Source organism: Protopterus annectens, chromosome 1.part1, assembly GCF_019279795.1.
Source record: "Protopterus annectens isolate FY-2018-M chromosome 1.part1, PAN1.0, whole genome shotgun sequence".
In the NCBI taxonomy this organism is placed as follows: domain Eukaryota; kingdom Metazoa; phylum Chordata; order Ceratodontiformes; family Protopteridae; genus Protopterus; species Protopterus annectens.
The window spans coordinates 225,972,372-226,044,460 of NC_056726.1; positions in this window are offsets into that span (position 1 = coordinate 225,972,372).

Consider the following 72,089-nt stretch of genomic DNA (forward strand, 5'->3'; position numbering starts at 1 on the left):
GTGGGCAAAGCCCCCCACATTTATTGTGTTTAGATTTGTTTTTTTGTTTGTCTTTTTTTTTTTTTTGCGGAGCAGTGATTTTTTCTCTAGGGAAGTTCCCCAGAGAAGATCTGATTTTAAAATTGTTACTATCCCAAAAACGGTATATCTTACAAGTTCCATTTAAAAATTAATTTCAAAATAATTAAAAAAAACAGAAATCTAAATACATGTTATGGTCTCATTTACATCTGGGAATTTATCTATTACATTATAAAGCTTCTAGTGTTGATGGCAAATTCTCTTCCTTATTAAATATATCTTTGATATTTGCCAGTTATGTCAATTATGTGATGTAAGGCACTTCTTAGGAACATGATTTGTTAGCCTCATTATTGCTAATGGTTTGGCTGAGCTACTCAAAATAAGTCTGAAATGTTGAATGGAGTAGAAAATTGGGGTATTTGGCATTGTTAAAAATGTTTCTGCCCATGTCTCCAGAAAAACGATTTTGTAATTAGCTGCACTATACCTGGACAGGTAAGTAGCCTATACCAGAGAAAAGCATATTAAATATCTAAGAGCAAATTAAAGCAAATGTTTACCTTCTCAGCTCTAGCAAATTAGCTGAAAACACCCTATATCCTACCTTGCTCTTTCATTCAAGTGGAAGGATAGCAAATAAAATTAAAAGGACAAGTAATCTTCCCTGGCAGATGTCATCCAACAGCAGAAACTATATGCTGAACCCAAACTTATTAGAGTATCCGGCTGATGCCTATAAATCAAACCCACTTGTGCAATGACAAGCAACAGAGTCTTACTCTATCTTTATTAAACATTTCCTGATTGTTTATTGCTGTATCTTTTATACATATTTTCAGTAGGGTACCAGCTCACAACATTCCACTACCCTACCTCTAATTCCTACTCACCCCCACTACACCTAAATTTAAATCTATCTCACCAGACCCATCATATGACATAAAGACAATCACACAATCATCAATCAGCTGTAACTTTTCAGCATGAGCAATCAACATATCCACCTAGCCCTTCTAGTGTCTCAAACAAATAATCTTATCCATTCTGCCCTCATTCTACACTAAGCCATATTACATAAACCATTTACAAAGTTCCCCAACCACACTACTGAACTCAGGTATTTTAATGACCATGGACTACTTATCACATCTACTGCATCACTCTAGAGTACAACTTCTTCACACAGTCCCCATAATCACCCTCTTTCTACTTACACTTATCACAACTCTAGAATCTCACATTCATCCTCAAAACATCACTCTCACTAACTCTCATACATACAAAACCATTAGCAATACATATTTTTGACAATATCTCCAAAACTAGTCTCACATTCTGTACTAAACACAGTTACCATTAAACTCATCAAAACTAACAAGGCAACATAACCCATCCTCCTACATGCCCTGGTAAAATCTAAATACTACAACATATATCTATTTATTACAACTAAACTTATCCAAAGTGGCGCCATCCACCCTAACCCTGGCCTACAAACTGACATACCATAACAACCACCCCTTGTATCCAACAGCAATACAGCACCACCCCCTCTCCATAATCCAGAGCAAAATCTGTTGATCCTAAACATAAACTGTCAAAGTATATGCAATAAGATCTAAGACCAGCACATACCCTTTACATACTATAACTCTGATATAGTTATAGCAACCAAAACCTGGATAAGATCAGAAGTAATTAATGACGAGTTATTGCCCCCAGGCTACAACATAATCAGATTAGTCAGGTCAACAAAAAGAGGAAGTGGTTACGTTGCAATAATATATAAGAACAACCTAGAACTAACCCAACATACTCAAACCACCGCACAATTTCAAAATGCAGAAATCCTCATTGCAATAAACAGTAATATAAAAAAGAAACATTAATTTTAGATTACATGAACGTGGATTGGGAACACATAATCAATTCTACAACTGATTTAAACTTGCTTAGGTTCTGACAATTAATAAATGTTACTACTTGAACACACAAAAAGGGCTTAGAAACAACTTTGGGCCGAATACTCATAAATCAACCCCATAATATCAAAGATAGTAGAACTCCATCAGGCATTATAAATGACCACCTACATTATTAGACAATGGCTAAATATGCACAGACATATTACTTACTAACAGGTCCAACACTTACACAGTATCAACTAACAACTGTTTATATCAGCCTTAAAACAATACTATTAGAACTGCCTAAAATTCCTATCACTAGACAAAGCTGTTTATCACTTCATCCAAATCTTCCTTACCGTACTAAACAAGCAAACACCACTCAGAAATAAAAGACTTAAGTCCATCCCTGCACCTTGGCTCTTAAAGGCTACCAAGAAACACATGTCAAAAAGATACCATACTTAGAAAACGTATATAAAAAGTAAAACCCAGGCAGCCCTATATGATTTCAAAAATCTCAGGGATCTAACCAAAAAGCAGGTGCTTAATGACAAAAAAGAAAAGTTTACATCCCAATAAAATACCTTAAAAAATAACCAAAAATATTCTAGCAGTAAAATCACTACTATACCCAGACACCCAGAACAATCCACAATACCTTGCCCCACAACATCCAATAATGACTCAGCTAATATAGAACCAATATTTAATAAACATTTTAATCTCTATTCTAGCAATAACTTGTACAAATCACTTAGAACCAATCACCATTCCACAACCCTATACCACTAGTGAAACTTTCTTTAAACTTGACACAGTCTTACATCAATAATAAAAAATACTTATTTAAACTTAACTTAGCTGCAGACATGCTACCATCTCAGTATCTAAAAATAGCAGTATTCTCTGGCTCCATTCTAATTAACACATGCGTAAAAGAGAACCATGACCGCAAAATCGGGAAATCATCATACGTAGTAGCAGAAGCTATACTGACCTCATAAACTACCACAGAATCTCTATTCTACTACCCCGTCCAAGATATTAGAAAATTTTATTCACTCCTAACTACTCAAATACCTAACCAACTACAACCAACTATTACCTACTCTTTCCACTCATTATGGCATTTGACCTAAACAAAGCGCAGCCACTACCCTTCTAAACTTCACAAATACAGGTGCCAGCTCTAAAACAGTGGAAAGCTAGTTTTAACAGTCTTCCTAAACCTATCAAAATATTTGATGCTGTAGCTCATCAAGAACTCCTACTAGAGCAAGCCTCATTGGGCCTCATTACTCCATCATTAACCTGGTTCTACATTTGCTAATCTGATAGGAATCAAGCCATGAAATGACAACAACATAGGTTCATAGGTAGTTACTAGGCTATCTGCTCGAAGGCATTTATAAGCCTAGCCAGAATGTGTTGGCTTTTGCCACACCCTTAGATTAGTTCCCTGTGCCTCTGTCCAGCAGAACCACTGAAGTGATCCCTGGGATAAACTTTCTGTTTCCCAGCCACTCGTCAAGGTTTCTCTTGAAGAGTGTTAGCGAGGAGCTCTGCCTAATGTAGATTGGAATATTGTTCCAAAGCATGGGAAGTCTCTGTGACAGGAATCTATCCCTCCAGCACGTCCTATTTATTGTTGTGGTGAGGCTTAGATCCCTAGAGCGTGTGGCTCGAGGGGATAAGCTTTTCTTTAGGTGGAGCATGTCCACCAGTTCTGGGTTGGACATGGCCTTGTACGTCAGGCAGAGATCACCCCTCAGTAGGTGGGATGCAACCGAGTACAGCTGGAGTTTCTTCAGTCGAGCTGCATAGGGCATCTGTTTGAGGCCAGTGATCCTCTTGGTGAGGTATTTCTATGGTCTTTACAACTGTTGCAGGTGTCTTTTAAGGTACATCCCAAATGGGGCATTGTACTCTATGATGGGTCTGATGAGTGATAAGTAGAGGGGCACAATGACCTCTTTTGATCTGAATGCGAACCCTTTTGTGATAATGTATGCCATGTAGAAGGATTTTCTAACTACTTTGGCAATGTGATTATCAAAGGAGAGTTTACTATCTACTAGGGTCCCCAGATCCCTTATTACATCTTCCAGATTTAGGGGACTACCACCTATGTGGTAGTTTGTGGGTACTTTGTTTTTTCCAAAGAGGATGACTATGCACTTTTTGGCATTTAGCTTGAGGCCATGATTTTGACACCAGGTGTCTGTCTCAGTGAGACCCTTTTGAAGGATGTCTGTGTCAGCCGGAGAGTCAATTATAGCACCAAGTTTGCAGTCGTCTGCGAACTTAGTCAGCCATAGTCCTCCTGTGCTTGCCTGTACTTCTGAGAAGCATATGCCGAACAGGAGGGGTCCTAGGACTGAGCCCTGGGGAATGCCACCTGTAACTGGTTTAGAGTCAGACCTAGTTCCCACAGCTCTTACCATGTGGGTTCTGTCTGTGAGCCAGTTGGCAACTCATCTTGTGATGTAGGGGTTTATGTTCAGGCTGGTGAACTTATCTATAATACCTAAATGGGGAATGGTGTCAAAGATGAGGTCTAGGTAGGCTGTGTTTACCACCTTTCCCTCATCTAAAGCCTTGGTAACTGTCTCAAAGAAGTCTACCAGGTTTAGGAGGCATGATCTGCCCTTAACAAAGCTGAACTGGGTAGGGTCCAGTGTTTGGAGGTTCCCAATGTCTCTGTTAATGAGTTCCATGATGATGCACTTCGTAGCCTTGCAGACCAAGCTAGTCAGGCTTATAGGGTGATAGTTCCCGAGGTCTATTGTGGCTCCACCTTTGTGGAGCAGAATAACTGTTGCTATGTGCCACTCTATGGGTATGTAACCTGTGGACTGGCTGAGTTTGAACAGTGTGTTTAGGTGAGGGGTTAGTTCATCTTTGAGCTTGTGTAGGACGCAGCCTGGGACACTGTCCAGTCCCATGGACGCTGTGTTTTTGGCTTTGGAGAAGGCTGTTTTATCCTGAGTGTCTGTGATTTCAGGAGCTCTACATTCTTCTGGTATGGTTATGGGACCTTTTGGGGGTGAGAGGGGGGTGACGTTTGCACTGAACCTGTCTGCCAGGATGTTGGCAATATCGGTCGGTTCAGTGTATTTTGTACCTTTCTGCACTAATTCCGAGCAGATCTGAGCATTGCCACTTAGATTCTTGACATAGCTAAAGAATGCTTTGTGGTTATCTTTGGAGTCCTTGACAATTTTTCTTTCAAATCTCACCTTGGATGACTATATGAGTGTTCGTAGTTTCTTGATGATACTGATCAGGGATGTCTTCCCTTCTTGGGATTTTACACTTTTCTGTACTGGTTTCCTCCTTCTATTGTATAGCTTGTTTATGGTAGGAGTCCACCAGACTGGTTTCATTTTCTTAGAGGAGTGAATCTTGGTTTTGCTTGGGATAGCATGATCCATTCATTCTTGTCGGTGCCTGTAGAATGCATTAGTAAAGGATTTTGCAGCTTGGACAATGTTATCCTTTAGCATGGGGGCTTTGAAGCTTTCCACCTCGGTCTTAAGTAACGTGAAGTTTGCTTTTGAAAAGTTTTTCACAGTGGTTTCCTTTTCCGGGGGTGGGGGTTGAATGTGGATATTCATAGTGATTTGTTTATGGTCAGATCTAACCAGTGAGGGGTAGACTTTCAGTGTGGAGCACCGGAAGCTCATGTTGGTGATGACCAGGTCCAATATGTTGTCACCTCTGGTGGGAGTGTTGACCAGTTGATCCAGGGCGTTTGAGTTTATAAATTCTAGGATATGTTGGGCAAGGGAGTTAGTACTTGAGTAGTTCTCCCAATTAATGTTTTGGTAACTAAAATCACCCAATATAAGGGTGTTTGGTAGGACCTTTATATTTCCTAGTGTTTGCAGAAATGCGGAATGGGGGTCCTGGGACATGGTGGGTGATCTGTAGCAAACTACAATTTGAATTGCAGTTTTGCCCATTGTTAGTTGCACGTGGATGATCTCTGAAGCATTGTGCTGTGCCACTAACCTGGAGGTGTGGGTATCCTTGATGAATATGGATATGCCCCAACCTTTTGTATTTCGGTCTGGGTTCTGTGGCTGAAATGTATGGTATAAGTTGTAGCCTGGTAGTGCTGGGGGGCTCTCTGGAGCCTTAAACCAGGTTTCTGTTAATGCACATATATCGACTTTCTCCATACCGAGGAATGCCTTGAGTGCGTGCACTTTAAGGTTTAGACTGCTGGCACTGAGTAGCATTACCCTCAGTTTTTTGTTGCTTGTGCTATTTCTAGTGGTGGGTTTGTCTTTTGAGCCTTGCCTTTTAAAAGGCACTATGCGGGTGGCAAGAGCCTTGGCCAGTATTCAAAAGCCTAAGGATGACAAGTGCAAGCCATCTCTAGCGATGCAGCGTGGCTTGTCGAGCATGTCATCCCAGGCAGACAGACACTGGATCCTTTTTGAATGACACCAGGAACTTAGCCAATTGCTGAAATTGATAATTTTTGCTTTATACTGTGGTATCATTCTTGGTGAGGGCAGGATGCTACTCAGGGTCAGGGTCATACCAGCCTGAGCTACAAGATCAGAGAGCTCTTCTATGTCTCTTTTCATGCAGTCCAGGGAGGTACGGCTCAGGTCATTCACACCAACATGGACAATGACAGAGTCGTACTTGTAATTTTTCTGGAGTGACCTGAGTGCTTATGTTATGTGGCGGATCCTGGCACCCAACAGGCAGCTAACAGTAACCTTCTCCTTATTCAATCTAGTGAGTGGGACGTCAATATGCCTGACTATAGAGTCACCTATTATTAGTATGTCGGGAATGTTATTTTGCCTTAAGGGCTGTGATTGAATGGCACACTGGTTTTGTGAAGTATGTGTTTCATGATTTGTGTTGGGGGGGGGTGGAGGTTGCTTGGATGTCTGCTTTGGAGGTCTCTGTTGCTTTTGCAGATTTTTATTTAGAGCCTCCGAGTATGTTTTCGTGTATTCATGTGTGTTTTTTGTTGGTGCTGGTTTAATGGGTTTATGTGAGACTGGTGGCGTGATGCAAGTATTTCCCTTCTCCTCTTGACTGTCTGATCCAGCCTTGGGTTGAGAGAGCTTAGCCTCCAGTTTGGCTGTATAATTGCATCTCTCGCATGTATTAGTGTTTGGTGGTAGGAGGAGAGGGTTGTCTGTGTACATGAGGCAGTTGTAACATTGCCTCAAAATGCCCAGATTCACCAGTTGGACTGGAATGTATGCCTAAAACTGCCCTTTGGACATGCCTGGATAGGTACAGTGAACTGTTTTACTGAATGGCTGGTAAGGTTGAATAGAGTGCCTTGTCCTTCTGTACAGTATAGGAGGGTCTAGTGCTAGGGTTTATAAGTGCTTGCTATGAGTTTTGAGCAAGTGCTGGGCTGAGAAATGAATGGCTTGAGTGCTTAAGTTGAACGTTTGTCTAGTTCCAAGGGAAAAATTGAAGAGAAGACTTTGTGGAGCCGTGAATAGTTATACCTTAGCTAACCGGCGCTGCCTGGCGTGCAAAACTGGGTAAATGCGGTATTTATAGCAGAGAAATGAAAGCGATAGAAATGAATAAACTACTAATTTCTGGGCTGAAACCTCACCTCCAGGGACAGATAGGCTGCTCAAAGCTCCCCTCTCTCACAGGTGAACAGAGAAACTTCCTTCTATCCAAGTAAGGTATGGGCAAACACAGAGATTTGTAACACAGTCCTGAATTCAGCACTTAACCAGAAAACTGGACTATACTAGCTAAAAAAGTGGGAAAACAAGTATTTTTTTTTTTTTTTTAGAAAATAAAGCAGATGCAATCAAAAAAAATCTTTAAATGCACAGAAAAGGATACTTATTGTGTTATATCTCAGATCAGAGTTGTAGTCAATGCCACTGGTAATAAAGTAGGAATAAACACAAATACAGTAAAAGCAGATGAATATAATGCAATTTTATACATATATATATATATATATATATATATATATATATATATATATATATATATACATATATATATATATATATATATATATATATATATATAAAACAATAGAAAACGAACAACTGATTTAAACAAGTTACCCAATTAACCAGAAAAAAGCTCAAAACTGAGCCTTGCTCCAGCAGTCTTCAGTCAGACAAGTTCTAACTGCACACTCCTGCTGCTAGGGTGCAGGGGAACCTTCTCCAAAAAAAGATGGCCTGGGTCAGTGCTCAGGTTATACAAACAAAGCTAGATTCAGCAGGCCTGAATCTGGTCTATGCTGCAGCAACAAGGCACACCAATGTCAGAAAGAAACAGTTCAAATAAGCAGGCACAGTAAGCCTGTGACCAAAAATTCTCTGCTCAGAAGGGCAGAATCCAGCCTCCCAAAAGAGTGCAGGCCACACCTTAATATAAATAAACTGGCCCAGAGCCCAAGTGCTTAGACCAGAACTAATACACTTTAGAACAGACACTAAGCATTCAATCAGCAACTCCCAACTCAGAAGGATGTAAGCTTCCTGTCCTGCCACAACAGTGCAGACCACAAACCTTCCTAATGTGAAACAACTGGTCTAAAGCCCAAGTGCATAATCCAAAGGCTTAGAATAACAGTTACAATTTAATCGGCTACTAACAAACAGCAAAAAATGCAGCAGAATAAATGCTATTAAGTACTTTTAAGAACAGTTAGCAGGAGCAAAATAAGTAATAAAGTAGGAAGAAACACAAACACAGTAAGCAGATGAATAAAGTGCAAAAAAATGTTTTTTTTTCTCTTCGTATTAGGTAGAATGAGCTAAAGACACTAGACTGGGAGGAGTGTCACAGATCAAATATACAGTAGGCGTGGGCAATGGCAAAGACAGCAACTCAGAAAAATAACACTTTGAACACAGATCAGAAGCCAGCAAATATGATTTAAATAAATCAAGCAAAATCAATTACAATACTGTTGAACTTTAGAAAGAAGTGCCAAAAAATATACTTATCAATTTATAGTTTGAGTTATTTCAGTAGCACTCTCAGTCAGAACTCAATTAGATTCAAGCAATGAATGCAGAGGTAACAAACGGAATCTTAATTATACTAGCAAGCCTTGAGACAATCAGATAAAACACACAAGTTGTTTGGCCAGTATTTAACAGAGCAGTACTTTGTACTCTGTACTGAATACTCTGACTTCCTCCCAGTAACAGTCAGCATCCCCCGGGGATCAGTACAAGGTCCCCCTACTCTTTAACATTTTTATCAACATTTCCAGACCTCCACTACACAACATACCTTGGTATAGTAAGCAGATGATGCTACACTCATCTGCTCAGGTCAAGCACTAATCTCCTTTCAGGATACCATGCAGTAAGCCTTCATAGCTGTCATATCACTGTTATTCAGTTTTCACTTGCTCTTCAATGCCAAAACAAATGCAATTAATGTTATTTACTCCCAAAGATTACTCCATTCAAAAACGGTCATTCCACGCCCTGTTCTCAAATGGAACAAAATAGAATGTGTAAAACAAGCCAAACTCCTCAGAGTATTACTCGATGATAGTCTCAAGTGTGACCAACATCTTCAAGTAATCCACAGAAAAGATAAACGGAAAACTAAGTAACCTCTACAGTGCTACAAACTTCATACCAGGAAGACCACAGCATAATCATGCTTACTTCCATCACTTTTCTAGGCCTCATTCATATTTTCAAACCTTAACATAACCACCAAAAGCAAGCTAGAGACAACCTACAACAAAATTACAAAATTTGCAACTAACACCCCCACAAAACTCACCATTGCATATCTCTAAAATATCTCATCTGGGTACAACTTTCAAACTCCTCTACTACTCTCATCTGACTGTAACCCACAAACTAATAAATTCCTCAGAAAAAAAGCCTTTCTTTAAAAGAACTAATCTTGCCTCACACCTGTTACTGAGTACTAAGGTTCAACAACAATGCTCTCCTAGTCATCTCCACATCTAATTATACAGCAGGCGACTCATTATATTCCAACCAAGTAGCAAAAACATGGAACTGAATCACCTTCAAAATAAGAAAGCACACAAAACAGATAGCTTTAAATCATCATGCAAAGCACACTGACAAAATAATCGGCTGTGCTACTGCACTAGACCAGGATAAACTCCATAGGCTTAATCATTTCTTCTCCTTCAAACCACACTATAACAGCACAATCCTTCATTTTTATAACCTACATACACGTGTTCTTTTCTATTACAATATGACTGCAGCGTACTACATTCACCTCAATCCTTCATTTTATAACCTACATACACATGTTCTTTTCTATTACAATATGACTGCAGCGTACTACATTCACCTCAATCCTTCATTTTATAACCTACATACCAGTGTTCTTTTCTATTACAATATGACTGCAGCATACTACATTCACCTCAATCCTTCATTTTATAACCTACATACAGGTGTTCTTTTCTATTACAATGTGACTGCAGCGTACTACATTCACCTCAATCCTTCATTTTATAACCTACATACACGTGTTCTTTTCTATTACAATATGACTGCAGCGTACTACATTCACCTCAATCCTTCATTTTATAACCTACATACCAGTGTTCTTTCCTATTACAATGTGACTGCAGCGTACTACATTCACCTCAATCCTTCATTTTATAACCTACATACAGGTGTTCTTTTCTATTACAATATGACTGCAGCATACTACATTCACCTCAATCCTTCATTTTATAACCTACATACACGTGTTCTTTCCTATTACAATGTGACTGCAGCGTACTACATTCACCTCAATCCTTCATTTTATAACCTACATACACGTGTTCTTTCCTATTACAATATGACTGCAGCGTACTACATTCACCTCAATCCTTCATTTTATAACCTACATACACGTGTTCTTTTCTATTACAATGTGACTGCAGCGTATACTACATTCACCTCAATCCTTCATTTTATAACCTACATACAGGTGTTCTTTCCTATTACAATGTGACTGCAGTGTACTACATTCACCTCAATCCTTCATTTTATAACCTACATACAGGTGTTCTTTTCTATTACAATATGACTGCAGCGTACTACATTCACCTCAATCCTTCATTTTATAACCTACATACCAGTGTTCTTTCCTATTACAATGTGACTGCAGCATACTACATTCACCTCAATCCTTCATTTTATAACCTACATACAGGTGTTCTTTTCTATTACAATGTGACTGCAGCGTACTACATTCACCTCAATCCTTCATTTTATAACCTACATACCAGTGTTCTTTTCTATTACAATGTGACTGCAGCGTACTACATTCACCTCAATCCTTCATTTTATAACCTACATACACGTGTTCTTTTCTATTACAATGTGACTGCAGCGTACTACATTCACCTCAATCCTTCATTTTATAACCTACATACCAGTGTTCTTTTCTATTACAATGTGCCTGCAGCGTACTACATTCACCTCAATCCTTCATTTTATAACCTACATACAAGTATTCTTTCCTATTACAATGTGACTGCAGCGTACTACATTGACCTCAATCCTTCATTTTATAACCTACATACACGTGTTCTTTCCTATTACAATGTGACTGCAGCGTACTACATTCACCTCAATCCTTCATTTTACAACCTACATACACGTGTTCTTTTCTATTACAATGTGACTGCAGCGTACTACATTCACCTCAATCCTTCATTTTATAACCTACATACCAGTGTTCTTTCCTATTACAATGTGACTGCAGCGTACTACATTCACCTCAATCCTTCATTTTATAACCTACATACAAGTGTTCTTTTCTATTACAATATGACTGCAGCATACTACATTGACCTCTATTTCTTTTGTTTATTCCATCAATCCTTCACTCCTATTAATCCTCCCCACCCAAAAAAAAAACCCTTATCCTCCAGATAAGGCACCCACTCTTATTCTCCCCCTTTCAGTAAAACATCTTCAAGTAACATCTATATACTTTCTGGCTTTTACTACTATCCTGTAACCAGCCTCCGATGTTTACAATAACTCATATGTTTATACATGTCCTATTCTCTGCTGTTCTAAGGATGCTCTAAACTGTTCCACTAACTCATATGAACGTAAATTTATTTACCCTTACATATATGACTTTGTCCAGTGAACATACTCTTTTGTTGTCATTTGCATATACTATACTGTTGAAATAAGCCAAATGACCACAATTGTACTACTGCACTATACTTAGATATGCAAATCTATTGTCCAAAGAAATTGCTAAAAAAACTCAAATATAAATGTACAATGATATTATTATGAATGTACAAAGGTGTGCTAATGCAGCATATCACCCTACAAATCACTGCGCTATCTAATCTATAAATATATTGTCTAACATGTATTGCCTACTTCTTCACTGGAACATTTCTCTCTACTGGTCTCTGCTGCAAATGGGAGAAACCCAAGTTGGAATGCTAGTAAAGGTATATAAATAAATAAAGTTAAGGCAGTATGGTGACATCTAGAAGCTTACATGATTTGCTAAGCATGACAGTGAAATGGTCAGCAGTGGATGTGAAGAGCTGGAGTTAATAAGGAGTGCTTTCAAAAAAGTTTTGAAAAATATAAGATATTTCTATGTTGACAATAACAGTGCAAATGGTGTGATACTCTTTTGTTGGTGGTGCTCTGTGCAAGCAGTGGACGTTTGTTAAAAAAATGACATTAAAACATGGTGGATAATGTAAAGATATTCTGACATGCAAATGCTTGTTTAGTAAAGCAGATATGACTATTGCCTTTATTTTAATAACTGCGTTAATTTTGGAAAAGCCATGTGACCTACAGGTAAACAAATAGTGCCGCCTTATACAAAACATTAGGGCACACACTGATGGCAATGATACTTGCCATCCAACACAAATGCTTTGTAGATTAATATTGTTTTGAAATATTGAGACCGTATTATGTGCATAGTTTGCACAGATCCAGCAATATCAAAAAACAACAATATGCTCTCACCACTCATCACACTTCGTTGGAAAGCTGGTGAAAAGCTGAACAGTTATTGCACCGATATCTTGGCTATGTCTTGTATACTTACAAAACGAAAAAAGAAAAACAGACTAGCCGCAAACTAGAAACACAAAAGAAAATTATAACACAGCTCAGTGCGTGAATGTCACAATAAAGGCTATTAGATTTAGCGCTTTCTTCCACTTTATTAAAAACGTGAACTTCTTCAGAAAAAAAGACAATGTGCCCTCCCAAACACAAGTCTTATAAATTATTTAAACAGGATATGATGTCATAAATTCTCTGTTCTTTTTTTAAAAATGCATATTACATTTCAAATGTCTGAAAAACGTTTTGACATTAAATACATTAAACTATATTGTGATAAATATTGACAGTACTTGTGTGTACCAACAAATTAAACAAAAAATGTATCTGTGTACATATAAATCAATATAACCCTACATGTAAACATCATCTCATACAAATGGAGACTGCATATGGTCATGAATAATAAATGTATTAGCTGTACCCTAAACAGATGTATTATTGGGGGCAGATCAATTTCCAGGCCTTAACGAGGTTATCAATATCAAATGTTTTTTGTTATATAAATAATCATTATTCCATGTGCACATATATATACTAGTATAGATAGATTGATTTATATATTTATATATATATATATATATATATATATATATATATATATATATATATATATATGTATTTTTTTCTGAAGAAGTTCACGTTTTTAATAAAGTGGAAGAAAGCGCTAAATCTAATAGCCTTTATTGTGACATTCACGCACTGAGCTGTGTTATAATTTTCTTTTGTGTTTCTAGTTTGCGGCTAGTCCGTTTTTCTTTTTTCGTTTAGTTTACAGCAATTTGCGTAGTAATGTCTACTGAGGCGTCCTCCCTGGACAACTTGTTGGATTTAACTATACATTCCACACCGGGAGTCGATCGTGCTGAAGAGCAGATTCGTACTACGGATGTGGACTTGGAATTAGTACATACTATCACGAAGATAGTTTATGATTGTCTACAAAAAGGTTCAAAGCGAGACGCCAATGAAGGGGTTACACGGAGTGATCCAAACAGCGTCTTGTGTCATACAGAAGCGCCAGTTACTAAAAGTGTTTCAGCAAACACAATTCAAGCAGAAGATAATGGCGACACGAGAACTCTATCCAGTAACAACGTATGGGGCTATATTTGTAAAGAAATGCAGAATCCGTTCAAGGATATAAACGGCAGTTCGATGAACCGGACTCTAAGTGAGTATCACGATAGCACTAACAACTTAAAGTAATGCAAAAAGTTAATTCATGATTTAGAAAAACTGGTTTTCAAGTACATCACACTTGAACTAGAAATCCAATATTTAACTGAGTGTATTCAGCGTGGCATTGTTCCGCAAGGTCTACGGACCGCCAAATTTCCTAACTGTGTGGAACCTGGTGACACTTTGTCTAAAATGATTATCAAGGTATATAATGATGCAGGCTTAGCTATGATGGGCATATTGGTTAAACATTATGAGACCGAGATCATTAAAGTGAAATTGGGAATCAAGGAGCTGGACGATTCCATCAAAAAGAATGAATGTTTTCAAGAACTGTTCACACTATATAATAGCATAGAGGTCAAGGCTGATAAACATCGGTCTACCATAGTCTTGAGAAAACAGCATAAACTGACGAGGGACATTAGGACTTATGTGTCTAATGAAGCTTACATAAGTATTGTAGATGCACATAAAACCAGTGGGGTCTCCACAAACAGTATCTCTAGCGCGTTGGAGAATTCTAACAGAGTATTACAACGATTTGGACAGTCCAAAGGTGAATCAACAAACGATAATTCTCCTAATTCTGAATTGGTACCTGAGGTTTCAAAAGAAAATGCACCAGAACCGCTTGTTGTCTCTAATGACAACAATTTAAACACTGGGGATGTAAATGTAGGGGCTGCAACCACGAGTTATGCTGAAGTTGCAAGCCAACAACATCGCCAATCCAATGTCCCTTTTCACCAACAAAGGGCACAAGAGAAAAGGACTACAAGGTGGTACAACTCCACACAACAGAAAGGGAAAATGAAGGGCAAAAACAAAAGGAGATGGTGATTCCTTTCACCAAAGAGACTGATTACACACTAAATGTGATAAATTTAAGTGATTTGTTGTTGACAGTAGATGCATATAGTGTACTCAACAAAGGCTTCACTTTTATTCCTTCTAACAGAGTTGAAATAAGTAGGTTGTTGGTTGATTTTAGGTTGTATTTACGTAAATTAAACTTGAAATACATCCTTAAAGACATCACTGATCATAATATTTCTAGGAGCAATCTACCGACGAAGCCTAGTACATTCAACCCCCCCCCCTAACTAACACACTGCAAGTTTTTCTAAATTTATGTGAAAAAGAATTCAAAGATATTTCAGTATGTAGTGAATATAATAATTTGACTGATACTGAAAATAATGCTTTGAAGGAGTTATCAGAAAATTCTGAAGTCAGAATAATGAAAGCAGACAAAGGGGGAAAGATTATAGTCATGAATACAACAGACTATAATAAAGGAATATTATATATGTTAAAAGATACCATCAACTACTGTAAAGTCACTATAGAATGTGTAAGAATTAGTTTCAGAAGAATAGATGTTCTCTTGTTTGATATGTTCTGACAGGGTGAAATTGAGAAGGCGGACTACGATTTCCTTCTGGTAGAGCACCCTACAATGGCACATTTTTTTGGTATACCTAAATTACAATATGGTTTGGAAGACCTTACATTTAGGCCAATAATCTCAGCCAAAAACTCAAAAACAGAAAACATTTCTATTTGGCTTGACAGTATCCTAAATCCTGTGGCGCAAAAAGCTGAGTATTATCTCAGAGACTCTTGGCAACTTTTGGAAATTTTGGGAAAAATCACAACATTAGAAAAAGAGGTTAATTTTGCAACATTAGATGTCAGGAGCCTATATACTTCTATTGATCAGGTGGAAGGGATAGAGTATATGAGAGAACATCTTGTACGAAGTACAGATATGAGTGGTCACAAGGTAAACACTCTATGTACCCTCATGGAAACAGTTCTTGATAACAATTTTTTTCAAATTCAACAATGTGCTCTACAAGCAAACATCTGGAGTAGCGATGGGGGCCAGAGTGGCCCCGGCTTTCGCAAATATAGTGATGTCCAATTGGGAACAGAAGTTCTTGAAACATCATCCTAGTTTCAATAGGGTTCTGATGTACTTTAGGTACATCAATGATTTGTTTTTCTTGTGGAAAGGTGAACAATGGGAGTTCAGTGAAATGATCACTGACTTGAATAACACTACGACCTTCCTATTTTTCAAAATGGGAGAATTTGGGAGAGACATACATTTTTTGGATTTAGATCTTCACATAAATGACTCAAATGGTAACATTTCAAGTAAGATCTATAGGAAATCTTGTTTCACAAATCAATACCTTCACAAAGATAGCCTTCATCCCCAACACATGAAAAAGAGTGTGGTGAAGGGACAGATGATAAGGCTAAGTAGATTAACTACAGAAGATCTAGTCTACCGAGAAGAATTATTGAATTTGAGAAAAAATGTTTGTAGTGAGGGGTTATAACATCAACTGGATCAAAAAGTTAGAAAAAGAAGTTACAAAACTAAGGGAAGGTGTAGCAAAACCTATTTTGTTAGCCACAGATATACTTGTCGAAACACCGAGAATAATTCAACAGGAAAACCAGAATATAAACATACCAGAAGAAAATGAAAGTATGTTTTATACAGCATTTCCACTCCCTATAGTGAATGAATTAAAAGAAATTAAAAACATTATAGAAAAAAACTGGAGAATAATCTTGGGCAACAAAGACCTAGTTAGCTGTTTAGGAATGAGACCACAATTCACTTACAAAACAGTTAATAATATCAAGAAGGTTCTAGAAAAAAATGATTCATCTTCAGTGTCTAGGACTAGAGATGTAATCAAAAAGGGTACTTTCGCTTGTACTAATTGTAGACAATGTAGATTTTTAAGTAACACGTCCTTTGTCACTCTCAAGCACCTAAAAAGAACTTTTTGGGCACGGAAATATTTTAACTGTCATAGTGATCATGTTGTTTATTTAGCCTCCTGTGTGACCTGTGAATGTTACTATGTAGGTAAAACTGTTAGTCTTGAAGCGTAGAATATACGAACATGTCCTGGCTATAAAGAATAAAGATAAAAACAATGCTCTTGCAAGACATGCTTTAGGATGTAGAGAATTCAAAAAGTTTGAATTTTTTGTTTTAGACTACATAGATAAAGGTACATTCATGGGAGATGTTAACAACAAATTAGAACAGAAGGAAGCCCTTTGGCAACTATTATTGGGGGCAGATCAATTTCCAGGCCTTAACGAGGTTATCAATATCAAATGTTTTTTGTTATATAAATAATCATTATTCCATGTGCACATATATATACTAGTATAGATATCAACTATTTGGGATGTTTTTAAATAGTAATGACTATGTTGTTAGACAGACATTATTATGTCATTTGTTTTTTTACAGTTGTCTACATTTCCACTTAAATTTTTAACTAGTGTTATATGTACAATGTTGGTCTATGTTGATATATTTTTTTGTACAAGTAGATTGTTTTACTTATTATATACTGTTTAGTGTAAACATTAATTCATTACATCTGTTTAGGGTACAGCTAATACATTCATTATTCATGACCATATGCAGTCTCCATTTGTATGAGAGGATGTTTACATGTAGGGTTATATTGATTTATATGTACACAGATACATTTTTTGTTTAATTTGTTGGTACACACAAGTACTATCAATATTTATCACAATGTAGTTTAATGTATTTAATGTCAAAACGTTTTTCAGACATTTGAAATGTAATATGCATTTTTTAAAAAAAGAACAGAGAATATATGACATCATATCCTGTTTAAATAATTTATAAGACTTGTGTTTGGGAGGGCACATTGTCTTTTTTTCTGAAGAAGTTCACGTTTTTAATAAAGTGGAAGAAAGCGCTAAATCTAATAGCCTTTATTGTGACATTCACGCACTGAGCTGTGTTATAATTTTCTTTTGTATACTTACAAAGTTACAGCACTTTGATTCACCATAACACTATTCCATTTGGGAAAAGAAAACGCAGTTTTTCTTTCAAAAATCTGTAATATAAAATTAACATCTACAGATGTACATTTGATACAAACAGTATTGTATAGACTGCTGTCTACTATAGATATCATATTTTACAGTTTTTTTGTAAGTCACATCACTTTCAGATATTATAAATCTAACAAAGTATGTTTTCAGTGAAGGATTTTGCAGAAAAGCTCTCAGGAAGCAGGTGGTTTCCTGACTTAGATAATCTCATGAAGCAAAGGTATTAATTAGCTTTCTGCTGTTCAGGATTAAATTAGTTAATTGCCCATCAGATGATAAGTCCCAATACATTGAACACTGTATTCATCAATTACTTTCTGAATGACAGACATGACATCCCCTTCATGCAAGCACCATGTTAAAGCCTGTTTCATAGTTTCAGTGTGAGGATAATCAATGTATGGGGCTCAATCATATAATGGTCATTGAGCTTGCCGTTTGTGGAATGTGAAATATGTATAAATAGCACATATAGATAGCTAAGTTGATAGACATATTGAGAGAAACAACTTTATAGAGCTTTATGAGAATGTTCAGCATTTTACACATTTGCTACCTGATTGTTCTATAATTTAAAGGGCTGTCATTTCACAAAAACACATTTTTTTCATTGGGAGCTATACTAATTCTGCACTATGAAAATAGATATTTACTACTGCAGCTCTAAAATGTAACTGTTTAGAGAAATTACTAAATGTGTCTTCTGCATTCATATTAAATGTAGAAGGGCTTTCTATCTTACTAGTGAATAACAGAAAGTAACCTGACAGATTTATTAATGATACGATATTCATATTTATGCAACTTTGCAAATTTATTAAGAAAATTATAAACTACAGTATATCACCTTGCTTTACGTTACATAAAGGTAAATGGATGTTATTGTGGTTAGCTTAAAGAATAAGGCAAAATACATCTGTTGCATTTGCACATGAGATGACATGGCAGATGGTATTGAAATATGACATTAGGAAATTCTGTAGGAATGAGCCAAATAATAATAATAATAATAATAAAGTCATAATTTGTACTTCCTTTCCTTTCTCTTCAGCAATTCATATCAATTCATGTAGAGGAATTAAGGAATGCTTATGTCTAGCATGCCCATTCAATTAATCTTTGCTCTTTCTAGCAGTTGGATGACACTGATGTCCCCCTATATCTAAATGTAGCCTTGATGACATTGATGTCCCTCATATCCAGATGTAGCACAATGCATGATCAGTGTCCTTGTTATTTCAGTGTCTTCAGTATTCCTTTCACCCATGTTATCACTGGCAGTGTATCAACAAGATCATCCTTGCTGCTTTTCTGTTTCTATAAAATCACCTTGCTCAGTTTAATGTTTTCCCATATATACAAATGCTGTTTAGATACCATACGCCTTGGTAATCATAAAATAAAGATTTTTGGAAAGTATAAATGACACAGAAATAAAAAACATAAAATATGTTTTGAGCTAAAGTTATCCGTACTCCAAATATTCTATTCAAAATTATTACGCTTGTTTTATGACATTGTGACATAGAAATACCTTTGTCAGAATATTCACAACAAAGAGAAAAGAAGAAGGTAACTGATTGCTTTGTAAAGTACTTAACAAAATCAGAAATATCAAGTAAAGGTAAAAGTATTTAATGATATGACAACATTAAGTGCAGAGCAATTATTAAGTAGTGGAAAATGACTTAAAAAGGCTCAACTAGGAAAATATTCATATACTTTGGTGACAGAAATGTAATGAATAATTTTCTGCTAACTCAAAACATTCTCAGTAGCAAAATGCCCCTGCTTTAAAAAGCAAGTATGAATCTAAAATACTTTAAAATATGATTTCACCTGTCAACAAATTTCAAGAGATTTTCCTTTCTGTTCTTCACTTTGTCAAAATGTTCCAGTCTCTCAGACTTTAATAACCAGCATTTTATAAAATCCAGTAATGGGTTGCAGTGGTCCTCTAAGCTTTCTTAAGGAAAAAGCAAAGAAAGAAAGAAACAAACAAACAAAGCCTGGGCAGACAGCAGCGTAGTGTTATAACAGTTGATGGAATATTCTCTAAACTTCCTGCTTTCTAAAATGCAATCACCAATTTTTTATTGTAATTTTTAGCTATGAAATAAATATTTTTTTTTTTATTTCATCTTCTGGTAAACGAAACAAATGAAAACATTAATAAGAAGAATGTTTTATACTCAGGATATTCATTATTATACCATTTCTTCTATGCAACTTACTGCTATAGTAATGTATTGAATGTATAAAAATGAAAAACAAAGAATGCAGACATAATGTGCACAGAGTTCTGCATGTAAAAATCCAAATGAAGTATAAGATTAAGGAGTAAGTGGGATGATACAATTCCTATTTTCATTTTTCTAACAAACACACCTGCGTGTCAGCGCAGGATGCAAAGTACAACACCACCATGGACACTTTTCTTGCCCATTTGTTTGTTTGTCTGCCTGTTTATATTTGCTTGTTTGTTGGTTTGTTTGTTTATTTTCTTTCTTTTTTTGTTAGCCTGAATTCCACAGTCTCAGTAGAATACTTTGAAGAAAATCTCCATAACAGTATGTTAAAATACATTACAGCAGATAGTCTAAACGATGGTATTTATAGATTTAAAATGTCTGTAAATTTGTAACATAAAGGGCAAATGAATGATTTCTCAGGATGGTACAGAAGCATTCGGATTTGGTAGAGTTTGCTTAATTATACAAGGCAAACTCCCCTTGGCATATATAAAGCATGTGCATATGGTGGTTTAGGTGCATATCATTTCTGAAATATATTTCTGCATGTAGGAAAATAAGTGAAGAGTTTCTCACCTTCAGATGACATGACAAAATATATAGAAGCTAATAAAGCTATATTCATTCAGACTGTGCTGCCTGTAACACCCAGCTGAGGATAACTATCGATGTGAGGCACATTTTGGTCTATCAGTGTTCATTGTCATTTACTTTAGCATCATCCACTGAAGAACATCTGGTAGATCAAGATGACAGCACTTTAGTGCATATTCAGTAACATATACAGAGACAATGCCAGCTGATGACATCATGTGCACATCAAAGGCAGGATGCATAACCATTTGTAAAGCTTATAGTCTGCACAAGAGCTTTAATGAATTGTTCATACTCCAATTACCCCCAACCTCTCCACCTCCCACAGATCTTAAAAAATGGAAAAAGAGAAATACACATTTTATAACAAAACACAGGATATTTTTCTCCATTGTGCTGCTCAGATGAGAAACATGTCACTGAATTTTCACATTGCTAAATAAATGAAGGTTGTAGCTTGCTGTCAAGTGCTGCAAGGTAACATTGTGGAATGCCACTCTCAATATTCTAAGCAAAGATACACATTCTTCATTCACTGGATATTGCCTCAGTAATACTGTATATTCTCAATGAAACATCAGAGTGAAAACCAGAATACAGTAAATATTAGCTAATATTAAGCTTATAAAAGTCTAGTTATTTTTAAATGCAATCAGCTGTAAACAGATACTGAGTAGGGGACAGTGAAGTAATTATAGGATGAATATGGTTGCAAATTATGAAGGAGTATTAAGAAGGTCCAGGTTAATGGGAGCTAGAGATAGCTGAGGATAGAGGTAGATGATAGTTAGAGACTGTGAAAAAGTAGCTGCACTAAGGCCATTTACATAAAAGAGTGGTGACAGTCAGTAAGGGTTTGGAGATTATTCAGGAACATCACATGTACAGAACTGAGTAGGTAGGACATTGCTTGAGTTTTAAATAATTTTAGGGCATGTTCTAGTCATATTTCTAGAGGGAAGGAGTTCCAGGATTTAGCTAGGTGAAGGGAGAGTACTAATTTACCAGCAGAATTGTTGGGTTTGATTACATGTAATAGGTATTTGTCCAATGGACATAGTGGCCTGGAATGATTATACACTTTTATAAGGTTGGAAATGAATGGACAGTCTTTAGGTTAATACACAATGTGAAGGATTTAAGGAATTTGTGAGTAGGTTTGATAATGTGTCAATTTCAGCCACTAATTCCCTTTGGGTGGCACACTTTTGGGTTCTATTTGGAAAGTTGGCAGTGAATCATGCTGTTTTGTAGTAACATTACTCAGGTTTGTTTAGCAAGGTCACTTGGATGTTGTTAAGGATGGGTGCAGAATACATAACAGTAGGAAAAAGGAGAGAAGAGACAATGAGTTTTCTTAAGAGTGTCTGAAAAGAAGGGTTTGACTCTATAGAGAGAATGTAGTTTTTGGTGTAATTTTTTCACTATATTTTGGATGTGTGTGTCAAATATTAGTTTCACATTTACAGAGATGCCTAGCAGTTTCACCTGTGTGATAAGTTGAATTTTTGTTTTGCTGGATGAGATAACTGAGAAGGTGGTTTGGTTGACTGTCATCTCTTTGGGAGTAAATAGGATTAGTTTGGATTTACTTGGGTTTAGGAATAGCTTGGTAGATGTCAGACAAGTTTTAACAGAGGAGAAGGACCCTTGGGTAAGTTCTTGTTATTTGTTGATGTTTTTTGCAGCACTGATTACTGTGGCATCATCTACGTACTGTAAATGGGATGCAGTTTTACTGGTGTTATGCAGGTCACTGATGAAGATGTTAAAGAGAATGGGTGCTATCCTGAACTCCTTAGAGGACACAAAGATCCTTCTAGAGGGCCTTTCCCGAATAAATAGCTGGTGCCAAAACTATGGATTAAAACTAAATGGCAAGTAATATATAATAATATATTTTGGCAAGCATGATCACCCTTGTAACTATGACAATGAAAATACACCCTTTAAAGCCAATTTCATCATCAGGGATCTGGGAACTTAGGTTGACAGTGAGCTGTCCTTTGATCAACAAAAATTCTCTACTGTGAGGATGCCTTTTATATTGCACAGCTAATGTCTAAAGGTACACTATCCAGGTCCATAAATGTAGATTTTCCACTGATCTTGGATGGAATTAGGATAATTATTAAATACAATGTCCATTTTCTTATATTCCTGTCCAAACACTTGGCACAACTGGAAAAACCACAGCACTTTCACACTGAAAAATCAAGGTAATATATCATAAAAACTATTCAGACCATCTCAAAACTTTGTTTCTTTTCTCGGTATAATACAAGATGTTAAGAAATTATCTCTCTTCCCATATTTAGACTCTCAACAGATCCTATCAGAACTATTACCTGTTTGCAAGTCCAATGGTAGCATAAAAACCCCAGTGAAGGAATCTCAATCTCCTTTTGAACATAAACATGAAATGTTGGAAAGATAGATATCTATCACAGAGAAAACCACGCTTGTGGAACCAACTTGTACTTTTTTCTGTTATTCTATTCCAATGAAATTTGGATGTCTGGATGGAAAGCTATAAATTCAACCATCAGCTTTGCACCCATATCCCTTATGGAATGGGCAACAAGTAAATACCCCAACATATCCTTGTTCTGTCCACCTTTGGGATATTCATGCATAAAACTTAACAGCTAAAAAACTACCACAGGAATATAACACTAGGCTTCTTAAGATCCTCACAGATCAACAGTCTAGTAAGTTCATAAACCTATGAGCTTGGGCATTACACATTATTAGATGGTGTTATATCAATATGCTATGCTTTGATGTTTATATCATTCAATAATATCAGAGAAAAGGAAAAAAGTAAGGAAACCAACATTTTTATTCTACAATAGACTGTTTCCATAATACCAAACGAAAACAGTCCTTGAACCAAATAAGGAATCAGATGCAAAAACCAGAGAATACAAGAAAAAAAAATAATCCATAATACGAATGTTTAGAGAATGGGCAACCTGTAGATCACCAAAACAGTGCTTCTGCATATACAGCAAGGTGAAAAGACCAATATAAGTCAAACATCATCAAACCCGGCCAGCCAGTTATACTGTTCTCATTTTGTTGTGAGATATATTTGATTTCACAATAAATAATTGTAGTTTATTTTAAACATCACATTATGAGTGCTGGCTATGTTGGCTGATTTTCAGCTTGTAGCTCACACCCTGATTGGAGAATGAATGTTCTCCAGTGGGGTATTAATTGACAGATAATAACCCCTGAAAAAGAGTCCACCATTTCACAGCAGCATACCAAGCTGCCGTGGAGCTCAGACTGATAAAACCTAACAGCCACCATAATTTTACACTTGCTAAGCAGCACTTTCCATAGGTTAGTACTAAGCTAACTGCCCTTGCGAGTCATTGTAAGCCTAGCCAATCATCCCTTGTGAGACTCAAACCCTGCACCTTGTGTTTGTAAGGCAAACACCTTAACCATTAGGCCACCACCCTCCTAACCCCAAAAGATTTGCACTAGGCTAACTACCCTTGTGGGCCATTTCAAGCCTAGCCAATTACCCCATGTGAGAATCAAACTCTGCACATTGTGTCTGTAAGGTAAACACCTACCATTATGCTGTTTAGAGAGTGGAAAATAAAAAATAAATAAAATGAAAAAGGATGTGTGTGTGTGTGTGTGTGTGTGTGTGTGTGTGTGTGTGTGTGTGTGTGTGTGTGTGTGTGCATGTGTGTGTGTGTGTGTGTGTGTGTGTGTGTGTGTGTGTGTGTGTATGTGTAAGAGAGCGTATGCATGTATGAAAGTGAGAGCGATCAGTCAACCTATTTTTTACACTTGCTAAGCAGAACTTTTGCTGTTTAGCCAGTGTAAAAAAAATAAATGAAAGAAAAAAAAACTGTGTGTGTGAATATGTCTGTTTATGTTTCTTTCTCTGTGTGTGAGTGAATGCATGTATAAAAAGCAGAAGAGAGGGTGTGTGTGTGTGTTTGTGTGTGTGTGTGTGTGTGTGTGTGTGTGTGTGTGTGTGTGTGTGTGTGTGTGTGTGTGTGTGTATGAGAGAGAGAGAGACAGTGAAGAGTGAGAGAGATCGAGTTATGTCTGGCAGCAGGTAAGAGGTTTGCGTGCCTCTCGACCTCTTAGTTCAAACTATCTGGATAAGCCTAAACTAAATGGGACAAAAGCTCAAAACAAGAAAATATTTTAAATGTTGCTGTTCCACAATCACAAAGTTACTTAAATATTAGGATTTGTGTTAGCATGCATTTTCTGAAGCAGAGGTGTGTGTGAGAGAGAGTAATTTAATGAAATCGACCACTGGCAACAGCAACAATAAAGAGGTTTCCATACCTCTGGACCTTTTAGCTGAAGAAATCTGGATAAAGCCTAAAATAAAGGAGGAACAAAGGCTAAAAAAATAGAAACACATGTTAATTTTTGGTCTTATAAAGTTAGAAACTTGCTTGAATAAAAGGATTTTTGTTAGCATCAATTTTCTGAAGGAAATAAAAGTCTGAAACTCAAACATATGTCATTAATTAGTAACTTCAGTCTGCAATGACTGGCAAAAAAAAAAAAAAAAAACAAATGTTTAGGAGTAAGGGACCAAAAGATATAGTAAATACCTGGATATATTTAAGTGTTATATTTAGGATATAAAATTTTTCTTCCAACACCATTAGCACATACTACAGCAAGTTGAAACATTAGGCATAGGAACTATATTACATCAAAAATATTTAAAAAAATAATATAGTAATAAAAAAAATAATTAAGTAAAACAATTATACAGACATCCCATTCTCTGTGCACAATATTGCCCTCCAGGGTGTGTGTTATTGTAGAAATAATGCCCTCCCAGGGACATAGAGGTCCTCTGCCTACAGTGTCAGGCCACAGAACACCCCTGGTGGGCGTCATTGCTATTGTTTGCTTATCACAATGTGTGTGTACTTGCATATAAAGTATTACAGAAAGTATATGGTAAAAATTAAATATTACATTTAAGCAATGATGAGTATGTTAAACTCTGCAGTTCTTTTCACACAGTATGTATTCTGCTGTTTTGTTTAAAAGTCTCTACCTTCTTAGCAGTCATAATGGTACTGCAAGTTAATTCCTGTACCTTAAATACTGCAAATTGGACTGCAACAACCTCTCTAACAATGAATGGCTTCAGAGCTAAATAACAAATATATCAGGTTTAGTCTTCTTCATTAAATGTTTTTAGATAAAAACTCAACCACTTCAGATCTTTAATTAGCTAAAAATACTGTTCCAATGAGAAGAATAAATTTCAGTTCACCTTTCAAAAAGCAATATTCCTGCTGAAATCATCTTAATAGGGTGCACTTTTTGTTCATTAACGGAAAAACTCAATTGAATTATTAAGATAAAAAAACTTAAAATTTTACCTTAAGTTTCCCTGCTGAGAACATTAATGGTGCATATTTTTTATCTGCAATGCTTTTCTTTAGAGAAATAAAGCAGAAATTATTACACTCTTTGGTGGCTAATAACACTCTGAAAAAAAGGGCAATCTCTTGCTGAAATGTCATGTTAAAGGATGGGATCCTATTGTCAGTTTATTGTGCCATATTATGTTCCATTATATGGTTAAGATGTTCTTGCTGTTGATGATGGATGTACTTTTTCTTGTAAGAGTGCTACATCTTCAGAGAAAACTCATTAATAAAACTGTGTTTCATTTAATGAACAGCTGTGTGTGATCCTTTGTGGGCACAATACATTTAACAAGTAATCCCACTATATCTGAAAACAAAACTGTTTTATCATACTTTTTGTATAGTATGTCACACACTGGGTTTATTTATTTGATGTCTCAGTTGGTGTACTGGTTTACAGACCCTTTTCAGCCACAAATTAGATCATAATGCACACATCCTACTCTACAATTTGGAATACAAAGTACAGATGCAAAGTTTTACAATATTGTGTGTTATGAATAAATTAAAGTAAATAGGTAAGTATAAGAACATATGAATGCATAGATGCACACACACACACACACACACACACACACACACACACACACACACACACACACACACACAATCTATAGACACATATTAAGCCTTTGCAATACTTATGTTCACATACAGAACAAACATTTAAAATAAAGCTTGAAAATAAATAAATTGCATTGCTAACACAAACCTGCCAGTTTAGTAACAAAACATGAATCATTTATAAATACTGCAATTTATAACATTAGAAATTATTTCAATTTTTAATGAATTTTTAGGACATAACTCTAGGAATAGGTGACAGTGTTGAAAGGGTTTGCAAAGGAGGCAGTTAATAGACCTATAAAAACACATAAATCAAAAAAGTTGCATTTAGTCATGTAGTTGCATGCAAATGTATATTAATTATTTAGGACACAAACTTGCTTTTTTACAGATTAATAGAAATAAATCAACTATGTAAAAGGAGTGTAATATTCTTGTATATGAGTCTCATGTTTGAGCTGATGAGGATGTACAATGTAATAATTTTCTACTAGTTCAACTGCAGACAGTTTGGTATTCATAGGTAAATACTAGCTTATCAGGCTGAAAGCTATTATAAGTGGTCTACTTTGGTAGACAAAATTTATACTTACCCGAATTGCAGATTCTGGAGAAGACAACACCAAACTTTCAATAAAACGGAACCTGAAGATCACTGATTTTTTTTACAGCTTGGCCAGCATGGGGAAATTTGCCATTTCCCCCACTACAGTGTAATCCCAGACTAGGAATATTTAGTTAGAAGGGTATTGGGGGGTGTTAGGGTCATAGCCCCAAACCTTTGTGCGTTTGACATACTTTGGTGTATTATTTTGCTAAATTTTGGCCAAATGTCTTCTTTTCCTGTAAAAAAACATTGGTAATGTGAATATTCAGTTAATTGCAATTTCCTTGTTGTCATCTAGGTAATCTGCAGTTCAGGTAAGTGTAAATTCGGTCTACCATAGCAGACCCATAATAAGCCTATCCAAAAACCAGAGGAAAAATTCAAATCTTGTACGTTGTATCCCTATGGTAAAGACCTTCACCATTATACTAGACCCACACACTAAAGGAGAGGGTGCATAATTTTTTGTAATTGCCAAAATCTGTCCTCCAATAGTGTTTGGATGGCATAGATGATATGCATTTGTGAGTAGTGTATTTTCATGCAGCTAAGATAAGCCATGGTAGTTATTATTACAATTACAGAATTATGAAGGAATAGATCCTTTAATATATGTGTTTCCATAAATGTAAAGGCATAATCATAACATTCCACTGACATTGTTCATAGCAATAATCAAAAGCTATTGATATCTACAATTGCCTTTTTACTAATAGTTGTTGACATTAACTATGCATGACTGTAACAAAGAGTGTGACAGCTGAGTATAATATATCCTAAAAGCAAATATTGTGTGGCACTCATGCTTACTGGCTCTTTGAAGCATATGTTTGTGGAATCCATTTTTGTATGACATTTGAGCCAAGTGATTCTTTGAAGCTTGTGTTTTCTGGGATCTGGGATGACCTTTTGTCATTCTGTTGATAGCACTGAGATTTTGACGTGCGTGCTGCATAGCATCTGAACCAACCTCCAGCTGCACTATTGGTGAAATCCCAGCCTGTTGTTTTAGAGCATACTGTAGCTAACTGTTACTACCTGTTGAGCCTTTATTGTATTGTTATTCTATAGAATGCACATATTCTTCCCTTACTACAATTTCAAATGTCCACTATTGAATAAGTGTTCACACTGAGATTTTTTAACCTTGGTTTTGCTCATATATGGGTATATGAAATACATTATGTAATTGTGATTATTGCACCGACATTCATGAATCAGGACTTGATGCATCTAGGTCTTAAAGTGAATATTATATGGCATTACCACTATTGTAATTGTGTACTAAACGAAATTAGATTTGTACTACAATCAGATCTTACTGTGTTCATTTTATATTGTCATCATACTATTTTATTAAAGTGATTTCTTGTGCTGTGCCAACCTATAGTTGTGTGTTGTTCTCAAATAAGACTGTATTACATAATTTCTTTTTTGTAGGTTCAAGTAGGTATTACATTAGAATTGACAAATCTTCTTTTCAACTAATACATATTCTACACTGTACAGATGGTGTACCCAAATTAGCCCCCTGGCAGGGTGAGCATTGACTCAAGATGATGATCACTTTTGATGTGACAACTCAACCCAGTGTATGAAAAAAGGGAAAACTGGGGTGATGGATGTATGGATATATTTTTTGTCTGCTCACTAAGTAGGTGCAATATATCATTACTACCCACAGTAACTAGACCTTGCTAGTAAAATATGGATTCCCTTGTGATCTCCAGACAATATCCCACCAGACTGCCAACAAACTATGACCTCCCTTCCTGTTCTGGGTCAGTAACTAAGGAGCTTCAATCATCAGTACTGACTCCAATAGGAGACTGTCACTTAAACAGGAGTAATATTTCACAATTTACCCTAACAGCACAACAGGAACATGCTCTATAACCTGGGACTGGACTTTATACTTCTGTCCACCCCAAATATAACTCCCTATTACACAATTCAGAGCAACGTGTCCAAATTTAAGACCTCTGATACACTGACACATAAATAAATTAAAGCACACACATCCAAATACTTCTGGGAAAGCCAGACACAAATTTCCAGCTGTGCTCCCTCCCCAAAATAAAACAGTAACCTGCTGTCACCAATCAGAAAGCCTACATGCCCTTTTAAAGGACTGTCCAATTATTAAAGTTAGATATCAAAATAAATGATAGCAAATGACCTAAAGCAGCCAGGCTTTTGCAGTGGTCTAGGAAGTTATCAAAGCAGGTATAAGCACTCTTAAATCACTAAAGAAAACACTGATTGACCAGCAATGATGTATGTTAATAAAAATACTTAATAATGAGAAAAATTATTAAAAATATAAAACAGTAATTTCCAATAGACAAACAGAATTCAATCACCAGGAAAATGAAATCAATATTAAAGGACAGAAATCCAACATTTAGAAAAACTCTTACTGGTTACTGATACATTTCTATCTGATAAAAGAACACTGTCCCTGATCTAAACTAAATTATTACAACAGAGCAAAGGCAGACTTACAGTTCTTGGTGAGTTATTTTGGGTATCTACTGCATAGTACAACTGCGAAGAACTGAAAACTATAACTGTAACTGGCATTTAACTGACAACTACTGACTTCAGCTGCCTTCAGCAAGCTATTTTACAGACTAGCCTAACTGTCACAACTTTTCCAGTTCTAATTTTCATTTCATATTTTTAAAATCAACCAACAGCTATTTACTAAAGTTCCTTCCTGTCTTTCACCCTCTAACAGTAACACATATCAACTGTCAACTTTCCAATGATATCATCTGCAGATCAGCTGATTCTGAGACAGTCTGCATTTAGAATCTTATTCACAAATATGCACAATTAGAAATGTAAAGGAACACTGTTCAAGCCTTTAAAACATTCTGTATAAATCAACATGTAAGAACTTATTTACAATATCATAGCTAAACATGCTGGTATATAATACACAGGTTAATCTGAAATTATGTATAAAAACCTCAGCTAGACATGTGCACAAATGACAGGGTCTAATTTCTTCATAGCCCTATTTACCTTTATTATTTCTATCAGCACTGTCATTTCACTTGGCATTCTAACACATCACAGGAACTGCATACTGATCAACAAAAACAAGCTCCTACTGGACCAAAAGAACATGGTGTATAAGAGATATGATTATCTAAATAACCTGGAGACTACACTCTCACATAGGTGGTTGGTAAGCTACACATACTGTAAATCCTTCCATACTTCCCCAAAGGGATGGGCAGGTAGGGGGGTGGAATAATAGTTAAAGTGTTTACCTCACAATCCCAAGGTACCAGAGGTGATACTCACCATTAGTTTGGGAAGCATGACTAGGATTAAAAGGCTCCCCTGTGGTCATTAGCCTAGTGGTCACCTATAGATCCAAGACTGCACTAAACCAAAGCATACTAGAGATGTAAAGATCCCTTCCCATGTTTATAAGAATTAGGACTAATGAGACTCAGCAGCAAGCCACTAACTGCTCCACCAGACTAATATAAAACAATGAAATTCCAAGCTATAGATGGGAAACATGCTATTGCTACTGAGTCTGTAGATCCAAAAAGAAATGTCACACATATGCTACACACGCTTGGCTAAGAAAAGAACATGTCTGTTAGCTGTTTTTAGGTTGGTAGGATCCCTAAAGTTATGAGGACTATACAGTCAGTCTGTCAGTCTCTCATACAGTACAAATATGACTATGAACTGGTGTTGTCCTATGTAGGTGTGAACAACCTGAGGTGTTCAACTGAGAATGACATGCAGAAAGACATATTGGATCCTTTTATACATGTATCAAGTTCAGATAAGACTCTAGCTTTAAAATGAATCCTACTGTCAGACAGACTAACGCTCATATATAAATGAAAAATAACTGGCTTTAACACTTGGCTAATTAGATAAGCTAATTGGTTTAATAAACATTATGTTTCAATCTGGGATGAGATGATCAACAACACAACTTGCTGCACCTCTCATTCCATAGGTTTGCATGGTAGATGAAGCATTTGATTTCTCAGTAGTACATTTCTTAGGCCAAGTGTGCCTACTGGCCACTTGAGCTTGACCAAAAAAAGCTTAGAATAAATGTCTTTCTGTACACTTTAAAAATCTCTCTGATCAATACCAGAAGTCTTAATAATAATTCAGTAAATTGTTGGAAGCTGAGACTGGCTACAACTTAAAACTATGCTGTAACAGAGACTGGGTTTCAGTACCTACTATTTAATCAGACCTACTAAAAATTATAGATGTCATCAGTATTTATCAGATTACCTCCAGACATGCTACGCACAGCCTACACATGGAACTTATTATAGTTCAAGTAACAATAAACAAAATTAATTTCAATTCATAGTCTGCTACAGATATCTTCTATGTCCCTAGAGACCATGAAAGATTTCTAGGTGTGCTTACAGAACTACCCACAGAAAATAGCTTTTTGGACTTCCAGTTAAGTTGGACATGCTTAAAAGCCTTTAATTCAGTCTGTGAGTCATCTGGGGATATTAGAAATTTAAACTAGTTTTAGCTTTTAGGGCAAATATTAAGAAGAAGCAGATTACTTGAGGACTGTGTACACTAAATTATAGCCCATAAAAAAGGAACATCTGACTAAGTTAGATCAGTGGAAGTACAAGGGAACCATAGATCCCAGAGTAAATTATGGTGGATGGCACTGACAGGTGTTCCAGCTCTGGTAAGATTACCTTAAGCCTGCAATCACAACATGCAGGAGTTTCTTTGGAATTCATAATATCTAAACTACAGAAAATAAATGCCTCTTTGGCTCTGTATATATATATATATATATATATATATATATATATATATATATACATATATATATATATATATATATATATATATATATATGTATGTCTCACAAAAAATTATAAGAAATAGAAAATGCTCACTGTAATCAGGCAGATCACTTGGAAGAAGTGGATAGTGTTCTATTTCTAAAGACCAGTGTCTGATGGACATGGAGGTAAAAATGGAGTACATCAAAGCCAGAGAGATAAAAGCAAAAGACCAAGCTAGAAGTAAGAATGGCCATTTCTGTGGGTTACCAGAACGTGACGAAGATTTGGGCTGCTCCATCTACAGACTTATTGGTGACCTGAACTGTCATCTCCAGGGAGACTTTGATTATTGAAAGAGCCCATCAGGTATTCCTGCAACAATCATGAAGAACAGGTATGCCCTGACTTATATTGTAAAATTCCACTTACCACAAACGTGAACAAGCACTGCTGATATAACGGACATCAAGGAATATGTGTCAGGTACATGAGAATAGTATATACCATGAACAGGACTTTTCAGATGAAAACTGAATGAATGAAAAGGACACCATATGCATCAGTCATGCAACTTTGCAAACATTATAAATAGAGGTATAAGCTGATCTACCTTGCATTAATCAGGGTCTATTTGCTAGGTAGATTTGTATCATTTAACAGTCCTAAAGAGTTATTGGACAGACTATGGAAATTGACAAGCAAGGGCAGGCAGACTTGAAGGGAACAAGGATCATCAACAAAGCCAAAATGATGGGGGAAGGTCAGTCATCCACTGGGACTATGTATTTACTACTATTTAAGTAATGGGCATAGGATAGATGAGAAATTACAATGGATAAACTAAAGGAAAAGTTGACAGCTAAGAGACTTATAAGTAGAAGAATTAAAAGATTTAAAACTTTAAAATAGACTACATTTATCTTTCTTATGTCATTGTTATGAACCAGAATGAGGAATGAAGCAGACATGACCACAGTGGTAATGAGCCACAGTGATAAAAGTGGTTCACTTAAAATGCAAGATGGCTTATGGAGCTAAAAGTAAACATTTCAGATGCAGATTCATTTAATGCATCTTCTGTTACCTTTTTGGGATAAGCACATAATTCCCCTAGTCTTGAATCTAACAAATGGCACTTTGTCCCCTCCTATGAAGCAGTGTAATGACTTAGTTTATGTACATAGTTATTTATGGCATGCTAAGAGGTGCTGTGTTGAAAGAAATTATGATTTTTGTTTTAGTTAATTTGACTTTTATACTGAAACTGTTATGGAGTTAACAGTGCTACTGATTTCTATGGGGTCTATATCACATCGTCAAACTTTTAAAAGTTCGAACGTCATATGGCCGACACCATATGATCGAACTTTTGAAAGTTAGAATGTTTCAATGTTTTCCCTTTTCTGCACTGTAGTGCAATCTCAGAGTTAGTATATTTAAAGAGTGGTAGGCATGGGGGGGTGCAGGTGGGCTTGCCCCCCTGCTTATACTGTTCACGTAGTTTTTTTCTTTGGTTTCTTTTTTTTTTTACATTTCCAAACTTTTAAAAGTTCGATCATATGGATTCGACCATATAACGTTCAAACTTTTAAAAGTTTGATTATGTAATATAGACGCAGTTTTATGTGATATATGATAAATATACCTGTGAAAATTTGTGTAACTCTGTGGGCTGTAGAAGTTTTAAAAGTGAAGCATGAGATTAAGAAAAGGATAGTGGGTTGCAGCCAAACCATTTTATTCATCTGCAATAACAGGAAGATGTAAGTCACTTAGATGAAATATCAACAGATTTGTTAACCCAATGAAGCAGGCTAGAATATTTGTGTGCATTAAAAATCTCCTTCCTGATTTTTTGTGTCTGTACAGGAAACACATTTGCCAGATAATGAACATCTAAAGCTGGCTTGTTGATGGTATTCAGAGATACCATTTTCTTCATGTAGGGATGGGTGGAAGAAGAGGGGTGGTGATCTTAACAAGGACAGGAGCTCCCTTTTAACAGTAGAAGTTCAAAGAGATAAGCTTGGAAGCTATGCTGGTGTAAAAGAATTGTTGTAGGGATCACTATACCGCATAATTTCTAACTATATACCACCTGGTGCATCACACATAGATATGCAGCAGTGTTTTTTTGTGAATTATTTCTTTTTCAAAGGGAGATCAATATATTGTGCGAAGATTAAAACACAGTTTTTATGAGCAGAGAAGTTCAGAAAGGACCAATAAATGTTTTCATTCCTTTGCTGTCCAGCTTTATAAATGAATACAGTAAACAAATGACTTTTGTAGAGGATTTTGTTGGCAACAATAACAGGCCAGATAATTACATCAGTTATTCCCTGTAATCCCAGTTCTGTTTACAAATTGACAAGGTACTCATAACAAAAAATGTAGCTATGTAATGCAAGATTTTCAAACCTCGCCCATCACACTGTCAAACCATGTCTCCTTGTTAATACCTTGGTCATGTGACAGGGATAACTTTCAAGAACATTTGAAAATTACTTTATTAATTAATTAATTAATTAATTTATTTTATAGCAAAGCAGACCTAAATTAAAAATGCTCAGAGATCTTTTTCATACAAGGCAAGGAGATGAAGTAGGGCATTCCTTGTCCCTCTAGCAGAGATGGGAGCAGTTTAATGAGTTAGTTCCTGGAGGAATAAGGCTATTTCAGCAGGAAACAAGGGAGGCATTATTTTAAGAATTTATCAAAGCACAGATGAAAGTGCAAGAGATTCAGAGGGGGTTATATATGTAGTCCCTGGGGATAAAGGAAGACTTGGCATGTTACAAGAAACTTTGATACAGTTTCTGTCTATTATGGTAGACAGAGTGATTAAAAATCTTTCAAAGTAGCGAATTTTGAGTCTTCCTCAAAAGCAATGAAATACTTGTCTGCCAGGTTAGGACAACAGACATCAGAAAGAAATATAAGCTGTTTGTGGTCTGCAGATGTAGATCAAATGGTAGAAACCCAAGAAATATATTAATACAGCTGTACAATAATTTTAATAGAATATGCATGCTAAAAGTTGCTGTCAAGATGGCATAGATAATTTGAGTAATTATTTAGTAATGCTGAGACTGGAATCTATTAGTAGTGAACAAAGGGAATGTCTGACTTGATGGATTTCTAAGTAGGAATTCCTCAATGTGCTAATTGAATAGACCAATTGAAAGAGTCTTGGTACTGACAGACTCTTTTAGTCTGTAAGAAAGTTAGATACTTGCTTATTGATTTTTTTCAGCTGGATAATGCAATAAAGGAGTCAGGATTGCTCCCCCCCCAGAATCAGGCAATTATTATGTGTATTTTGAAGCTGGGGAAAGAGTCAAAATTGATGGAGTCTTACAGACCTATACCAATATTAAACCATGAGCATATAAAGTATTCATAGCTATTTTGGTCAAATGGTTTTCTGAAATATTATTCTCATTAAAAAATAAGGTGCAGACTGGGTTTGTAAAGGGAAGGCCAAGTATTTCATAACCTGATTAAAAATTCCGTGATTCAGGAGGATGCAGAGGGCATTAACAAAGTTACTGGGCATTAGGCATCCTACAGAAAAAGCATTTGATAAAGTATTTTGAGAGTTACTGCTTCAAATGTGAATATTATAGCTTTCAAAAGAGGATTTGAGGAATTTTTCTGAAATGTATATTCCTCTTTAATAGCATGAACAAAATTAGGGCAAGCAAATTTCTGAATTTTTTAGAATATGCAGGGGAAATTAACAGGGCTGTTCAACCCCCTTCCTGTTCGAATAATATATCGAACCTCTACCACCTAGATTTAGGATGGCTACCTCATCAGTGTACGGCCTTCTGGGCAGCAAATACATTTAATTTAAGACTGTTATTAATGTAAAATGGCTAGTAAACTGGATGACAGATAGAATCTACATAGTTGAAGTAGTGGTTGATACGCAGGAGAGCAAAATGGTGACTTGTGGGATTCCTTGGGCTCATTACTGGGTTCTCATCTGCTAAGTATCTTTTTCTTGGATCTCCAAACCACTATCATGAATATATAGCTAAATAAACTTCTCAGTGGCTGGAAATTGAATGCTGTCATTACTTCAGCAAGGACTAAATCATAGAAAGCAAAGGTGTATTAAAAATGGGCTTAAACTAAATGCAAAGAAATGTAGCACTGTGGTAAAAGAATCTTGACTGTAGTATAGACAGTATCTCACTCCTTACAAATGAAGGTGTCAGACATCTTGGCACCTTCAAAAACAACTCCCTTTTACATGATTTCCACGCAGCAACAGTTGGCAGAAAACCCTTGCATCTAGCCCAGATATATCTTTTCCAGATCAAAAGAAATTATCATTCCTCTATAATTCTACTTGATCAAACCTACTGTAGAATATAATGCATCTTTCACTAAGTATAAAAACTCATCACAAACTCAGAAAACTCCAAAAGTTTCTAGCTAAAAAGATCACAAGAATAAAGCCCTACAGATAACAACACAAGATTGACATTCTATGCATATATTCTGTCTCTTACAGACGTCTAAGCATTGATTTGTGTATAGCATTCTTTGATGTTAAGGATCCAAACCTCATTGAACTTATATACCTCTATAAACCAAAGAACCTCTGAAACATTCACACTAAGGACTTGAATTTGCATCAACAAATAAAATGAGCATAAGGGATACAGGAATACAAGTTAAACATGATGATTGGATTGGTGCCAATAAATTCATCAAATGTGTAACTTATTTTACCATTTTGGAGGCAGGATAATCCTCCTCAGGCTGAAATCTGACAAAGTAATTATGGTCCATGGACTGACACTGCATTATAGACTCTTTGAACCTATAAATTTGCAAAACTGTTTTAATAGCTTACTAGAAGGTTTGTATACTTGATTAACAACAAATTATATGTCTTTGTGCACCTGCTGCTTATGACTAACATATTGAAGAGACGGCACAAGTAGAATTGATTTTTTGCCATATTATTGAGCAATAAAAAAGATGAGTGGATTCATTCCTAGAAGAATTTAAGAATTCCTTGATATTTCAGGTGTGGAAATCTGTGATATAGTCAGTTAGTTACCTTCGCATATGACTGAATATGCAAATAGTGCCAAGAGTACAGTTTTGGCAAAACATGATTATCTGAATTGCCTTAAGGTGTATTCAGTAACTGCATATATGTGTGTGTGTGTGTGTGTGTGTGTGTGTGTGTGTGTGTGTGTGTGTGTGTGTGTGTGTGTGTGTGTGTGTGTGTGTGTGCATGTTTGTGTGTGTGTAGATTCTCACCATCAAGCTAATTGACAAATACATATTGAACAATCATGGGCAAAAAGAATCTCTGCAAATTATGCCCTTGATTTTATGCTTTTCTCTGGGCCATGCAATGAAGTTTCAGGATGAAGATGTGGCTGGGATGTGGTCTGTCTTACCTCAGTATTCTTGGCTCCATAAACCAGAAAAACTAACCACTGAAAGCTACATAATAAGATGCACCTGATTCATTCTCAACAAGGCAGTTCTTATAAAATGGATTCTGAAAATTCACTAGTTATACAATGTAACTTCCTATATGAGAGGCTTGTATTATATCCCTTCAACATGGATGTCATTGAGACTGAAAAAGGAATTTGCAGAGCTGAAGCGGCAACTGTCTTAAGTGGTTAACTCTTAAATGAGTGGAAAGAAAGTTTTGAAAAACAGAATCAAAAGAAACATCTCTAGCTGATCTTGCTGATCAGAATTAGAGGACAGATTCCAGTCACATAACCTCAAATACTTATTACCAGGTGAAGAGGAAAGTAATGCTTAATTTTCTTTATTATATAAAGAAGCATCTGGAGTTTGGAACAGTGCCTGTGAAATCAAGGAAAATTGTATATTACTGAACCTGTACATAAGACTCCATAACCTCAATTACAACTCCTCCTCTTTCAGGTTTATAACATTTCTCAGTCATTAAGACAATCAGGATATTCTGGCCATTGTTCATCACGTTCAGCAATTCACCAGATCTCACCTTAGTTAAGAGATGCAATGGACTCTGGAGAGCAATTAAAAAGTTAATAGCAAGAGTACAGACACATTTGCACAGACATATTTGCTACAAATTAATCACAATGTCTTTGAAATATCCCATTGCACTTCCTAGTTTTGGTTCTGCCTTTTTTTAATAGTGTACCACATGCTAACGCATCTACCACAACATAATGCATAGTACTTAAATAACTATCAAACTTATTAGGCTTCATTACAGTAACAGTCATTTACTGTTTTCTGTGCCTGTGCTTTTACACTTTAGATGCTGTTAAGTGTTAGCAAACATTTCTTGATGCTGTTAAGTGTTAGCAAACATTTCTTGATTTTTTTCTGGAATTTCTAGGATTTTTGTATTACAATCAAATTCCACATAGTTGCGGCATATAGGTTATGCAGTTAAGTAAGTTCTTAGTATGCAGTGCTGACGATCTTTCACTGCTGTACAAAAAATATGGTTTTACAATCAGTTGCTATTAACCATTCATTACAAATTCTTGGATTCAGAAATAGAACCAAATCATGCACTAGATGACCTAGGCAGTTGCTTAGAGCCCACTGGCTTAGGGAGGTGGGGTCTGCTGGGGGCTATCACAACATTAAATATTTAATAATCTAAAAAAAGTGACATTGCTTTACATAAGTCATGCATTTTTGTTTAAGGATGTTCTGTGCATGTATCATAAGATGGATGACATAATGCAAGTGATTGGAACTGGAGGCTTCCATCCTTTTGGAAGATACATTAGAGTCTACTGCTGCTAGACACACATCAGAGAACTTTGCTGCCCTCCTTTTGAGGAATGACAGACAAATAATCAGAAATGTGTGTGTGTGTGCGTGTGCGTGTGTGTGTGTGTGTGTGTGTGTGTGTGTGTGTGTGTGTGTGTGTGTGTGTGTGTGTGTGTGTGCAGCAGTGGCCCTAGGTCAACTGGTCCCCTAGGCAAAAGGGCTCCATAGTGCCCCCCCCCCCAAGACATCACTTGGTGCCCCCATCCTGGTCTAACTACATCAAATAAATACTGGAAAAGTGCCCCTGCTAGACCTGCGCCCTAGGCGGCCACCTAGTTGGCCTATGCCTAAGACATGTGTGTGTGTATGTGCGTGTGTGTGTGTGTGTGTGTGTGTGTGTGTGTGTGTGTGTGTGTGTGTGTGCAAATGCCCTTTTTAGGGATGGCAATTTAGTTAACTAACTTGCTCAGGCTCAAGTCCTGTAGCTTAGTTACAGGAAATAAAACCCTTAATCCTCTTCACCAACAGGCTGCATGATGTGTTGAAATAGGTAATTTTATCTTTTGTTGGTTCATTTTGTTTTACTGCTTAAGGAAAAAAAAACTTCAAAACTACAATGGTACATTTTCAAGGGAATAGAGTTTCAATGCATTTTTAAGGAATGTGACTTTCAGTGCTTCTTCAAGGATTGAGTTTCAGTTTATTTTCAAGGAATGTGTATTTCAAGTGAAAAGAAGTTTACTGTTGCTCATGCTAAGTCGGTTTTCAATGTACAACTGTTTTGTTTAATGAATGTCCATTAGTGTTTGTGCTACAAAATTTCAAAGAAGTGTTAAATTCACAACAGGTTGCATACTTGGCTTTAGTGCAGAAGGATATGGGTTCTACTCCCACACCATGTAGATGGATTGAGGATATCACAGTGCCCTTTAAGGTGGTGTGTTGCATTCCTATGTGTGTCAAACATTGGATGAGATGTTAAACTGAAGCCACATCTGTCTGTGTTAATGGTAGGTACTGTGAGATCTTCTACATCCACCTGAACTATCAAAAAGAATAGGGGAAAGTTCCCTAATATGTTGCCCAAATTTTCATTAGTAGTAGAAATACCACCAAGGATCTCCTTCAAAAGATGTTACTAGCCTAGTGAGACCAGCTTGGTCAACAAAGGACATATAAATAAAAAGATTTAAACTAAATCCATATCTCTGCCTTCATTTCAAAAGTAAAGCAGAAAACAATATACACACTGACAGTTTTAAGCAGTATTTATGCTGGGAAAAATGGTAATAGGGTACTGGTATAGCTGTGGTGTGAGGGAGCTGGTCCATTCCACTGCTTAGATCTGACTCTGTTCTGAAACAGCATTCAAGTTTCTTTCATTCTCGGGAGACAAGGTAGGCATTTAAATAAATTAATATTACCTTTCACATAGAACAAAAATGTAGCACATGAAGCATGCTGATTATTCCCTGAAATCAGGAAAAAGACAGTCATGTTAAGAATGTCTCTGCCATAAACAGGACTGGACAACAGGTTTTGTTATACATCACTTGGAGTCTTTATGCCTTGTTTTTATACAGCAGCATATGCCTTACAGATATGGAACCATCTCAGGAAAATGTAACAGCTTTGAAAGCTGTAAGACTATTTGTGCTACCACACAAAAAAGCAGATCGAAGTGCTTAATGGCATTTATTCATTTAATTGTTTACATTTGTTGACCAGGGAATTCTGTCTGGGCACAGAAGCCCCTTTTCAGTGGAGACCTAGGGAGGAAAGCTCCAATACATACAGCACAAACAACATCTTTTAAGTTATACATTATCAACAATGTCAGACAGAATACAATTAAAATAAATTTTACAGTATCAAAATAGATAAGATAGTAACTATACTTAAATAGTAAGGCTTCTTATACTAATTATGTTGTATACAGATGCAGTTAAATAACTGTGCATTAGGCTAGATGTCACAATACAGAATACAGAGTTATTTAGAAAGGGTGGAAAGCAAAAAGTTGGATTAATTATGAGATATAAATAAAGTGAGTGCTAAAAAAGTTAAGAGAGGCATAAGTAGAAGGCGGGGGTAGATGAAGACATAGTGATTGCTGGTAACAGGGTAGAGGAGGACAGAGGTACAGTGGAGGAGGAAGAAGCAAAGATGTTCTACTTATCCTGGAGATGTATGGCTACAGAGTCAGGATGGTAAGAGTTATTTTCTTAGATGTGTCTTGAATGCCATTTGGTTTTTGAGGATCCCGAGAGCATATGGGAGGGCATTCCAGGGGCTAACTACAGAGTTTGAGCATAAGGAGGCTCCCAATGCATTTTTGGCTTTAGTGACAGAAAGGAGGAGTTTGTTTTAGAGCAAATACCTTTGATAGGGTGGTAGTGTGGAATAATTCCTTGTATTGCCAGATACATATCAGGGAATTATATTAGAGTATGAGCTAGCAGTAGTTGACTATAGTGGGGGTGGTGTAGGAGTTCAGTCCAATATAATTGTTTAAGGACAGAACAGTGATGAGTTTTAAAGAGGTGATTTGCAGCAAAGTGAGCTATTTTATTGGAGCATTGTTCCAGCTTTCTTTGTGTGAACGTTTGTAGATTTGTAAAGAGTGAGGAAGCATACAATAAAGTGGGAAGGGGCTAGACTTTAGCTATGGTTTCTCTAGTTCTGTCTGTTTGGTAGCATTTTGCTATATTCAGGAGACTGAACTTTGGTGGTTTGTTTTTACTAACAGTTTAGAAGTGTATGTCAAAATTCAAGTTGTCATCAGTTGTGACTTCGAAAAAGTTTGTTTTTAGGGACCTGTTCAAAGAAGAAGTTATTTAATGAAGTGAATCTAAAAAGAGTTTTGCTTTGGGAAAATGCTTTTGGGGTAAAACATAGTAATTTTGTTTTTCTGGGGATTAAGTATGAGTTGTGAGTTCTCTCTCTAGGATTCTATGGACGAAAAGGATTATTGAGTAATTGCATATTGTACAAGAGTGGCATGCCTGGAAGCAACGTGTAGCTCATTTATAAAGATGTTAAAAAGAAGGGGGGGGGGGACAAGTATAGAACTTTGTGGCACTCCTATAATAATGGGTTGACATGAAGAGTAGAGTTTTTTTGCTGCCTTTTGACCACTTGGAATCTATCTGTTAGCTATCTTTTAAACCAAGAGAGGGAGAAGTTGGAGAGACCCAAGAATGAAAGTGCTAGTAATTGTTTATGGTGATAAATGGTGTCAAATCACTTGGACAGGTCTAGGAATAAGGACAGTACTAGGTTTCTGGTATTTCTGTTTATATTAATGGTATAAGGAACATGAAGTGATAGGGTGCTATAATTGGGACAAAAAAACATACTGTAGCAGGGAAAGAAAATTGGTTATGGTAAGGTATTAAGAAGTCTTACATAATGACGAAAGCACTAATCTGTGTAGTTATATAAAAGTTTTTTGCCTTTATCAGTGGCCTGGACCATTTTTTTATTATGTTTAGTTTAAAATGAGATGAATATACTAACTTGTTTTTTAAAATACCATATTGTTTTGTTATTAAAGTGTCTTAAAAATGTTCTGATTAAGCATTAATTAACAAGATACACTGTTTAAAGTATTGTATTTATAAAATATGTTTATTTAGAATGATTTTTAATTGTTTGGTATAAAAGGACGTAATGTAGACACCAGTACAGATTCTGATGAAGTTCTGGTTTTGGAATGAAAGGACTAAATCTTTTCTATTGAATAAACAGAATGATTTTAAAAGCTTTTTCCAGGTTTACCACTCATTAGTACTTTTTTTGATCTGTTGCTGCCTTTCTGAAATCCCACAGTGGTTGTCGGTCAAGCAAAAGTTTCTGTTTTTTTAAGATAAAACTTATTGCATTTCAGTCCTTTTCATCAAGAGAAATTTAACAAAAAATACTGTTTGTATAAATAAGGTAGTGAATGTAATGGTAATGAAGCCTCTTGGGGGTTTACAATACAGCCACCATTTAAAAGTGTATCCTTTTCAATGCTCTTGCATTGTGGAATTTAAACAATTCTAGATGGCTTACCCTCTTGCAAGCTGTCATGGCATCTGTTGTTCGTGGCATTGCTCAAAATATATTTAACAATGAACGAGCTCATGAAAGAGTAAACCATTAGCATTTTCAAAGAATGTCCTTTGTCTTCTGTGCAAACTGTCCTAGACCTTGCAAATATTCCATGGCTATGTAAAATAGAAAAAACAAATGCTTCAAATATGCTATCAGTAAGCTACCACTTATGCAGCATTCATTTGCCTGCACAGACATACTGGTTTAATACTGTAAATTTAATGTCAGATAATACTAGTCTCACATCTCATGGTACATAATATCAGTGGTAGCAGAGGCTCTTTGATAAGAAGGCGATTAAGAGAAAGTATTGTTAAATTGCCGCAGATTTTTTTTAATTATATTTGTTTTGTGTTATATTTCACAAGAATACAAATTGTAATTTTATGATAGCTGTTACTGACTTCATCATATATCAAGAGATAAAGTAAAGATTTAACCCTTTTATAAAACATTAAAAGCTAATGATATGTTTTAATGACTTGATTTAACATAGCACTTTATTGACACATGGAAGGGTACAAATATAATTTATATTTTAGGAAAACATAATTTATTAAATTCATATTAATGGAATGGCAGTTTTTCCACAATGGCAAACATTTTGAGAAAGGCTGTTTTATGTTCTTGTATATTAACATGGCATTAAACAAACTCTACAAATGCTTCTCAAAGGTGCTTGGCTTTCAGACTTCTTTGTATGTATGCATTTTAAACCCAGTTTTCATGTTATTCCATTCTAAAAATAAAAAATTCTTAAAGGCGTTCCAATTCTCGATGCAGCATCTCTTCAACAGTATACCATTGGTCCTTCTAGCACACTCTAGTATTTTGCATACCCCTTTGACATCTCCCATCACTCTTTTTCCCTCCTCTTCTCCTATTCTGAGAAAGAATATTTCTTCCTGCAGTAATTAAGCCTGCATACCTCTTTGAATATTTTGGTGAGAAGGAATTCTTCTACTCAATGCCATTTTAATGTCTGTTGAGATTATGATGCAGTCATCAGTTTACAACATACATGAATATTTTATTTTGCCTGTTCTGCTATATACTGTTCAGAATTTTCCTGATTTCAGTTGCTTACTTTGCTACCATTAAGGTGAATAACTCTGAGGATATTGAGCAAATCTGCCTTGCCACCATATTTTCTATTTCTGACAAGTGACTGTGAATCACGATTGTCAAGCATTCCAAAAATGAGTAATGATTCACTAATTTTTCATGATCAAAAAGTGTAAATTGAAAAATTATAAAAGACACAAGCATATTTTGTTGAAGGCTATCACCTCATGTAGGGGGCTTCCCATGCCATACGTCAAAACTTACATATACCCAATGCCATTTTCTTCCTGCAATGGGAAAATGCTTTGTGCTGAAGGGGGGGGGGGGCTGAATATAGGGCATTGTAGGTGTTTCTTTTTGTTATACAATTTATTTATATGAGAGTTCCAGCACAAGGTTTTATTGATGATTTTCTCATTGCATTTGTTTCATGCAGGAGATAAGAAAAGAATTCAGCAGTACACTGCAGTTTTGGCCAAAGATTCAATAGAAAGGGATATGTATAGTAATCAGAAAAGAACAATATGTTTGCTTTGGAGTAGTCTTTAAGTAGATTAGGAATGCTGGGGGAATGGAATTAGGTATAACAGACTAGAAAACATCCTGGAGATTGAATATTACTAGGCATTAGTAGATGCTCAGATGGCAGAAACCCTAGGTGGTATTAAAAACAAGATGAGGGCACCTTGAACTGTACCACTAACGGAGAAGACATACATTTTTGTCTAGAGATTTGTCAATCACAAAATCTTGGGATAGCTGTGTATATCTGTTATTGGTTGTATGAGTTTACTATTTGATGCATGGACAGTCTAAGTAAAGAAAAATCAATAAGTCATATTTTTTTTCAAATAATATAGGTATGAAGAATGATAAGCATCAAACTCAGGTACAGGGGGTATTGCATTAATACATTGATAAGTACCAAACTCAGGTATTGGGGAATTGTGTTAATACAATGATAAGAACCAGGTATAGGGGAAATGTGTTAATACACTCATAAGCACCAAATTCAGGTACAGTGGGTATTGTGTTAATAAATTGATAAGCACCAAACTCAGGTATTGGGGAATTGTGTTAATATAATGATAAGAACCAGGTATAGGGGAATTGTGTTAATATACTCATAAGCACCAAATTCAGGTACAGGGGGTATTGTGTTAATACATTGAGAAGCACCAAACTCAAGTGTGGGGGAAGTGTGTTATTTCATTGATAAGCACCAAACTCAATCATGCGGGAATTGTGTTAATACATTGATACACACCAAACTCAGGTACAGAGGGAATTGTGTTAATACAATGATAAGAACCAGGTATAGGGGAATTGTGTTAATACACTGATAAGCACCAAACTCAGGTACAGGGAGTATTGCATTAATACATTGATAAGCACCAAACTCAGGTATTGGGGAATTGTGTTAATGCATTGATAAGCACCAGGTATAGGGGAATTGTGATAATAAATTGATAAGCACCAAACTCAGGCACAGGGGGAATTGTGTTAATACACTGATAAGCTCCAAACTCGGGCATTGAGGGAATTGTGTTAACACATTGATAAGCACCAAACTCAAGTACAGGGGGAGTTGTGTTAATACATTGATAAGCACCAAACTCAGGACTGGAGGAATTGTGTTAATACATCAATAATCACCAAACTCAGGTATAGAGGGAATTGTGTTAATACAATGATAAGAACCAGGTATAGGGGAATTGTGTTAATACACTGATAAGCACTAAATTCAGGTACAGGGGGTACTGCATTAATACATTGATAAGCACCAAACTCAGGTATTGGGGAATTATGTTAATACATTGATAAGCACCAACTGAAGTGTTGGTGGAATTGTGTTAATACATTGATAAGCACCAAACTCAGGGACAGGGGGAATTGTGTTAATGCATTGATAAGCACCAGGTATAAGGGAATTGTGTTAATACATAGATAAGCATCAAACTTAGGTACAGGGGGAACTGTGTTAATACATCAATATGCACGAAACTCAGGTACAGGGGGAATTGTGTTAATACATTGATAAGCACCAAACTCAGTTTCAGGGGAAAGTGTGTTAATACATTGATAAGCACCAAACTCAGGTATAGGGGTAATTGTGTTAATACATTAGTACCCTGTCTCATTAACTAGTCAGATGTAGAAGTATTCAAGGATCTTGAATGACTGAGTCTTTTTTAATTTAAACCTCTAGCATTTAGCAATACCACCATTGTGAAAGTCAAGCTGAAATTTCCTATGATGGTGTCTTTTGGAGGATGACTGTGCCAAAAAAAAAAAAAAAAACACATGGTCTCCCGTACCCATTTTAAAAAAATCTCCACTGGATAACTACCTACTCCTCGCACTATCATGTTTTCAATTCATAGATGGCATCCTTATTTTCTTTCAAGATGAGAATTACATCTAACTTTGCCCTTCTCTGCTTGCTCTGCAAGCATCTCCCCATCAGTCCATTACTTTTAATTTATTGTGATTCTGGCATGCAAACAACTACCAGTAAAGATCTTGGGCAGGATTCACGAAGGCTTGCACGGAGTCTAAGAGTAGTGTAAGACTCCATGCAGCCTTCGCGATCCAGGAACAGCCCAAAGTCCGTGTAAGAGACCAGCTAAAACGTCTCTTACACGGAGTGGGCGTGGATAAGCTAATCACCTCACTTGCAGCCAAATAGCATGCAAATGAGGTTGATTAGCGATCCAGGAAGCCCAAAGCAGCCCGTTTAAGAGCCGTTTTAGCTGCAGAAATGTACTCAGTTGACAACTGAGTACGTTTCTGCAAAAAACACAATGGAGCCAAGTCAGCTCCAAATAAAGGGTGCATATGTGTCAGTCAGCATGCCAATGGCCAAATATGTGGCCATTGGCAAGGTACCCCCATGCAAATATAAGAAATAAATCTTTTTTTTTTTCGGCGATCACACAGCGCAGCCCCGCGCAAATGGGCTGCGCTGTATAAATCATAAAAATGAAGGTTATAAACTCACAAATGTGGGTTTTATGCAATACATGGATTTACAATGCAGGGACCAGCAGACCAAAAACAACATGGCCACCATTTAGTGGTTGATAAGGGGGGAAGCTGAGTCTAAGAAATGTAACTAAGCATTAGTAGGCAATCTGATGTAAATGAGAGTTAGGATACTGAATTCCACTGTCACATAGCAAATGAGCACATTCTGAGTAGTGTAAGAGTTACATAAGGGGGAGGAACAGAGTAGGAGATAGGTGACATCACAGGGGGGAATGTCAGAAAGAAATGCAGTTCATTGGAGGTCAGTGTTACATGACAGATGTCAGACACATATCATGGAAAGAGGAGTGCCAAAACATAAGCATGGGAAAGTCAAGAAATGGAAGGTGTACACTGTTGCCTACACCAAAGTTTCTTGCTGGGCATGCATGCGCACGTGTGCACGCCATGCAGCGCGAGTAGGACGGTATGTGCACGCGTAAGGCAGACTGAGCATGTGGGAGCGTGTTGGTAGATGTTTAACACTGTTTGCGTGGGTGTGCACACGTGTAGGGCAGGCTGAGCATGTGGGAGCCTGTTGGCAGACTTGTAAGAATGTTTGCATGGGTGCGCGCGTGTTTTAACCCGAATAAGCAGATTCTGAACTGTGTAAGCATGTGTGTGTGCGTGTAAGCCACTGTGAGCGTGTTTCTTCTAGTATGCACGCTGCTCCCCCCTGAGGAAACAGAAAGGAAAAAGGAAGCAACATAATTAGTAGGAAGCTAGCAGGGAATACTGCTGGAGCTAGCAGGTGAAAACAATTAGAAGCAGGCAATTAGACAGGCAGAATAGTAGCTCAGCCCAACACTTTAAACTCTGCAAACAGCAGTGCAAGATGTTTCTCTCAAGAGACACTGCAAGACAGGAGTAAGCTACTAGAAGTGAAAACTGAAAAAGCTGAACTCAGAGCAGAAATGTTAGGGGCTGCCATAGCTGTCATAATGAGACATAGGCGACTTGCTGAGGGTGGTGACAATGCAGGTGGTGCCAGACAACCCACAGTGAGGAGACGGAGAAGAGTGTACAGGCCTAGGGTCACCTACCATGGGTTACATGAGCTGGAGATAGTAGAGCGCTATAGAGTGGACAGAGACCTCCTGCAGCAAATAGTGGAGCTGTGCAGGCCACGCCTCACACACAGAACCAATAGAGGGGAACCCATCCCAGTGGAAACCAAGGTATGTGTTGGCCCACAGACATCAGCCTCCAGGGTACTGCACCAGTTCCTGAATGCCATGTCAGCACGTCAGTGATCATGTATATTTCCCCAATGCCCATGAGGTATTGGCCAGCAATATGCGCCTCTTCCAGCAAATAGCGGAATACCCTGAGGTAGTGGGTGCAATAGACTGCACGCACATATGCATCAAAGCACCAGCCGGTGAGCGGGATAGGGCCTACATTAACCGCAAGGGCTTCCCCTCCATCAACTACCAGGTCATGTGTGATGCCCAGGGCATAATAATGAATGTGTGTGCTGGCTGCCCTGGGAGCTACCATAATTCCCACATCTGGCATTTGACGCAGCTGTACCAGACATTTGCCAATGGGGACATCCCACACGGCCACTTAGTGGGGGATGCAGGTTATGTACTGGAGCCGTGGCTGATGACACCCATCAGAAATGCACACACACCTGAACAGGAATGCCATAATGAGGCACACGCACAAACACGTAATGTAATAGAGTGTGTGTTTGGGCTGCTCAAGTCACGGTTCCATCTGGTGGAGCCTTGCAGTACACACCAACTACATGTACCCAAATTGTCATGGTATGTGCTATGCTACATAATATGATCTTGCGAAAACAGCTGCAGCAGGACCAGCATAGGGCTGGGCCAAACAGCCCCCCACCATTGCCAAGGCCATCACAGGCAGAGCGTGACTTGGAGGAGGAACAACCTGAGCCTGCCCCAGTAGGCAGAAGGAGGCGTGCCCAGTATGCCCTGGCCTTGGCAAAGAGGCAACGCATAGCACATCCACTGGCTCAGTAGGAACCCGGGGAATGATACCCCCTCTGACTCACTCAAATAACAGGGATGCCTATAATGACATGACCTGCTCACAAACATGTACAGGGAGTGTAATATGTGCATCCAACAGAGGCAGACCTGCAGCACCACCTGAGGCATGAATGCCATGTGTTAAGTAATGTAACACCATGTACTATATGCACACCTGAGGACCGTGACTAAAATCCTACCCTCACCAAGCATCATGCCACAATATGACAATGAGATGATCAAGTGCAATAATTGGCTGAAGTATTGCAGTTAGTCAAAGGGTATCCAATGTGTGCCAGCCTGGGATGACATGCTGAGCATGACATGATGCTCCACCTGCTAGGACTGGTGTGCACCTATCAGTGCAGGCCGTATGGATACTGGCAAAGGCTGTTGTTACCCACAGTGTGCCCTGAATAGGTAAGGCTCAAAACACAAACCTACCTCCATAGGTATCAGAAGGGATAAGAACCTAGATGTAATGCTACCCAAATGCCAGAATTCTAAACAGCAAGATGCATGCAGTCTAAACTCACCCAGTATGGAGAATGTTGATATCTGTGCTGTAACAGAAAACTGGGTCAAGGCTCACAACAGTACCCTAACACTACCAGGTTACACCTCATACTGTGCTGTACATCCTCAAAGCATGGAACAAGCTACAAAAGGAGGGTGACTAGCAATAATTGTCAAGGATAACCACACCCTCATGTTGGTACCACAAGAAGCAGCATGGACTAGCCATGGTCAAGTAACAGTGGCTAAAACTGCCCCCCCAGTTTATAGCCTGCTACAGACTACCGTCCCAACACCAGGAACTGCACCTGGCCTATGTTGGAATACATGAATATATCAAGTCCTCCAAACCACATTATATTGGGTGAGTGAAAATACCCAGACATAGACTGGGAGCATTCTACTACCTCCAACACTGTAGGACAAAAGTTCATAGAATCCATAAACCAAAATGCCCAGGAACAACGTACCACTCCCACAAGAGGGCTAAGCATACTGGATGTGATAATCAGCAACATGGGTACTGGATGGCAAGATGAGAAGTGTATTCTTTAATTCCCTAGTTATCCCCTGGCTGCTGTGCGCTCGTGGCGACTGGGCTTTTTTTTTATATAATCCTGTCACTCCAGCTGGCCTACGCTCCATCAGGGATAAAACCCTCCCTGCCAACACAGGACCCTTTCCAACTTATCAGCTGTCTCAACACCCTATTTGGCCTCCCCTGTACTCTCCTACCAAAGGAAGGAAGAAACACTCCAGCTGACCTACGCTCCATCAGGGATAAAACCCTCCCTGCCAACACAGGACCCTTTCCAACTTATCAGCTGTCTCAACACCCTATTTGGCCTCCCCTGTACTCTCCTACCAAAGGAAGGAAGAAACACTCCAGCTGGCCTACGCTCCATCAGGGATAAAACCCTCCCTGCCAACACAGGACCCTTTCCAACTTATCAGCTGTCTCAACACCCTATTTGGCCTCCCCTGTACTCTCCTACCAAAGGAAGGAAGAAACACTCCAGCTGGCCTATGCTCCATCAGGGATAAAACCCTCCCTGCCAACACAGGACCCTTTCCAACTTATCAGCTGTCTCAACAATCTATTTGGCCTCCCCTGTACTCTCCTACCAAAGGAAGGAAGAAAGTATGTGTGGTCCTCTAACTTACTGTTCAGCTACTTTATAGTGTGTATGTGCCTTACTTATGTAATTAAAGACTTTTTTGCCTGGTCAGCCAGCAGCCATACTCCCCTTATTTTTAACCTATAATTTCAAATCTGCCCCTATCTGGACATTCACTACCGTCTCTGACCGTAACTGAGTGTCCTTTTTCAGCCCTAGACCTGTCTTCCCCTGAAATTAGTACTACTGTAATACCAGCTCCTGGCCACTAGGTGGCATTATTACATAGTCCCTAGCGGCTGACTATCCCAAACCCCTAGAAAATTCCACTCTTAGCAGACTACTGCCCTCACCTGTTACTAATCTCTTTCCACACCTCTTGCTTTACTGTACTCTCCTACTATTAGACTTGAAACTCTGCTTCTCTACTTATCTTTTCTCTCTTCCACTTCCTAACTTAACTTATCTTTCAGTCAGCTTTCACTGATTGTTCTCCTGCAACACTCAACTTGTCTCTACCCGCTCCGCTCCCCTCCCTACCCCCAATTCCCACACACCCCAGGGGTCCTACCTTTATACTTCCTACCCATACCCCCACCTCTTCCTGTTACTCTCTACTCACACTCCTCCCTCTTCCCTTTACTACCTAACCACACCCCTTCCTCTTCCCAACACTCTCTTAATATACCTCATTATTCCTACCTTTTCCTCTTCTAATACACCCCTCCCACTATCTTTTCACCATACATACTGTCCTGTCACCAAACTCCACCAATAGTAACCTCTTACTACCCACCTCCTATCACACCACACTCTACTCACTCTCTCATCTCCTTACTATAGATTTCTATTTTCTGCATATATAAAACATTATCTATTCAGAAAATGAATAAACAATTTATCCCATCCTTTTTCACACTCTTATTCATACTCTGTCTACTACCTCCACTAATCCTCACACATCTATTCACCTCTTTTGAAAATCCACTAGATCCAAACCAAAACTATCCCAAAAAAAAACCAACTCTCCATATTCACCTTTACATTTTATCCATGCTAATATAACATCCGCATTTAGCTACATACTTCCGAAATATCATAGAACACTACACACAAAATACAGCAATCTAAACCCCAAAAAATGTCTATCACTATACAGCAGACTACCCAACCCATATTATCTAAGCATGCTACTCTCTTTAAAGGATGGCAACATCCACCCTAACCCAGGCCCCCTAACAACTCCTATCTCTCTCATCAACCTCAAAGAATCAACTACCCAAGCCCTCTCTAAACCATCAAACTCCCTTTTAATTGCTCATCTTAATATACGCAGTCTAAATAATAAAGTTACTCACTTCCAAGCTCTAACTGAAATCTATTCCTTTGATATTCTCTGCTTAACAGAAACATGGTTAAAACCAGTAACCAAAGATAATGAAATCATCCCACCTGGATATAATATCCTGAGACTAGACCGTATATCCAAGAAAGGTGGAGGGGTTGCTATCCTATACAAACCTAGCTTACAATTAACCACTTAAAACTGCAAACCACCTTTAGACTCCAGTGCAGAAATCCTTATATCTAAACTTACTCTTAACAATTCCAAAGCCATCTATATTATCTGTATATATCTACCTCCTGGTAATAACACAACTACTATGGAAAATTTACTTTGCTGGCTTTCCCAAAACCTACCCCAAGAAACCATTATCCTAGGTGACACAAATATTGACTGGACCTGCTTCTGCAGCAGCCTCCCCCACTAACCATATTAACCTATATGGATATTCCCAAACCATTACCTCCCCTACCAGGATAAATAAATCAAGCAAGAAATCAAGCTTATTAGACTGGATTCTCATAAACCATCATCCTCACATTTATGATTCAGGAACCCTCCCTGATGATCTAAGTGACCACTTTCTTACCTATATCATCAGACATAAAATTAATTTTCCCTTCCCAACATCTGTTAAAAACATCAGGTCTAAAAAGAACTTTAACCCTGATCTTTTCCAGATGGAACTACGAGCATGCAACTGGTTACCCTTACAAAACCTTCCATTAGATGAAGCCGTAACTTACTTTAACTCCAACTTCCTTGCCATCCTCAACCACCATGCCCCATCCAGACTAATTAGAATTAAAACTAAACATGCTCCATGGCTCTCAAAAGAAACCAAACATAAAATTAATAAAAGAAACAAACATTGGGCAAATTGGAGGAAAACAAAAAACCCTACTGACCAATAAAAATTTAGACAACTAAGAAATGAAACCAAAAAAGCTATATTATCTGACAAAAAAACCTACTACCTGCAATCCCAACAAGCCATTCCTAACACGACGCAGAAATTTTGGTCTAGTATCAACCAACTACTCCATCCTGGCCAATCCACTACTCCATACCCTCAAAACACCGAAGACAAAACACCAATGAATATAGCTAATGCTTTTAATACCTTTTTTACTGATGCTATACAAACACTAGCTAGTCAACTATCACCTAATAACTTCACTCTACCTTCCAATGAATCAACCTCACCCCCTACTTTTCACTTTCAACCCATGCCAACATCCTATATCCAAACTCTTCTACAGAAACTGAAACCATGCTCCCCCTCAGCAGACCAACTACCTGCTAAATTCCTACAACTATCCACCAAAGCCATTGCATATCCTATTTCTATCCTAATAAATAGAACTATTACTGAAAGTTATATCCCAAGTCTATAGAAAATTTCCCATATTATCCCCCTCCACAAAGGAGGTCTATCCATTGAACTCTCCAATTACCGCCCCATTGCCCTCCTCTCACCTCTGGCAAAAATCATGGAAAAATGCATTCACAGACAGTTACTTGACCATCTAACACAAAATAACCTACTAGCCAACTGTCAGCATGGCTTTAGACCTTCACATAGCACTACTACTGCCCTTCTTTCCTTCACAGATTGTATCAACAAAAACCGCAACCTAAACAAACTCTCTTCAGCCCTATTTATTGACCTGTCTAAAGCTTTTGACATGGTAAATCACCAAATTCTCATCAAAATACTAAAATCCCTGTCACTTGATACATCCTCCATAAATTGGTTCCACTCCTACCTTGATAAAAGACAACAGGCCATACATTGGCACAAATCTCACTCTACCCACCTGTCCGTCAACCTGGGTGTCCCTCAAGGCTCCATCCTTGGACCTCTACTTTTTTCCATATTCATCAATGATCTTTACCTTTCCATCCCCCAAGCTACATGCATACAATATGCAGACGACACTACACTGATATGCTCAGCCCCCTCTTCTCCAGAACTTCTCTATCTTACCCAACAAGTATTTAATACAGTTGAGCAATGGTTCACAGATAGATGCCTTCTCCTAAACCCCAAAAAGACTAAACTCCTCCTTTTTTCTCCTACTAAGAAGTCCCTCCCAATGGATTTCTCAGTAAACTCTACCAATAACACTATTATATCCCCTGAACCAACCACCAAACTATTAGGTGTCACCATTGACAATAATCTCAACTTTGACATCCATATTAACAACACTATAAAAACAGTCAACAAAAAACTAGGCTCTCTCTATAGGATAAAATCCTTTCTCCTACCCTCAGCTCGAACCACTATCACACACACTCATCTAATATCTTCTCTTCTTTATGCCTCTCCTATTTTTACTAACCTATCTAAAAATAATCTTATCAAATTGGAAATGTTCTACAATAACATTGCAAGATTTGTAACAGGCAACCCATTTAGAACCCATCACTGCCTTAATTTAAAGCAACTAGGATGGCTCGAACTTCAAAATCTAATTAAATTCCATCAGCTAACTATAGCCCACAACACTCTTTACAAACCCTCCAAAACACCTATTCTGTCCACACGTATCACTCCCTATAAAAACTTGGAATCCTGAAGGTCTTCTCAGAAATTTCTAATACATACTTCTAAAACAAACAACAAGGCTGGTGACTCTCTTTTTTCTAATATAGTAGGAAAAGCCTGGAATCTCCTCCCAAATGAACTCACCACACTTCCCTCACTATCCTGTTTCAAAAATAAATTGAAATTGTTCCTCAAAACTCACTGGTTATGCCCATGCTCCAAACCTGACTAATCTATATGGGTCTCCTAATACTTTTCTCTTCCTGCCCTGACTACTCACACACATCAACACCTCCTTATTAAACTAATTTTACTAAACTATCTCTAGCATGCCTTGATTGTATTAGCATTCCTTTGTCATACCTGTATTCTTCACTCTACATATTACTGTGATAACCTGAAATAGGTACTGTAAATAGTTTGTATTTGTCTCATATGTCATTAGTTGTGATTGTGTTAATTTCATTGTCCTATCTAGGAGCTTATCTCCCCGGGCCTCTACTGAAAATGGACATGTATCCAGTTAGACTAGCCCGGTAAACAAATGTAAAATAAAAATAAATAAATAAATTGCTCACTGGTAAGACCAGACCATAAAGTAATCACACTGGATATACACATCCTGACCACAGTCCCTGGCCAGAAAACCACAGTGAAAAACATGTGTAAAGCAAAATTTGCACTCCTCCAAACTGATGTGGAATCCATTAAAGGTCCTGTGCAGGTGCAAAATATGGGCCACACCTCAGAACCTGTTATACAGGCATTCCATGAACACTGCCAGGAATGCTTGGATTATGCAATCCTAAATCAAAACAAGACACAATGCCATACATGCAGGCATCTGGCATGGTGGACACCAGCCATAACCAAACCATGCAAGAGAATGAGGAAGCTACTACATGATAGAGCAAACATAAAAAAAGAAGTAATCACTGATCAGTAGTATGGCAATAAAATATGTCCACACATACAATCCACTAAGGCCAGCTACAATAAGTTGAATCTGTGAATCTTGAGACAATGTTACACCTGCCCCAAGTACACAGACAACCCCCAACTCCCCCCAAGAAATACAAATATATGTGAGAGATGCAACCATCTATCCAAACTGGAGGCTGAGCTCCCTCAACTCAGTAATCCCAAAACTAGTCAGGAGGAGAAGGTAACCACACACACCACAAACCCAGTCCCACATAGACCTATCACAACTGCAAACCAAAGACATAAACACAGAAAAAACATTCCCGAAGGCCCAAATTACAAACACACCACACCAACAGAGGCCTCCAAAGCAGACACCCAATCAAACAACCTCCAAACATAGCACATGCAACACATAGTACACAAAGCTGGTGTGCCAAACAGTCACAGGCCAGAATGAGAAACAACATGCCTGATACAGTTGTAATAGGTGACTCCATAGTGAGACACGCTGCTATCCCGCACACCAGACTGAACAAGGAAAAGGGTACAGTAAGCTGCCTGTAGGCTGCTACAATACGCCACATAACACAAGTATGCAGGTCACCCCAAAGCAAGTAGAAATATGATGCAGTCATAGTCGATGGTGGTGTGAATGACCTGAGATGTATCTCCCCGGACTACATGAAAAGAGACATAGATGAGCTCTCCGATTATGTAGTCCAGGCCGGTATGACACTGACCGTTTGCAGCATCCTACCCTCACCAAGAATGATGCCACAGTACAAACACGGAATGATCAGTTATAACAAGTGGCACAATTACTGGTGTCATTCCAAGGGGGTCCAATGTCTGTCTGCTTGGGATGTCATGCTTGACAAGCCACACAGCTGTTCCAGGGATGGCTTGCACCTGTTACCCCTGGGCGTCTGGATATTGGATAAGGCTTTTGCCACCTGCATAGAGCCTTTCGTAGGCAAGGCTGAAAGGACTAACCCACCACCCTACAAAACATAAGTGGAAAGAAACATAAGGGTAATGCTGACCAATGCCAGATGTGTAAACCTCAATATGCATGCTCCCGAGGCCATCCCCAGTATGGAGAGCATCGATGTCTGTGCAGTGACAGAAACCTGCTGCAAGCCTCCTGACAGCACACCAGCACTACCAGGTTATACCACATATCATGCGTTATGGCCCCAAAACCTGGAACAAAACATAAAACGAGGGTGAGTATCCATATTCAGCGCAGACAGCCATATGTCCAGGTAACTGACAACGCACAAGGCATTGGAGTCCACCCATGTGCAACTAACCGTAGGCAAGACTGCTGTACAGTCTGTAGCATGCTACAGACCACACTCTCACACACAGGAACCCCACCCAGCCGTCATGAAGACACTGGACAGTATGAATGTCCCACCAAATACCAAACAAGGTACTCACAAATTACCACATAGGTGGTAAACCATTATGTATGGAAGGAGTAATCAGGGACCTAGGGACACAAGTGGACAGTAACCTGTTATGTGACACTTACATTGCCAATGTGGCTAGGAAGACTGTCTATATTGGACACCGTATCATGAAAGGATTCACATCTACGTCAACAGAGGTCATCGTGCCCCTATACTGTTCTCTTATCAGACCCATAATCTAGTACAATGCCTCATTTGGGATGTACCTTACCTGACACCTGCAGCAGTTAGAAAGAACTCAAAGGTACCTCACCAAGAGGATAAAGGGTCTCAAATATATGTCATATGCTGCCTGGCTGTAGACACCCCAGCTGAATGCAGTCACATACTGCCTACACAGAGGCATTGTATGTCTGTTGTACAAGGCCATGTTCAACACAGGAGTAATGGACATGCTCCACCCCAGAAAACTCAAAGCCATCGGAGCTGTGAGAGTGAGAGATGTCAACCTCAACACATAATGAAATAGGATGTGCTGGAGGGACAGATACATAACCCAGAGGCTCCCCACACCCTGGAACAGAATCCCACTCCATGTTAGGCAGAGACCCTCACTGACACTCTTCAACAGGAATCTTGCCAAGTGGATGGATGATCATAGATTTACACTGGGGGTCTTCACTGTGTCATGTCCAGACAGAGGCACAGCAAAGCAAATCATAAATGGCCATAATATTCACATAGCAAGGGGTGGCGAAAGCCACACACACTCTGGCTAGGCTTACAAATGCCCTAGGGTGGATAGCCTAGTATGAACCTATGAACCTATGAAGATACAAATTGTACAGGACACTACGGATAATCCCAAGGCTTCCAAGGAACCGTGTTGGGAATTCACAGATATGCTCTGAATCACACAAATATTACAAACAACATACCAAACACACACACATATTGCCAACATACATCCTGACAGGTGCAGTGCAACCCCCCCCCCCCTGCAGAATGCAAAATATATATCCCCCTGACATTGCAGATGCTGAGGTAACAGCCAGCATCTACAAAGCAAAACACACAGCAGCAATGGTATGAGATGGTGTCCTGGGCTGAGTCCGACATGGACTCCAAGAAGAATGGAATGCCAAATCACACTACTGCTCAATGTTAGCCTTACCACAGGATATGTACCCAAAGAGCAGTGTACAACAATAGTGGTCATTCTCAACAAAGGTGTTGCCTGAATGGATACTGAAAACTACCACCCCAGAATCCTGAGAAGCTTGGTCTGCACAGCTATGGAAAGGATCAGCATGTACCACAGACATAAAGATATTGGGGACCTTCTAACACCGGACCCTACCCAGTGTGGCTTTCTTAAGTGCAGATCCTGCCCCTAAACATGTTTGACTCATTTGAAACAGTCATTAAGGTCATTGATGAGGGCAATGTGGTCCACACAGCATAGCTGGACGTTGCAAAGGCTTCTATACAATACCCTACATGTTCATTATAGATATGCTCACCAGCTTAAATATAAACCCCTATGTCAGTAGAGGGGTTGCAAGCCAGACCAAGGACAGAACTGACATGGTCAGACATGCTGCAGCCATGTCAGACTACAAACCAGATATAACTGGCATCCCACAAGGCTTGGTCCTGGGACCTCCCTCGTTTGGTATATATGTCCCATAGGTACAGGCCAACATGGAAGGACTGTGTCTGAACATGTTTGCAGAGGACTACAAACTGCCCACCAAATCTGACCCTCCAGCTGACACAAGCATCCCACAAAAGGGCCACATAGAAACAGACAACTGGTGCCATAGTCATGTCAGCAAGCTAATTGCAGAAAAGTGTATAGTCAACCCCCATGGATATACAGTAAGTGCCCACCAATTACCACATAGATGTTAACCCATTACGTACTTAACATGTAATGAGAGACCTGGGGACACAAGGTGATAGATATCCTGCATTGGACAAACATGTGGCTAAAGTGATTACAGAAACATACCATATACCCACCTAATCATGAAGGTTGTCAGATCTAGATAAGGGGAGGTCATTGTGGCTCTGCAGTCATCCTTCATCAGCGTTACAATTGACTACAATAGCCCCTGTGGGATGTACCTCAGCAGACACCTCCATCAACTGTAAAGTCCCCAACAGTACCTCACCAGGAGTATCAAAGAGGTTGCACAGATGCCATGTGTTGCCTGATTAAACAAACTGCAGCTACACACACTGCCATACTGCCCACCCAGAGGCAAGCTGTGCCTGATGTATAAAGCCATGTCCAAGCTGGAATCAATAAACATGCTGCACCTTGTACAATCTGAATGGCAGTGAGCTATGCACATGAGAGACCTGAACCCCAGCACTGACATACATAGGACAAGCTGTACTGCATGATCCATAACACAGAAGCCACCCACCACTCATGAGTAAACTCCCAGTACAGGCTATCCATAGAGTCACTCATCGATTCTCCTCAAGAGGAATCTTGATGAGTGGATGGGAGATGGTAGGTTTACCCTGGGTATCACTGTTATGTCACAGGTAGACAGAGGCACAGTATACTAACCATGATATATATCATGGCAAACTCCACTTACAATGTGTGTCAAAGGACAAACACACTCTCTGACTAGCATTAGAAATGGCCTAGGGCACATCACTAGTGTTTGCAAATGTACACCTATGTTGTGGAATACACTACCAATGTTGGACAAGCCTGGTTTAAGTAGTTCATATCTGAACATAATGCAACATGGTCAGATGTGCACAACTGGCCCCTAACCAGGCTGTTGTGCTCACTATGGAAATGTAAAGCAGTGATAGGACTAAAGCCCAGGATACTGTCCACCACAGTCAAAGTACTGAACCAGTACACCATACAGTACTACAGTGTTAGGTCAGTATGAAAGGATGTTGACAACTGTATGCAAAGTATCCCATGCAAACCTTGCAGGCACAGTATAATCCCTGTTGTGTTCACACACAAAGCAGTCGGACAGTAACTACACAACATGACACACAACACACAACCATAAACGGGAGATATTTGTTGAAGTTCACACTCATCCACAAATGTGGTGGGCTGCAGAGTTCAACATATGGAAAGCTCACACTGGGCATGCTCACACACTTTGATAAATGAGACATATGTCAGACAACATGCCATGGGAAGGTTGAACTGGGCATGCTCACACACTTAGGCCAAATCTCAGTTTAGCAGTTGGCCACACATATCTGGTATTTGTACGTGTTATTCCAGGAACCAACCACATTATAGCAATCTTCCCAGTGCACACAGTTAAATGACTACAGAGACATACATGATATAGTGGATCCCTCCCATATGCAAACATCTTCCACAGATACACAAGTTGTTCATACAAACAGGGAATGCTATGGCAATAAAGACCTGCAAACAGTCTATCAGCAACAAATAATGTGCATTTGACAATTAAACATATGGGTGTAGAGGTCAACACTAGGCTGTTTGCCCTAGGTAATGACAGCTTAGCCAGAGTGTGCTTGGCGTCTGCCTCCCCAGTACAGCAGTCTACTGTGCCACTGTAAAGTAGGTCACATAAGGCACCGTGTGAGGCTAGTGTGCTGTGCCTCTGTCAAGCAGGGACACAGTGGAGATCCCAGGGTTTGAATTTGCTAAGCCACAGCCATGTTGTTGGTGTGTGCTGGAAGAGGGTTGCTGAGGACCTCTAACAGTAAGTGGGCATCAATAACAGACTGAGGGGAGCCTTATCTGCATTGTCTGGACAATTTCACTGTCAACACTGTGTCCTGATGATTATGAGGGATTGAGGTGTCGTGCCGGTACTGTTCAGAGATCTCCTCCCTCTGTGGGCTACTGCTCTGCAATGTATTAGCTCACTCTGTTGGACAGCTCATATATGGCTGGTGTACATCTGACAGGTGTCCTGTTGTGGAGCAGTCATGGGTATATTTGGGATAGCATGATCAATGCAAACCTTCCACATGCTCATAGAATGCAGTTGTCAAGGATTATGCAGAGTGGCCTGTATACTCCCCCAGCATGGGTCCTTTGAAGTCTTCCATCCCAGTCTTCACAAGTGTAAAGTCTGCTTTTGATAAATACAGTTTGTTTGCAGTGACAACCTTGCCTGGGGGTGGGGATGGGATATGGATGGCCAGGGAAAGGTGGGTATGGTCAGATATCAACAATGGTGGTCTACCTCTGGTGTGGAACAGTGAGTACCCATGTTGCAGATGGTCAGGTGCAATATGTATTCCCCCTTGTGGCTGTGATGAGTGGTTCTGCCATAGCACATGGACTCACAAATTGTAGTGGCTGAAGGGTAATGTTGTAGAGGCCTAAGTAGTTCCCACACACAATATGCCTGTACCTGACATTAACAACTGGAATGGTGTATGTGAACACCTGCATATCTTGGCACTGTGCCCAGGGAAGCAAAGTGTGTGTCCTGGATGTGGGAGGGGTGGTCAGGACTGGTTGTGTTGTGTGTTACAGGTCCTGTGGTCACGAAGCATGGTATAAAACATAACCTGCCAGTTCCATGTGCATATCTGACCCTGACGTAGGTGGCTGCAAATGCATATATATGCTATCCCTCACCTGACAGGTAGTACTAGATGTACATACCTCTGTAGAAATAATGATGTCAGCACCCTATAAATACTGCAGGTGCAGAACAGATGCCCAGTAATCCGGATAGTGCGCTCTGCTAATGCGTCTGTCTCAAGTGTCATAACATAGTTAGGTAGGGGTTTGAATCCTGTAAATGTTCAGTGTGTGTGAGTGGGGTTGGTGTGTGTGCAAGTCTGTGTGAGGGAAATGTCCCTTTTGGCAACTGGGAAAACACACTACAGGATGCACATTCCCCTTTCTAAACACTGATGATGTGAGCACCCTAGAAGTACAGCAGGAGAAGGGAAACCTCCCAGTAATGCAAATAGCGTGCTCTGCTAATGCGTCCATCTTGAGTGTTATAACATAGTTAGGTAGGGGTTTGAATCCTGCAAATGGCAAGTGTGTGTGTTTGGATGAGGGGGGTTAGTGTGTGTGCAATTCTGTGCGAGGGAAATGTCCCTTTTGGCAACTAGGAGAACACACTACAGGATGCACATTCCCCTTTCTAAACACTGATGATGTCAGCACCCTATAAATACAGCAGGAGAAGGAAACCCTCCCAGTAATGTGAATAGCGCGCTCTGCTAATGCGTCCGTCTTGAGTGTCATAACATAGTGTGGTAGGGGTTTGAATCCTGCCAATGGCAAGTGTGTGTGTTTAGATGAGGGGGTTAGTGTGTGTGCAATTCTGTGCGAGGGAAATGTCCCTTTTGGCAACTAGGAGAACACACTACAGGATGCACATTCCCCTTTCTAAACACTGATGATGTCAGCACCCTATAAGTACAGCAGGAGAAGGGCAACCTCCTAGTAATGCGAATAGCGTGCTCTGCTAATGCATCCGTCTTGAGTGTCATAACATAGTTAGGTAGGGGTTTGAATCCTGCAAATGGCAAGTGTGTGTGTTTGGATGAGGGGGGTTAGTGTGTGTGCAATTCTGTGCGAGGGAAATGTCCCTTTTGGCAACTAGGAGAACACACTACAGGATGCACATTCCCCTTTCTAAACACTGATGATGTCAGCACCCTATAAATACAGCAGGAGAAGGAAACCCTCCCAGTAATGTGAATAGCGCGCTCTGCTAATGCGTCCGTCTTGAGTGTCATAACATAGTTTGGTAAGGGTTTGAATCCTGCCAATGGCAAGTGTGTGTGTTTAGATGAGGGGGTTAGTGTGTGTGCAATTCTGTGCGAGGGAAATGTCCCTTTTGGCAACTAGGAGAACACACTACAGGATGCACATTCCCCTTTCTAAACACTGATGATGTCAGCACCCTATAAGTACAGCAGGAGAAGGGCAACCTCCCAGTAATGCGAATAGCGTGCTCTGCTAATGCATCCGTCTTGAGTGTCATAACATAGTTAGGTAGGGGTTTGAATCCTGCAAATGGCAAGTGTGTGTGTTTGGATGAGAGGAGGTTAGTGTGTGTGCAATTCTGTTTGAGGAAAATGTCCCTTTTGGCAACTAGGAGAACACACTACAGGATGCATATTCCCCTTTCTAAACACTGATGATGTCAGCACCCTATAAGTGCAACAGGAGAAGGACAGCCTCCCAGTAATGCAAATAGCGCGCTCTGCTAATGCATCTGTTTTGAGTGTCATAACATAGTTAGGTAGGGGTTTGAATCCTACAAATGGCAAGTGTGTGTGTTTGGATGAGGGGGGTTAGTGTGTGTGCAATTCTGTGTGAGGGAAATGTCCCTTTTGGCAACTAGGAGAACACACTACAGGATGCACATTCCCCTTTCTAAACACTGATGATGTCAGCACCCTATAAGTACAGCAAGAGAAGGTATGTGGCATGGACAATGACTGAGTCATATGTGTCCATGCCTCTGACTGACCTGTATGCTTGTGTTATGTGGTGGACCATAGTGCCCCACAGGCATATCACTGTGACCTTCACCTTGTCCAGCCTGGTGAGCGTGACCTCACTGTACCGGACAATAAAGGTACCTAACACAACTGTGGCAGGTGTGTTGTCTAGCCGTACAGGCTGTGACTGTTTGGCACACAGGATTTGCTATGTGCTATGCGTGATGTGTTCTGGCATAACATATGCCTGTGTGCCAGCTGCAGAGGTGTCTGCCGCTCAGGCAGGATGCTATTCTTAGGCTCCACAAATGGCCCAGTGTGTTCACGTGCTTGTATTGCTGTCAGTGTAGGTTTACATCAGACTGGTATTGTAGTCACTGTAGTATTTCATGCCACCTGACAGGTTATGCCAGTACTGGGTTCAGAGTGCTTAGTCCCCAGTTGGCTATGTGGTTCCATCTCATACATGTGTTGTACGTCCATGTGTAGGGGAGAGGGTTGACTGTGTACATGTGGCAGCTGTGACATTGCCACATGACCCACATATTCCACAACTGTACCATAGAGGTGACTGACAACTGACCTTTGCACATGCTACCATAGTATTGTGATTGCCATGGTGATTAACAGCACATAGGGCCAATGGGGAACAAGGCACATAGGGTCATAGGTTCATACTAGGCTATCTGCCCTAGGGCATTTATAAACCTAGCCAGAATGTGTTTGGCTGTCGCCATCCTTTGTAAATATATCTTGCCATGCCCATTTTCGAGGTTAGTATACTGTGCCTCTGTCTAACAGTGACACAGAAGTGATACCCGGGGTAAACCTACAATGTCCCATCCACTCATCAAGATTCCTCTTGAAGAGAGTCAATGAGGGACTCTGCCTAACCTGGTCTGGGATTTTATTCCAGAGTGAAGTGAGCCTCTGGGTTATGAATCTGTCCCTCCAGCATGTCCTATTTATTTCAGTGCTGAGGTTCAAGTCTCTCAAGCGTGTAGCTCGATGGGATTTGGATATTCTCAGGCGCAGCATGCCCATTAATTCCGGGTTTGACATGGCTTTATACATCAGGCACAGATCACCTCTGAACAGGCGGTATGCCACTGAGTAGAGCCGGGGTTTCTTTAACCGGTCAGCATATGGCATCTGTTTGAGCCCTTTGATCCTCTTGGTGAGGTACTTTTGGGGTCTTTCCAGTTGCTGCAGGTGTCTGGTAAGGTACATCCCAACAGGGGCATTGTACTCAATTATGGGCCTGATGAGGGATGAGTAAAGAGGCACGATGTCCTCTCCTCATCTAGATGTGAATCCCTTCATGATGGGGTGGGCTATATAAAATGTCTTTCTAACCACTTTGGCCACGTGGTTGTCAAATGAGAGATTGCTATCAACTTGGGACCCCAGGTCCCTAATTACCTCTTCTGTACTTAATGGATTACCACCTATGTGGTACTTTGTGGGCACTTTGTTTTTGCCAAAGGGGATGACTATACACTTTTTTGCATTCAGCTTGAGGCCATGGCTCTGGCACAAGTTGTCTGTTTCTATGAGGCCCTTTTGGAGGATGCTTGTGTCGACTGGAGAGTCGATTATGGCGGCCAGTTTGCAGTCATCTGCATATTTGGTCAGCCACAGTCCTTCCATGTTTGCCTGTACCTCCGATAAATATATACCAAACAAGAGAGGTCCCAGAACTGAGCCTTGTGGGACACCACTTGTAACTGGTTTGGAGTCTGGCATGGCTCCAGCAATTCTAACCATGTGGGTTTTGTCCTTGAGCCAGTGTGCAATCCATCTAGTGACATAGGGGCTTATATTTAAGCTGGTGAGCTTCTCTAGAATGCCCGAGTGGGGTATTTTATTGAAGGCTTTTGCGAGGTCCAGGTAGGCTGTGTGGACCACCTTCCCCTCGTCAATGGCCTTGGTGACTGTTTCAAAGAAATCAACCAGGTTTGAGAGGCAGGATCTGCCCTTAACAAAGCCAAACTGGGTATGATCCAGTGTCTGTAGGTCCCCAATATCTTTATTTATGAGGTCCATGATGATGCTTTACATAGCTCTGCAGACCGAGCTAGTGTGGCTTATTGGGCGATAGTGTCCAGGATCCATTGAGGCACCACCTTTCTGTAGAGGGACCACTGTTGCTGTACGCCACTCTTTGGCCACATATCCTGTAGTAAGGCTGGGATTGAACAGTAGTTTTATGTTTGTTTGTAGGTCTTCTTGGAGTTCAAGTAGGACACAGCCCGGGACACTGTCTGGTCCCATTGAGCAGTGTGTATTGCTTTGGAGAGGGCGGGTCTTACCTGAGCATCTGAGATGTCAGGGGGGCAGCACTCTGCTGGGATACATATTTGCCCTTTCGGTGTGGAGGGGGGGGGGAGTTTGCACTGAACCTGTCAGCTAGGATGTTGGCAATGTCTGTGGGTTTGGTGTTTGTATTGACATTTTGGACTACCTCTGAGCATATCTGGGAATTACCACCCAGGTTCCTAACATAACTAAAGAAAGCCTTGTGATTATCCTTAGTGTCCTGTGCAATTTCTCTCGAAGCTGGAGTTAGGCAATCCTATGAGTGCCTGTAGTTATTTGCTAATACTGATCAGTGATGTCTTCCCTTTTTGGGATTTTGCTGTATCATTTAGTAGCTTCCTCCTTCTATTGTGTAGTTTGTTTATGGCTGAGGTACACCAGACAGGACATCTGCCTTTGGAGGATTGGGTCTTGGTTTTATTCGGGATCACATGATCCATGCACTCCTGAAGGTGTCCATAGAATGCGTTTATAGAGGAATCTGCGGTCTGGTCTGTAGTTTCCACAGGCCCGGGGGTTTTGAAGGTTTCCACCTCAGTTTTGAGGAGTGTGAATTTGCTTTAGAGAAGTTGTTCACTGTGGTGTTCTGGGCAGGGGGTGGGGCCAGGATGTGAATATCCAGTGAGATTAGTTTATGGTCTGATCTTACCAGTGAGGGATACACTTCTGGTCTGGAGCTTAGAGTCCCCGTGTTGGTGATGATCAGGTCCAGTATGTTTCCCCATCTTGTGGGAGTGGTAACAAGTTGTTCCATAGCATTTGAGCTCATATATTCTAGGAATCTTTGGCCTAGGGTGTTGGAGCTAGAGTCATGCTCCCAGTCTATGTTTGGGTAGTTGACGTCGCCCAATATAATGGTGTTTGGAGAGACCGTCATATTTTCCACTGTTCTCAGGAAGGCCGAGTGCAGTTCTTGGGTTTGGGAGGGTGGTCTGTAGCAGGCTATAACCTGGAAGGCAGTTTCACCCATTGTTAGTTGCACATGGGTAGTCTCTGATGATTGGTGCTTTGCCACCAACCTGGAGGTGTGGGTATCTTTGATGAATATCAATACTCCCCCTCCTTTTGTGGTTCGTTCCAAGTTTTGGGGCTGAAAAGTATGGTATGAGGTATAACCTGGTAGTGCTGGGGTTCTCTCAGTAGCCCTGAACCAGGCATCTGTTACTGCACAGATATCGATGTTCTCCATGCTAAGGAGAGTTTCGAGTGCATGCATCTTGATGTTTAGACTTCTGGCATTGGGTAGCATTACTCTTAGTTTCTTATCCCTTGTGATACATATGAAGGTGGGTTTGTCATTTGAGCCTTGCCTAACAAAGGCACTATGGGGGTAGCAAGAGCCTTTGCCAATATCCGAACGCCCAGGGGTGACAGGTGCAAGCCATCCCTAGCGAAGCAGGTGGTTCAACAGAAGACGAATATGTGAGGGTGTAGTGCCTGTGATTAGTTAGCAGTAGCATATATGACTGCTCACGTGGACAAATGCCAGGTAAGTCATATGAAATGTGTCACAGGCAACGTACATGTGAACAGGACAAACAGTGACATTCTGTCAAGTGAGACATGGACATACATATAGTAAGCTATGCCGATGCCACTAGGAGTCCACAGAAGCTCTGTAACTATGCATTGCAGGTGGGATCAGTATTCCAGGGTAATTGCAAGCAAACATGCATGCAAACAAAGCTACAGTAAGCAGGGCTGCATGTAGTCCATTGTACAACAAACAAGCTGTAGCACTTCCAGTAGGTAGCACTGCAAATATGCAGGCACTATGCACATGTACATGGAAATACACAGGTCAGATGGCTAGGGTTCAGTCTCAGCGCACACAAGTGTACAGACCATGTACTGTCAGGATGTACAATAACTGGATGGAAACCCATGTGCTCATACCTGCAGTAATACACATGTCAAATAACAGACACTGAGCCTTCACTCAGTGGTTCCATACTTAGTAGGATGTATGCTACCTGGCCTGCCACCACAGTATCCCTGACATGTATGGGGACTCTCCCTCCTGTGACAGTTAGTTTTGTGTGTTGGGGCTGTCCAGCATGGTATGAGATGTGAGCTTGCAGTGCTAGGGTGCTCCTGTGTGTCCTGTACCAGTCGTGTAGTACTGCACACATATCAACATCCTCAAACATCCGCATTGCAGAGTCCATTGTGGGCAACATGCCACTTGCAGTTTACATGTCCATCATTGCGTATTAATACGTTCATTACCTTATCCCCTGTGCTACCTATGTATGTAGCCTTCTGTTGACATCCTTACCACCAGTATGCCAACATGTGCAGATGATACACTATGGTACTTACCATGGGTGTAGACAACAGTACATGACAATCATACCCTTACTGCATCAGGCATGCTGTGATATACCCACAATTATTTCAGCACACAGTACTGTTAACAACATGATACTATTACTACATGTCTATGTAGTCACCCTGTGCATCAGCAACATGTTAACCTGTACCTGCACTGATGTTACAGATTGCAGGAGGCGGCACAGTCTCCTCATATGCACAGGGTGTGAACTTGGTATGCCTGAGTCAGCCACCGATACCACCGATTGACATGTATGTGTATGTGTGTTGGTGAGGGACAGCAGTATAAGGTGGGATAATGTTGATGCAGTGTGTGCGTGTATGCGGTAGCCCTAGGTGTTGTCAATTTGCATGTGTGTATGGATGCACACAGTTCCACCTCATGGCTGCCATATACTGGTGTTTGTGGACAGCCACAGACTGTACCTGCCAGGTCATACAGATCAGTGTCTCTGGCCACGGACACGGTACCTGTGCCTTGCAGGTACCAACCCAGACTGGGTACTGTCATCAGAAGCAGGTGTTCGTTGACTGGACACAGATCCCTGTCGGGCCTGGCCAGAGCCACGTGCACGTGGTCTCCTGGGGTGGTCTGATGACAGCACAGACCCAGCATTGCTGGGGCTGCTGCTGGTACTATGGGGCGGCCGCGGCCCTGTTGTCGTACATGATGAAACCAGCTGCTGCTGTTGCTGGCATACACCCACATCGATGCCTCAAATGCCCACTATCACCCTGGCTCATGGACATGTAGTTGTGGAACAGGTCTAATATGTCCCCACAACGTCTGTCTATGACATCGGTGAAATTACGGATGGCAGCCGCAATGTCACGCATACTGTCAGTCATGGCTGTGCGACATGCTGTCAGCTCCCTCAGACCCTGTCTGGTGTACCGTTCCATACGTGACTGTGCCTGAATGACAGCCCGAAACATAGCTGAGGTTGTAAGACCTCTGTGGGCACGTCTGACAGGGGCAGTATGCCCACGGATGCTCCCACGAGAACCCCTGGACATCTGTCTGTCTGGTACCATCTCAGGGCCATGCCCATGGCTGCTGTGTGGGGAGGCATGTGCCACAGATACCACATTACCCTGGTCAATGCCCACTGTATGCTGTCCATCACCTAGGAACATTGGTGACAAAGGGTGTATTGGCAGGATAACTGTGCGCATTGATGGAGTTGACAGCTGTGTACTGTCAATCGGCTGACCAATGATGGACCCTGGCATGCCTTCCTGTGCCATTACACAGATGTCATCATTATCAGTACCCATGGCACCTGATTCAGGTTCCCTGCTGTATGACACTAGAGCAGCACCAGAACCTGTGGGAGGGAAACAGTGATGCACACATCCACACATGCACAGGTGCACACATGCGCACATGCACAGTTGCACAGGTGCACACATGCACAGGTGCACACATGCACACATGTGCACGTGCACATGTGCACAGGTGCACACGTGCACACATGCTCACATGCACACGTGCACACATGCACACATGCACACGTACACATGCACACAGTTGCACACAATTGCACACTACTCAGTATGCATGATATCAACACACAGACACAGACACACCTGCATGCATACAAAGAGCACTGCTAAGTGAGCCTAATATTACTATTACTATCAAGACTATTACAGGTATTGTTAATACACACTCACCAGCATGGATAGGCTGCACTGCTGTTACACCGGAGGGACCTGCAGAAGTGAGGAAACTAATGTCAGTGGGCACAACTGTGCCATTGTTACTGAGTATGATACAGGTCAGTAGTACAACAGTCGCCTTTCACAGGTCAGCTGCTAATATTGAGGATATCACACTTGCACATTAAATACTATGATGACAGCTACAAACCAAGGACACACCTCACACATGCATTAACTACCAGTGTACACAACAGTCAACTATACATATGGCATATTACCTGCACGCTCATAGTCTTGCTGCTGCATGGCTCCAGCCTCCATCATAATGCATGTCTGCTGCTGTTGTTGTTGCTGGCGGACTGGAGCCACTACACTCATGAGTAGTCCCTCCAGTCTGGTGAGTGGGGATGTGTAGCCACCCCACCACCTGTGGCGACCTGTTGCCTGTGGATATCCAACACACGCTGACGGACATTTCTGATTAAATCACTGCAGTGATGTCGTACCTGCTCATATGTCCTATTATGCGTGCCTATGTCATTTACCCGACGGACCAGGTCTTGCCACAGTGCAGCCCTCTCCTGCTCATTCTGGCTGGTGCAGGAAAAGAGTATTGCATAATCCCACACCAAGCTATGGTGTATCTCCTCATCCTCAGCTGCGGAGTAAGCTGGATTTCGCAGGTGAGCCATGTACCTAAAAAAGAAAATAACCTGATATCAGCAATATATGTCAGCAGAATTTGGCACACATACTACACATGCTACTCGACTGTTATGATACAACATATCTCACATATATAGCATCTGTCTATCTATTGGTGGATACACATGTAAATGGCCAGGTATCAGTGCTCAGCCAGCAACTGTGCAACAGTACCTGGCACACTCCATACGACATACTGCCAAACCCCAGCAGTCAGAACACTGATTCAGGTCGAGAGCACCTCCTCACTCTGGGGGTTTGTATCTAGGTACTGTATGGCCTACATCATCAACTACTGTGAGCTGACCACAAACTAATTGCCCTGGATATACATATCCCACCTCCACCACCAGCACAAACGACTATAGTGAATAACATTGCAGATGCAAACTTTATGCTTTGTAACAGTGACATGGTATCGTTTCAGCCCACTGGGCCAGTGGAAGACACAACCCACAATGCTGACCCCTACACAAATGCTTTCTATGGACATCTCCGAGAATGCATGGATCATGCAATCCCATATAGGACCAAGACACTCGCCACAAAGGGACAGCATCCTGTCTGGTGGACCCCAGCCAAAGACAGATTGTATTACAAAAGATGGAAGCTACTGCAAGACAGAGCATAATTCCATAAAGGGAAGGCATGTCTGAGCAGCACTAGTAAGGATCTATTTTCCCTCATACAAACATCCATGGGCAACTTTGAGAGGAAAATCAAGAGGGACACTACAGATAACCAGAAGGCCTTCTTCAGTTATGTTAGCAACCTGGTCAGAATCCCTCCTCTATGCTCATAGTTAGTACACAACAACAAATAATTCACTGAAACCACAGATATTGACAACATTGTGGCAGACAGGTTCAGTGCAGGTGTCACCCCTCCTTCTCCCCCCAAATAAGACATAGTTATCCCAGCAGACTGTAACTTCCCTGTCATCACAGATGTCCAGGTGAGTGCCGCCCTCAGGAAAGCAGAATACACAACATGACTGGGACCTGATGGTATCCCCGGTTGCATGCTACATGAACTCTGACAGGAGCTAAACACACATATAGAAGTGCTATGTAACACTAGCCTGACTACAGGATATGTACCTGTACACTTGCGCACAGCAGCAGTGGTTCCACTCCACGAAAGAGGCACCTCAACATACCAGTACAATACAACACAATACAATACATTACAATACAATACTATACAATATGCTATTGCCCCTGGGACTACAGCAGCATACAGTTCTGCTACCCTGACCATTGTGACACATGTGGTGTGATGGTATCTGCTGCTGTCACACAGTTACACAGGGTGACTCATATGGCATATTACCTATCTGACTAACATTCAGCAGGGGTATGTGTGACATGTACTCATG